Source organism: Diospyros lotus, chromosome 14 (assembly GCF_014633365.1).
Source record: "Diospyros lotus cultivar Yz01 chromosome 14, ASM1463336v1, whole genome shotgun sequence".
Lineage (NCBI taxonomy): Eukaryota > Viridiplantae > Streptophyta > Magnoliopsida > Ericales > Ebenaceae > Diospyros > Diospyros lotus.
The window spans coordinates 33,048,178-33,120,266 of record NC_068351.1 but is presented as its reverse complement, the minus strand read 5'-3'; the positions used below and the strand labels follow the sequence as shown (position 1 = coordinate 33,120,266).

Here is a 72,089-nt window from a genome sequence, read left to right as displayed (position 1 = left end):
TGGTGAAGTAGTCAACTGCCACTATGGCATGCTTGCACCCTCCGCGAGCCGTTGGGAGTGGCCCGATTAGATCTATGCCCCAAATAACAAAGGGCCACGGGTTGCTCATCTACTGCGGATAAGCTGGCGGAGCTCGCAAAACCTTGGCAAATTTTTGACACTTTTTGCATTTCTTAACTATCTCTACGGCATCTTGTTTTATGGCGGGCCAATAAAAGCCTTGCTGAAGGGCCTTCTGTGCCAATGAAAGTGCCCCGGCGTGATTACCGCTGTAACCTGCGTGAATTTCTCTTAGCACGGTCTGGCAGTCGGTGCCATCAATGCACCTCAGGAATGGGACTGACAACCCCCTCATGTACAATCTATCATCATAGATGCAATATCGAGCTGCTTGAGCTAGCAGCCGACGTGCTTCCAATTTGTCTTTCGGTAGTTTCTCATCTTGCAGATACTCCAGAATGGGAATCATCCATGAGTTTTGGGACACCGTGATCATCAGCGTTTCAGCTCGTTGTTCTGTGCTCGGGGCAGCTAAAAAATCCACGAGTATGTCCCCCAAGAATTCGCATCCCGGGTAATCGCCAGGCGAGCTAACGCATCCGCATGAGAGTTCTGGGAGTGGGGGATTTGGCGCATTTCATATTTTTCAAAAGTGGCTAAGAGTTCGAGTACCTTTTGTAAGTATATCACCATCTTTGTATCTCTGGCCTGGTATTCTCCCCGTACTTGATTAACGACCAGCTGAGAGTCACTGAATATCTCCAAGGATTTTGCTCGTATTTTCTTTGCCAGGCGAAGCCCTGCTAAGAGGGCCTCATACTCGGATTTATTATTAGTGGCTAGAAACCCAAACCTTAGGGCGCAGAGGATTTTGTGACCCTTGGGGCTTATTAACATAACCCCGGCTCCCACTCATTGTTCACTTGATGATCCGTCGACATATAATTCCCAGGATGGCCATTATAAGTTCTTCGCTGCTTCGTCAATCGGTCCAATGAACTCGACAATGAAATCTGCCAACGCCTGACCCTTTATCGCCGTCCTTGGTTTGTACTTTATATCGAATTAAGCGAGCTCGATAGACCATTTTAGTAAGTGACCTGAGGTGTCCGGCTTTTGCAAGATTTACTTCAGCGGGTACTTAAGACTTCGATCTCATGAGCTTGAAAATAAGGTCGTAGCTTCCTTGATGCCATTATTAGACAGTAAGCCAATTTTTCATTCGATGCGTACCTTGTTTCTGCATCGATCAAGCTTTTAGAGACGTAATATATGGGGTGATGCACCCCTTCTTCCCCCCGAACGAGGGCCGCACTGAGAGCCTGTTGGGATGCTCCTAAGTACAAGGTCAACTTCTCTCCCTCCTTGGGTTTGGCGAGCAGTGGGGCCCGTCCCATGTATTCCTTCAGCTGTTGGAATGCAGACTCGCATTCTTCTGTCCATCTAAAGTCTTGCGCCTTTTTTAGAAGCTCGAAGAACGGGGCATACTTATCGGTTACCTTAGAAATGAAACGGCTCAGAGCCGCGACCTGTCCATTGAGGCTCTGTACCTCCTTCTTCCTTACGGGCGACCTCATATCGAGCAAAACCTTTATTTCGTCCAGATTGGCTTCAATGCCTATGTTATTTATCATAAACACAAGAAATTTTCTGGAGGTTACCCCAAAGGCGCACTTAAGTGGATTGAGCTTCATCTGGTAGCTCCTGAGGATTCCAAACATTTCCCTCAGATCGGAAACATGGTCCATTACTTGCTCAGATTTTACCAGCATGTCGTCAACATACACTTACATGGTTCTGCCGATCAGCGCTTCAAACATCGTGTTGACCAACCTTTGGTAGGTCGCATCAACGTTCTTCAACCCAAAAGGTATGAACTTAAAACAATAAAGCCCCCAGTCGGTAATGAACGAGGTGTGCTGTTGGTTGGTAGGGTTCATGGGGATCTGATTGTAGCCCGAATAGGCATGCATGAAACTGAGGAGCTAGTGACCAGCTGCTGCATCCACGAGCTGATTGATCCTTGGGAAAGGGAAGCTGTCCTTAGGGCAAGCCTTGTTCAGGTCAGTGAAGTCGACGCAGGTTCTCCACTTCCCATTTTTCTTTTTCACTAGGACCGGGTTAGCCACCCAGACTAGGTAGTGGGTTTCATTAATAAACTTGTTCGCCAAGAGCTTGTCCACTTCTTCTTTGAGAGCGGCGTAATGCTCAAGAGTCATTGGCCTCCTCTTCTGATGCACTGGCTTGTAGCTGAGATCTACGTTAAGCCTGTGCAACATGACCTCTGGGACTATTCCTACCATATCCTCGTGGTTCTACGCAAATACATCAAGGTTAGCTTTAAGTAAATCGATAAGTTGGGATTTTACCTCGGGGGCAAGATTTTTTCCCAGCTTAAGGTGTCTTTTTTCGTTCGCCTTGCTAACTGTGATATCTTCGAGCTCCTCCATCAGATCGATGGGCCTGTCACAATCGACCTCACGTGGATCCACGTTGTGATTAGCCCCCATTTAGCTAGTCGGTCGCGGGTTATCTTTTGCGATGACATTTACTTTCTTTCCTTTGGCTCCTATTTTGAGGGCATCTTCATAACAACGTCTTGCGATGTAATACCCCGAGAGCCCAGAGAGATTAGTATATATCGAGGATAGTGTAAGAAAGGAAACAACACCAGCTGGATACCTTTTGGGCTGAATGTTGGCAAAGAACTCCCAAGTTAAGCGTGCTTGACCTGGGGCAATCCAGGGATGGGTGACCCCCCTGGGAAGTTCGTGTAGGCCCATCAGGGTAAGTTGTTCCGGTTCTTCCTATCGCTCGATCGGGTCGTTACAGATTGGTATCAGAGCCTAGGTTACTCTTGAGTTAGGCTTGTGTCTTTTGATTCTATTCGATTCTCTAGCCTTGTCTAAGGTCTTGTCTCATTGAGTCCCACAGAGCCATTCTTAGCTGGGTTTTAGATCGTGGTGTGAGCCATGGCACATTATTGATCTAGCTTTTGCTAAGGGTGTTAGAGTCTAGTATCATTTGATCTTTTGCTTTCAGATTCTATTGCTACTTTTATTGACCTATCAGTACGATGACAGGGATGATACCTACTCGTTCTCGGACAGCATCCAGGCAGACAGATTCTTTAGGGGGTGATCAGGCTCCTCAGCCCTCACCTACCAGCGGTTACACGGTCAGAGGCCGTGGACGAGGTCGTGGCGAACGACGTGGCCGAGGCCGAGGCCGAGGTAGAGGCCGGGGCCATGGTTCGGGTCGCAGTGGAGTTGACTTTGATGGTAGTACTCCGGCGAGAGATAGGGACCAGCTGATTATTGACTCCTTGGCAAACATCACGGTGCTGTTGACAAATATAGTTAATTCTCAGAGACAGCCAGAGGCGCCAGGGGGTGTGAGCCCTGATACTAGGGTTGGTGGCGGCACTGGAGATGGCACCGAGGATGGCACTAGAGGTGGCACTAGTGGCGGCACTGGCGACGGTGCTGTGGCTGGTGGCGCCAGGGGCGCCGTTAGCGGTGGCGCTGCAGGTGTTGCCGTCGGCACTGGTGATGCAGGCGAGACTAGGGGACAGCCTCCAGTGGACCTTCCAGTGGACCCTGAGGCCGTTGGGATAGATTATGAGTTTGAGCGGTTTATGGGTCTGAAGCCGCCCCAGTTCAGAGGTGCGAGAGATAAGGCTGAAGAGTTTTTGGATCAGTTGGACAAACTGAAGAGAGGTTCTCGCATACATGGCTACCGGATGGTGGAGCTCACCTCTTTTTGTCTTCATGGTGAGGCGAGCGTGTGGTATGATGTATTGAGGAGACGGCGGGGTGATGCCCCGTTAGGGTGGGCTGAGTTCAAGAGACTATTTTTGGCAAAATATGTCTCTAGCACTATGAGATTCCAGAGGGCCCAGCAGTTTGAGGCCCTAAGACAGACCCCAGATATGAGCGTTGAGCGTTATGATGCGTTATTCACTGAGCTCTCACAGTTTGCACCTGCTTTGGTTCCTACGGAGCAGGACAGGATTACACGCTTTATATCTCGATTGATCGAGCCGTGGTTCAGGAGTTTGCACGCCACTCGTTTTGGCACGTATGAGGAGGCAGTTGATAGTGCCTTAGCCCTTGAGGCACGAGCAGCAGAGGAGAGGGCAGCTAGAGACTTGAAGAGGGTTAGAGGCGACGCTGGTACTTCCTTCTCTTCTGGGAAGAAGGGGAAGGGCACGACGAGTTTGCAGCCGTTGGCAGTAGCGCCACCATTTCCTTCATTGCCTGCGCCCCCTTCCCAGAGACAGCAGCAGCAGCGGCAGTGGCAGCAGAGACAGGAAGAGAGGCCCTTATGTCCGACATGTAAGAAGAGACACTCAGGGGTGTGCAGGTATGCGAAGGCCCCGATTACATGCTTTAGGTGTGGACAGTCAGGTCACATCCAGAGGGATTGTTCACAGCTAGGGCGAGGCCCTCCAGGACGACAGGCTCCAGCTCAGCAGCCGACATCTAGAGCTCAGAGCAGCGCTCCCCAGCCTCGAGGGGGACATGGCCCACAGAGTCAGCCGAGGGTCTATCATATGACGACTCAGGATGCCCAGGTATCCAATCAGGTGGTGACAGGTACGGTTCATATCTGTGGTCACAGTGCACACGTGCTATTTGATCCCGGGGCGACGCATTCGTTTGTATCGCGGCAATTTGCTCCCTGTCTGGGAGTAAGTGCCACTCCTCTAGGCGAGCCCATGTTAGTGGGAACTCCTGTGGGTGATGCCCTACAGGTAGAGCGAGAGTATCGGGCTTGTGTTGTTTCTCTCGTGGGTAGGGATACATTAGCAGATCTTATTTTACTCGGTCCTATGGAGTTTGATGTCATTTTAGGTATGGATTGGTTAGCTTCATGCCACGCTAGCCTAGATTGTCGTCAGAAACGCGTTTACTTTAATATTCCCGATGAGGATTCGTTTTATATCCAAGGGGATAGGACTCGAGGGGCTAGCATGTTGATATCAGCTATAAAGGCGCAACGTATGTTGGGCAGAGGTTGTGAGGGGTTCTTGGCAGTCGTGAGAGAGTGTGACCGATCAGTTGGGGAGGTTAGTGGAGTCCCGGTAGTGTGTGAGTTTCCAGACGTTTTTCCCGAGGAGCTTCCGGGATTACCACCTGATCGGGAGATTGAGTTTTGTATCGACCTAATACCGGAGGCTCGACCTATTTCGATACCCCCGTATAGAATGGCCCCAGCGGAATTGAAGGAGTTAAAGGATCAATTACAAGAACTCTTAGATAAGGGCTTTATTAGGCCTAGCACGTCGCCATGGGGTGCGCCAGTGCTATTTGTGAAGAAGAAGGATGGGAGTTTGAGACTTTGTATCGACTATCGTCAACTAAACAAAGTCACTATCCGTAACCAATACCCGTTGCCACGCATTGATGACCTATTTGATCAATTGCAAGGTGCGAGGCGATTTTCTAAAATTGATTTAAGATCAGGATACCATCAATTGAGGATCAGGAATCAGGATGTTCCCAAGACTGCCTTTCGCACTCGGTATGGGCATTACGAGTTTTTGGTGATGTCCTTCGGGTTGACGAATGCCCCGGCAGCATTCATGGATTTGATGAATAGAGTATTTCGACCTTTCTTGGATAGATTTGTCATTGTATTCATAGATGACATATTGGTGTACTCGAGGAGTGATGTTGAGCATGAGCACCATCTTAGGACGGTTTTACAAGCCCTTCGTGAGAATGAGTTGTATGCCAAGTTTTCAAAGTGTGAGTTCTGGCTAGAGAGTGTTGGCTTTTTGGGGCATGTTGTGTCTAGTCAAGGGATCCAGGTGGACCAAAAGAAGATAGAGGCTGTGGCTCAGTGGCCTAGACCCACTACAGTCACCGAGATACGTAGTTTCCTAGGTTTAGCAGGATACTACCGTCGCTTTGTGAAGGATTTTTCTAAGATTGCAGCGCCGATGACGCGTCTCACCCAAAAGAATGTAAAGTTTGAGTGGTTAGATGCATGTGAGCAAAGCTTCAATGAGTTGAAGCGACGTTTGACTACAGCGCCAGTGTTGACCCTACCATCAGGGAATGGGGGTTATGCTGTGTACTGTGATGCGTCGAGGGTTGGATTAGGATGTGTGTTGATGCAGTGTGGGAGAGTTATTGCGTATGCTTCTAGGCAGTTGAAGAAACATGAGCAGAACTATCCTACTCATGACCTCGAGATGGCTGCCGTAGTATTTGCTCTCAAGATATGGCGGCATTACTTGTACGGCGAGACTTGTGAGGTGTTCACAGATCATAAGAGTCTTAAGTACATTTTTGACCAGCGGGACCTGAATTTGAGACAGCGTAGGTGGATGGAACTCCTTAAGGACTATGATATCCATATTTTGTACCACCCAGGAAAGGCTAACGTAGTAGCAGATGCCTTGAGTAGAAAGTCTATGGGTAGCCTTGCTCATATTTCTAGTTGGAGGAGACCGTTAGTGGAGCAGTTACATAGTTTAGAGCGGAGTGGTGCACGTTTAGAGATATCTGAATCTTGGGGATTTTTGGCGCACATCGAGCTTAGGTCTGCTTTGATGGAGGAGATTAAGGCGGTTCAAGTTAAGGACCCTAGTTTAGCCAAGATCATTAAAGATGTCGGAGAAGGTAAGGCGTTGGATTTTTCTATGGACTCTTCTGGAGTGTTGAGATTCAGGACTCGGCTTTGTGTCCCCGAGGTGGACGAGTTGAGGAGTAGGATCCTTAGGGAGGCTCATCACTCTCGATTTTCCATTCACCCAGGGACTACCAAGATGTACCAGGACCTAAAGCAATTGTTTTGGTGGCCACGCCTTAAGGAAGATGTTGCTCGTACGTGTCTAACTTGCCAAGTCTGTCAGCAAGTGAAGGCAGAGCATAAGAGGCCAGGAGGTTTGTTGGAGAGCATCCCAATTCCAGAATGGAAATGAGAACATATTACCATGGATATGGTTACAGGATTACCGAGGTCCCCTGCGGGACATGATTCAGTATGGGTAGTGGTAGATCGCCTAACGAAGACAGCTCGTTTTATTGCTGTACGTACGTCATTTACTGCCTCTCAGTTAGCTCAGAAGTTCATTCATGAGATTGTACGGTATCACGGAGTACCCATTTCTATTATTTCTGATCGAGGGTCCATATTTACCTCTCGGTATTGGGGCTCATTTCACGAGGCTTTGGGTACGCAGTTAGCATTGAGTACTGCGTTTCACCCCCAGACGGATGGCCAATCGGAGAGGACTATCCAGATACTTGAGGACATGCTTAGAGCATGTGCCCTTGATTTCAAGGGTAGTTGGGAGAAGAATTTGCCGTATGTCGAATTTGCATATAACAATAGCTATCAATCTAGCATTCAAATGGCACCTTACGAGGCGCTATATGGTCGACGATGTAGGTCACCCTTAGGTTGGTTTGAGGTTGGTGAGAGACGACTTATTGGCCCAGATCTGGTTGGCCAAAGCATGGAGATCGTCCAAGTAATTCGTGATAGGCTTTTGACAGCTCAGAGTCGTCAGAAGTCGTATGCAGATCGTAGGCGTCGACCCTTAGAGTTTGCAGTTGATGATTTGGTGTACCTTAGAGTATCGCCTATGAAGGGGGTAGTGAGGTTTGGGAGGAGAGGTAAGCTCAGTCCCCGGTACGTTGGACCTTTTCGAGTCCTTAGGCGGATTGGGAATGTAGCTTATGAGTTGGCACTACCACCGTCGATGGTTGGAGTGCACCCTGTATTTCATGTGTCCATGCTACGTGGGGTTATTGGAGACCCCTCTCATGTTTTGCCCCCGACAGCACCCACTATGATCCAACCAAGCTTGCAATATGAAGAGCAACCTGTTAAGATCTTAGATAGGCAGGTCAGAAAGCTTAGATCTAAAGAAATAGCTTCTGTTAAAGTTCAGTGGAGCCACCATAGTGAGGGTGAGGCCACTTGGGAGATGGAAGATGCTATGAAAGAGAAATATCCTTATTTGTTTCCGTGAAATTCGAGGACGAATTTTTATAAGGGGGGGAGAATGTAAAGATCCAAAAAAAAAAAAAAAAACTAAATTAATTAAATTAATTAAATTATATATATAATAATTAATTAAAACAAAAAAAAAACAAAAAACAAAAAAATATAAAAAGAAAAGGGGGAGGCGCTCGGCAGCCCCCCCCCCAAATCAGAAAATCTCTCTCTCTCTCTCTTTTTTATTTTCTCTTGATTTCCTCTCGGATTATCTTCGATTCCAAGCGATCCGGCCGTTCGATCGTTGATCCGACTTCGCTTTCACCGTTAAAGTGTCCCCGATCTACAAGGAGGTAAGTGTTTTGGCTTCATCCTCTCTGTTTTGCTTGTTGTTTTCGTGAAATGAGGCTTGAGGCGCGATGGGGCTTGTTGGCCGAATGTTTGAGGTTAGATCTACGAAGATCCAACCGTTGGATTTTTGTGATTCTTGGATATGATGGTCGGTTTGCTTAAGAGGGTTGGGTGGCGGTCTTGGATCGCTGGAAATCGCCGGCCACGGTGGCCGGCGACGTTGGCAGTATTTTTTCTCTTTTTGGCCGAAACTTCGACTCTAGATCTACGAAGATCTAGCCGTCCGATCTTTCACATTTTTGGATATGTTGTTCTCCTTAGTGTTGCGCACCTCGGGGTAGTTTCTGATCGTCGAAAAAATGGCCGGCGGCCGGCGAACGGCGACGGCCAGATTCGCCCCTATTTTCGGCCGAAAATTAAATCTCAGATCTAGTAAGATCTGACCGTCCGATGGGTTTCATTTTAATATATGTTGATATTCGTGGCGAGGGCTTCGTATCGGTATATTGGTCGGCCATTTTTGGCCGGCCGGCGGCGGTCGCCGGCGGTGGCAGTGTGTTGGAAAGAAAAAAAAAAAAAAAAAGGAAAAGAAAAAGAAAGAAAAGAAAAGAAAAGAAAAGAAAGGAAAAAGAATAAAAGGAAATAAAAAAAAAAATATAAGGAAAAAGGAAATGAGGGCTTTTGGGGTTGGGCATGTCGGGTTAGGTTTTAGCCTAGGATGGCGGGGCCCGATTGGGTTTTAGGATGGCCCAATGTGTTGGGCATGACTGACCCAGTTGTGGCAGCCCTTGGGCTGGCCCACTCGGCTTGTTCTCCCTTGTCGCTTGTCCGGGAACCTAGGATGACTTGGTTAGGTTGGTCCTACTCGGGATATCGATGTCAGTTTAATTTGGGTTCTCTTTAGGTCTCCTAGAATTGGCGATATGATTGGCGAGTCATTTTGTTGATCGGAGTCCTAAGGATGAAGCCCTATTAGACGACCCGAGGCCGAGTAAGACTGACCCTGAGTGCGTTCTAGGCTAGCCTATGATGATGACGTGGGTTTATTTCGAATCCTGATTTCTGATGGATTCCTTTTATCTGAGGCTAGAATATTGCAATTTATTCCTTTTAAACCATTTATTAAATTATTAATTAATTATTAAGTTTTCAAGAAAATTTATCAATTTAGTTATAAATATATATATGTATGTATTTTTGATAAAGGAGAAATTTAGATAAAAAAATATATTATCTATATTAAAAGAAAACTAGTTTATGGGTAAATATATATATATATATATTATGATATTGCAGCCTATAAGTGGGTGTGTAGTTCCACTATACACTTACGCGTAGCAAGCAAAGCGAGACATGATGACGTAGTCGATGGCTTAGCTCGACGAATTCCATGACGCCAGATTTGAATATTGCGCGGGCCAAGGTACCAAATAATCGATTTAGGGTGTTAGGCAATGGTTAGGATTTTCGGTAATTTCTTTACGTCGTTATTCTTGTTACCTAAATGTGACACCCCATTCTATTTATTGTAGGCTCAGATTCTCAGGATTTTGTTCGATCTTCTCCCCAGACTCGGACTTGAGTCATCATTTCCCAGGCGAGTAGACAGGATATGTTATGATTACCTTATATTATGCACGTATATACTGTTTTATTCATAAATATTATAACCTTGTATAAATTTTTATATGCATAACTCGTACATGATTTTTATATGCGGATCATAGAAAAATACTCTTAAATGTTTCTAATTTGCATGAAATATTTTCATCCTACTGGGAGAGACATAAACTGAAAGATACCCTAATTGATTTCTTGTTTTGAGAATGTGAATTATTGAATGATATGGTGTATTTTAGGCACCACATGAAATGATAAATGATTATGACTTGTGCATAAATTAGGGTATTATTTGCATTATTATTAGAGGACTATCTAGTAGATTCCCTGGTGACTCACAGCAGGAAAAGATCATGGTACTGTGAGGCTTGGCATGCCAAGGCCATGAGAGACACGGATAGTATGTTTCAGCACTGCTATCACGTGGGCCTTTATGATGATATTGTGTGATGATGATGTATGTGCCGATATATATACTTGTGTGCATGTGTATATAGGCGTTAGGCCAGTTTCTACTAGTGTGTCCTCAGAATCAGTGCATGCATCTCATACAAGAGTATAGGGGACTTGGGTGGTTAGGGAACAACTTATGGGGGTTGTCTTTAAGCACCTATTTTTCCTACACTATGTTTTCCTTTGAAATCTCAAATTATTTAACTTATGGTTTATAATTCCACTGTTTATACTGTTATTACGTTATTATACTCATGATGATCATCCTAGCATTTTATTGTATACTCTCCTAGTGGGCATGACATACCTTATACTCGCGAGTCCACAAGACTCACCCCGTTTTATTAAAAATATTTTCAGGGAATTCTCCTTTTGATTATTGGTCCAGCAGATCTTCTGGTATGATGTCATACCCTCTTTTGATTTCGGATGTATTATAGGATGCTCTGTGGAGACATACCCATATTGTAGAGTCTGATGTTTTGTCTTTATTTTTGTTGGCACATAATTGTGCCAAGAGCCCGAGATACGGGATCGGGTATGTATTATTGACAGCAGTGTGATAGATATTCTTATTTTGTACAGCTGCTGTATATGAAATATTGAGATATTATGTTAGAAGGTGAATTGGTATTTTATTCATGTTCTATATCTTGTCAGTAATATTGTTTTATTCAAATCGAGCTAGAGAAGAGGCTTACTAGTCCATTTTGGGGCCGCTGGGCCTAGGGATTAGTGCCGGTCATGACATACCAGATTTCGGGTCGTGACATGCGAGGTGCTGCTCGCCTCGTACACACCCTATTCCATTGGGGGGCGGGAATTTCACTAATTGCGATCTGGTTGAAGTGACCAGATCCAAGTCGTTCATTGCCGACCTCCCGAGCACGACGTTATATGCCGAGGGGCAGTCTATAATTAGGAACTCCGCCAAAGTGGTGGTCTGGCGATCCGCATCCCCGATGGTAAAGAGAAGACTAATCCGACTGACAGGAATCACTGCATCACCCGTGAATCCGTAGAGCGGTTCTGGGGACGAGCTCAACTATTCTAGTCCCAAACCCACTGATCGAAGCATGCTCTGTACATTACATTTATTGAGCTGTCCATGTCCACCATTATCCTTCGCACTTCAGAATTGTCGATCTAGGCCCGTATAAAGAGTGCGTCGTTGTGCGGCCAATGGACGTTTCTGGCATTTTCTTCTGAGAAGACCATCTTTTCCAGAATTGGGTCACCCTTAGCCCACTTCGCTAGATCCGCCTACTCGCCCGATCTTGCCAACAAGACATGGTTAGCTTCACACGTGTACTTGTCGCGAGATTTGTGGGAAGTTCCCGCGAGGTGAGGTCCACCATGAATCGTGTAGATAGTTCGCACAGCCGGTGAGCGTTCATCATCGGATGGGGGCGGTTGCTGTGCCGGTGGCTGGCTTAGTTGATTGGTTGGTCGGACCACCTAATCTTTCAAGCGACCTCTTCTTATCAGATCCTCAATGGTGTCCCTTAAGGCCTAGCATTCGGAGGTGTTGTGGCCTGCCTCGTTCTGATACGCACAGAATTTTTCCTTATTTTTAAATTTGTTGGGAGTTCTCAGCGGGTTGGGCTTCCTAAACTCCTCTTTGTTTCTTTCCATGGTAAAAATCCTTTCTTGGGGCTCAAACAAGGCACAGAAGCTGTCAAAACGCCGCGACCTAATAGATTCCTCATCTCTCTCTGCTTTGTGAGCTCGTTTGAATACTTCATTCTTTGAGCACTCCCCCTGAGCTTTCATTCCAGCATCTTCGTTATTCCTTTTCTTATACTGGTTGGAGCCCCCAGCTTCCTTATTTCTGCTCAATGGGTTTCTTTGACCCAAAGGCGTCTTCCCATCGGATCTCCTTGCAAGCTCGTTCATAGAATTCCCCCAGGTCTTTAACTGGGGTCCTATAGATGCTCTCATAGAGCTTCCCATCTTTTTGGAGGCCGACGGAGATCGCTGTCAGGATACTTTCATCGAAGAGTTTCTCAACGTTGCTCACCTCGCGTCTGAATCTGGCAATATAATCACTCAAGAGTTCGTTTGCTTTCTGGAACACTGTGGGGAGTTGACATGGTGGTGGGAGCTGCCTCCTTAGAGCCCTGTATTAATTAAGGAATCTCTGTTGGCATTCCTCTCAGCTGTTGATGCTGCGAGGCAGAAGGCTCCTGAACCAAACTCGGGGAATATCACCCAAAATTGCCTGGAAGGCACGGCATTTAACCAGCGAGCTGGTTGTCTGCAAATCCATTTGTACATTATACGTATCCAGGTAATCATAGGGGTCGTTGTCCCCATTGTACTGTGGCATGCTTGGGACTTTAAATCTCCGAGGGAGGGGTTCGAGTTCAACCTCTCTGGTGAATGACATCATCTCCCCACGGTCATTATTTTGGCTGCGGACTCCTTGTCGTTCTTCCATCTGCTGAACTTTTTGATATAGCTCCTCCACAATTGAGTCTGGGCCTACTGTTTGATGGGCCTACGATCACCTACTTCTTTCTCGGACCGGGGAGTAGTGATTTGGGAATGAATAATTATCCCCGATATCCTCTTTTGCAGGCGGAGGTCTTTCTTCTCGTGGTTGGCAGACCCTCCGAGGTGAAGTCGGTGGATCGTGGGCAACCCGTGCTTAAGCTTGGGCCAAAATTCTAACCGTGTCAGCGAGCTGCATCACTGTATTCTTTAATGCCTCCTGGCGTTGCTACCAATCCCGGATCGCCCTTTTCTTGGCAATTTGGTTCGTGGGTTGAACAGGAAATCGTGGTGGTATGCCGATGGCATCTCCGATTGGCGGTGGTAAAAGGATATCTGCTGTCGAAGCAACGGGCCCTCCATTTGGTGGAAAATCTCGTGGTCGATCGCGGTGATTTTCTGGTGGGTCAACCACCGCCTCGGAACTTCGAGTATTCCTTCATCTTGCCAGGGCTATTGATCAAAGCGGTCCCTTTCTCTAGCGCCAAAATGTCGACGTTCAATTTCAGTAGACCGTGATTCGTTTTTGAGCCGCGGTGAGTCAGTCCAAACTGTTAAGAAGAAGAGAATAAGAATCCCAGATGTGAGTCAACACAAGCGATTTTCACGTGATTCGGCCAGAACGATGCCTACTCCACGACCGCACTCTGAGTATTCTTTCAGAATGGCGGTGTCTGATTATTCTCCTTGTACCCCTTATGGTATCTCTGACTCCTATTTATAATGAGGGGCCTTTACAATTTGGATAACATATAGAAATATAAAGATGACATTTTGGGGGACAAGCAGCCCTTATCATCTACACAAAACCAGGAGTAGGATCCTCATTACGAGGAGCATGGGCTATTGCAAGTAAAGTAAATGCACCCTACCCCTGACTTCTCAGCAGCTTTGTCACTTATGCGAACTGGAGGTTTTAGGCCAGCAATCTGGATGGTCCAATGAACTGAGCGCTTTGTCAAGAGCTCGTTAGTCGATCACTAAGAGCTCGCTAGGGGCTTTGTCGGGAGCCCGCAAGGTACTCGCTTTACGAGCTTTGGATTTCGATGGTGTATGGACTTTCTTTGGCGAGGCTGCCTGGGCCTTTTGGGCTTCGGGCGATTAGGCCGGCCCATTAGACTGAGTCTGGCCCATGAGGAATGGTGTTGGAAATGTGTATAACACTATCGAATTCGTTTGGGTGCATAAATAGATTGTGTTCGATTTCTTTTACGACATGGACTACATTTCGTGGATATGATGAATTTAAATATTGAAATAATCAAAAGAATTTTCTCAAACTGTTAAACTTTTTGGCATATCATAATAATGAGATTAAGGCAGTTACTTTAAAAAATGCTCATGAAAATCTTAAATTTACATGACCTGACATTCAAAAATATATTGTAAGTGCTACTGCTTTTGAAAAAAATAAATGTCATTATCAACGAGATTGGTGATAGATTATTTTCTATTTTATTTGATGAATCTCGTGACATCTCAATTAAAGAACAAATGTCAATTGTTTTGCGTTATGTGAATAAGAAGGGATATGTAGTTGAACATTTTGTAGGTATTGAGCATGTATCGAGTACCATAGCTTTCTCGATTAAGCATGTTATTTATAATTTTTTTTCTATATATAAATTGAGTATATCTAGTTTGAGAGGCCAAGGTTATGATGGGACTAACAATATGCAAGGTAAGTTTAATAGTTTCAAAGCACTTATTTTAAATGAGAACCCAAGTGTTTTTTATATTAATTGCTTTGCTCATAAACTTTAACTTGCTCTTGTTGCCGTGACAAACAAGCATGTAAACATTGAAGCATTTTAGCATTTTTTGATTTCGTTGATAGGGTTGTGAATATTGTTGGAGGATCGGCTAAATAATGTGATCTTCTTGGAGAAAAACAAAAACTCCAAATTTTTTAAGCACTCAGTCATAATGAAATATCAAATGAACAATGGCTTAATCAACAAACTACTCTTAAGCGTTCCGATGATACACATTGGGGCTCTCACTATGAGTTTTTATTGAAGTTGATTCACATGTTTTCACCTACAATTAATGTCCTTTAAATGATTATTAATTATTGAGCCAACTTGTTCATATTAATTAAGTTTTGATGATTAACAAAAATATTTTTATGATATAAATGTATTTCTTTCTCATATAAAAAATAAATTTATTTTGAATTAAAAGTGGGTACAAAGAGTAAATTTATTTTGAATTAAAGTTAGATTGTCTTTAAACATGTTTTCTTCTTTTGATCATTTATGTCTCAAAAGTTTATGTTTGAATTTTTATTTATTGATAAATGCTTTTATTACTTATACAAAAGTATATTTATTTTGAATTAAAAGAGAATTAATGATGAAAAAAATATTTTTATGATATAAATGTATTTCTTTTTCATATAAAAAATAAATTTATTTTGAATTAAAAGTGGGTACAAAGAATAAATTTATTTTGAATTAAAGGTGAATTGTCTTTAAACATGTTTCCTTCTTTTGATCATTTATATCTCAAAAGTTTATATTTAAATTTTCATTTATTGATAAATGCTTTTATTACTTATGCAAAAAGTATTTTTATTTTGAATTAAAAGATAATTACTTTTAGACATGTTTTTTCTTTCTCATACAAAAAGTAAATTTATTTTGAATTAAAGGATATTACTTTTAGACATATTTTCTTTTTTTAATCATTTATGTCTCAAAAGCTTATATTTGAATTTTCAAATCTTGATTTCTCATGCAAAAAGAAATTTATTTTGAATTAAATGTAAGACATGTTTTCTTATTGTTTTAGAAAGCCTAAACATTTTTTGAATTTCAAATTTCATATTAACCATTTTTTTAGTGGCTAAAATGCTTATAAATACCCCCAAAACTCATTTTTTGAGTATCTATTGCACATATTGCACATCCAAATCTCTCGAAAACTCTCAAGTTAATTTTCAAGCATTCAAAGGCTCTCAAAGATTTATTGTTCATCCACCGAAGAGCCACAAGGTAAAAGGAGAAAAGTTCTTCAAGTTTTCTACGATAAATTCAAATTTTTCCATTTGAGGTTACAAATTTATTTATTTATTTAAATATTATTGCCTTCTATAATTTGTTCTTAATTGTTTATTTCTGTCCAAGTGTATACAAATTATTTGTAAACATTTAAATTATTATTGAGGATTGTATAGGTTTCCTATATCCGTTAAAATCTAGGTGAATCTAGTTTCCAAGGTAAGTTAGGGAGAAATTCTTGGTGTAATGGTTGCCTAGAACCCATTGTAATCTAGGTGTGTATCTCATTTCCAATGTGAGTTAGTGTGAAAATCTTGGTGATTTTGATTTAGTGGAACCCCAATAGTGGTTAGACCTTGGGAGAGTAGACTAGGTGTATGTGAAGACATCGAACCACTATAAATTATCTTGTGCCTCATTGTATTTATTTTTGTTATATTTGTTGTTTATATTTATTATTAATTTCAAATATAATTTATTATATTTATCAAATATATATTTTTCAATAAAATCGTTAATCAAGAATATTTATTAAAATTTAGAAAAATTTTAATCACTCAATTCACCCCCCTCTTGAGTGGCCATATCTTAATGGACCAACAACAGTCTTACCGTCGCCCTCGCCGAAGCCCCTATCTTCTCTTTCTCTCAAACTCTAATTGTTAAGTCAACTTGCTTATATTAATTAAGTTTTGATGATTAACAAAAATATTTTTATGATATAAATATATTTCTTTATCATATAAAAAATAAATTTATTTTGAATTAAAAGTGGGTACAAAGAGTAAATTTATTTTGAATTAAAGAATATTGCTTTTAGACATATTTTCTTGTTTTAATCATTTATGTCTCAAAAACTTATATTTGAATTTTGAAATCTTGATTTCTTATACAAAAAGTAAATTTATTTTGAATTAAAGGTGAGACGTGTTTTCTTATTGTTTGATAAAGTCTAAACATTTTTTAAATTTCAAATTTCATATTAATCATTTTTTTAGTGGCGAAAATGCTTATAAATACCCTCAAACTCATTTTTTGAATATCCATTGCACATCGAAAGCTCCCCAAAGCTCTCAATCTAATTTTTAAATATTCCAAGACTCTCAAAGATTCATTGTTCATCTATCGAAGAGCCACAAGGCAAGAGGAGAAAAGTCTTCAAGTCTTCTACGACAAATTCAAACTTTTCCATTTAAGGTTATAAATTTATTTATTTATTTAAATATTATTGTCTTGTATAATTTGTTCTTAATTGTTTATTTTTGTCCAAATGTGGACAAATTATTTATAAACATTTAAATTATTATTAAAAATTGTATAGATTTCCTAAATCAGTTAAAATCTAAATGAATCTAGTTTCTAAGGTAAGGTAGGGAGAAAACCCTAGTGTAGTGGTTGCCTAGAACCCATTGTAATCTAGGTGTGTATCTAATTTCCAAGGTGAGCTAGTGTAGAAACCTTGGTGATTTTGATTTAGAGGAACCCCAAGGGTAGTCAGATATTGGGAGAGTGGACTAGGTGTATATGAAAACACCAAACCATTATAAATTGTCTTGTGCCTCATTGTATTTATTTTTGTTATATCTTCTGCCTTACATTTATTATTAATCTCAAATATAATTTATTATATTTATCAAATATATATTTTTCAATAAAATCATTAATCGATAATATTTATTAAAGTTGAGAAAAATTTTAATCATTCAATTCACCCCATCTTGAGTGGTCATACCCTAAGGGACCAACACTAATGATATTTCAAGATTTGAAAAAGAGGTGAAACACGTAATTTTTGAGTTTGATAATGCCATTTAACTTTGCATTTAATCTATATCTCATGAAAAATGTTTTAAGAATGTCAAATTAATTGTCAAATGCACTACAAAAGAAATATCAAAATATTGTCAATGCCATGAGATCGATGAAAATTTGTAAATAACAGCTTCAAGCAATAAGAGACAATGGATGAGATTCTTTTTTAAAAGAGTTTATTCTTTCTGTCAGAAGCGTAATATTAATGTTCCCAACATGGATAATATTTATAAATCTACAGGTCATTCACAACGTAACACTCCAGAAATGACAATTTTGCATCATTTTCTTATATGCGGTCATTGATATACAACTTCAGAATTTGAATGATCGTTTTTTTGAGATAAATAGTGAATCTTGCCTTTGTGTAGCATGCTTGTGTCTAGATGAATCATTATCTATTTTTTATAAAAAAAATAAATTTAATTCGACTTGATGAGTATTATTGTGAAGATTTTTCACTAATAAATCTCTTGACACTTGATGATATACTTGAAACATATATTATTGATATGCGTATTGACAAGAATTTTAAAAGACTATGGTGCTTTAGTGATCGTGCACAAAAGTTGATAGCAACGAAGAAAAATGATGTGTATCTATTAGTTTATAGACGTTTGACACTAACATTAATTCTTCATGTTGCTACTATTATAGCAAAAAGAGTATTTTCTGTCATAAAACTTGTCAAAACTTAGTTATGCAATTGAATTGGAAAATAATAATTGAACGACAATTTGGTTTTGTATATTAAAAAATACATATTTAATGAATTTGATAATGATATTATTATGCGACATTATTAAAATATGAAAACTCATTCAAAACAATTATAATAATTTATCAATATATTTTTTTAATATTATGTTATTTAATTTTTGTCCACCCTGTTTCTAGCTCGGCCCTGCATGTCACACAACTAAAATACCAAAAACGGGACAGCTGACCTTTTAAGTGGGAAGTCAAAATCACAAGTGAAAGCAATTCATATTCACATTAATTTGTACCATACTTAATTCATTCCCAAGATCAAAGTCACAAAATGTAAAATGTACAAAAATGGCTACAATACTTTCCCAAGATGCTCTAGTGAAACATAATGTTCCTGTGTATCAAAGGAGAGCAGATTGGGTAAACTCTTTGCTACCAGTTCCAGGAACAAAGCCTCACCAGACTCTCTATTCACATGTTACTGTCGGCATTCTTCACTTCCTGGAAAGCATGCCTCTCATCAGAGGCCGATTAAATCAAATACTCGTAATACATTAAGAAGACAGCATCCGGGGTGTCTTTAGGCAGGCTGTTTATGTACAGATAGAACTGCAGAATCTCCTCCCTCGATGCAGTTTCAGGATCAACCGCGTCGCGACTGGACATGAGAACCCACAAATCTCCTGAGCTCACTCTCCTCAGGCTGCCCCGACAGAATGGGCACGACTCTGATCTCATTTTCCTGCAAGGGAGGGAGGACAGAATTGCTATGTACGTAAGGCAGAAACTCTTCTTTGAAATCGAATACTAAGAAGAGAGTGAACTTGAGATCAGAGAGAGACTGGTACGCATATATGTACCAGTCACGGTAGCAATTGATGCACATAGCATGGCAGCAGTTTGGTAAAACCATTTGGGTGCAGGGCTCTAAGCAGATTCCACACTCCTCGTCTCTGTCGAAATCAAGGTCCCTCTTCTCCTCTGAGCTTGTTCTTGCAGTAGTCATTAGGTCATCATCTTGATTAACATCCGCGATGTTGTTGCTGAGGCGCTGGAGAGATGGAAGCACCAAAGCTGCAGAGTGTTTCCACTTCCATTAGTTTATATGCCTAACAAGCGTAATTGTAATGAATCATAAAACAAGATATCACTTTCAGATAATCAGACTTATAAACTCTTCTATTCAGCCTTCCACAGAGTGCGAGATGAGTCTCGTGCGCTGAGGGCGCCCTTATTCCATCTTCCACAAAGAAAGAAAGACAGAATGTGCTCTTAGAACAAAAAGAAAGAAAGACCATTTACATACTGTAGAATTCTCTAATGGTAGCCTTCCTTGCATGGGAAGAGATGATTGGCTTCCAATCTGGTGAAACCTGAAGAATAGAAGAGAAAATCAACCACCAATCGTGCCAATTCGTTCTTTGATTTGTCGGGAAGAAGGGAAAAATGAAAGTTTTTGTTGGGTTTCACAAATGGGTGAATTAGAACCAACCTTATAGACAACCACATAGAAGAGATTTAGGTAACTTGGGAGCAAACATGAACATGAGAGATCCATCCATTGCAATAAAAACCTTAAAACATGCACAGAGGGATTGTAGAGCAATTTCATTTGAAGAAAAGTGCCATCTTTGGCTCTGGGAATAGATGCTGCGCTGAAGACATATACAAACTTGAAAACGAGAATTGATTGAAGCCCAAAGTCCAAATAAAAAGAAAGATAACAAAGAGAAAGATGAACATGTATAAGCATTTTCGGACATCCGAATGTTCATGGAATGGCACCAACCTTAGGCCCCAGCTAACCCTAAACCAAATTCTAATCAAACTCACAATTCTCCATTAAAATTTAATCAAGGTCGTAGTTTTAAAAGGCAAAGTTAGGGCACCCCCGAGCAAGGCAAGGCATCGCGAGACAAAATTTCCATAGGGTAACTGAGGAAGGCACAAGTCTCTCTTGGGCAAACACCTCTCTGGGTTCAGTGAGGCATTGCACCGGACTCTTCAGGCTAGCTTTTTCCCTCTAAAATTTAATGGGTTTTTTGTGTTCTTACAGTTAATATAGTTGTTAGATACTTTTGACTTTGATTAGAAAACTCGGGGGGGGGGGGAAGGGGACCTAACAATGCACGTTTCCAAAAGACTTGAATAGGTTAATTGAACTTTTTTTACTTTACTAGCATGATTTACTAGTACCATCAGTTACTAATCATTAACCTTTTTTATGGATGCTTCGATGGTGCAACGCCTTGACTTGTGTCTTAGACCTTTTAAAACACTGATCGCGATTGTTTCACTTTCCAATGATCCTACGTCTTAAACTCTAATTGGAGCGGAATTTGGAAGTCAAGTTAGAAACCAACAAGCAAAATTACAATACAAAAGAAAACCAATCATCCCTATGCAAATCCTCACTACATTATATGCTATATGTATCTTTCAATCAGTCCCAGTAACCCTCTGTTTGATAGGTGCCCTTCACATAACTCCACAAAGCCATCAAGAGCTCAACCTAGATTAGGAAGCAGCAAAAAGTGTCCAATTATTCGACCAAATAGGGTCTAACTTTAAACGTTCAAAAAGAATCTTCGTGAAAAAGCAATCAGACGATTAGGGCTAAATTCCCAGAAAACCTACATTGTACAGCCCAGACTTTTCCCAGAATCTCACTTCCAGAGAAAGAGAACTCACAGCGTGTTCGCGTGCTGAATATCAGCCTCAAGGATCTGGATGGAGTCTGGGTAGGAAGCCCTTCTCGCAGCAACCTGATAATAATCCACCATTTCCTCGATCAGAGAGGTTTATGTGTTTGTATCACATAGAATTAAACACATAAATAGCATATACATGTACCTATATCCATATGTACCTATCTGTGTGTGATGTTACATTGACTGTTGAACAAGTAGGCTGAGAAGAAAGGTCTTCAGAGTCTAGAAGGCGATGTGTGTTGACTTGACCGTGGAAAACTAAAATCTGTCCCAGAAAACGGAATGGAACTTTGGGCTGTCGTTTGATTTACTTTGATTTCTTGGTGATTCTTTTGACCCAGCAGCTTGACTTGTTTTCTTCCTTCGGTTAAGAAAACTATACTTCTTTTCTTTTTTTTTGAAATAATTAAATTATTTTCTTAAATTTATAATTTTATCTGATTGTTTCAATTTTAATAATTAGATCCAAATTATCTTAGTTGACTGCAATTTTATCGGACATGTAAAATTGATTTAGATTAAGTGCGTTTATATTGACTTGGAATGTCAAATGTCATATAATAATAATATTTTGTGAGATTTATATATACATATAAATAAAAAAAATATAACTTATTATACACAATTTTATTTTTTTTATGTGTGCATATAAGTCTTATAAATATTATTATTATATAACACTTGATATATCAAATCAGTATTAACACACTTTCTCTAAATCGATTTTATATATTAAATAAAATTGCACCAATTAAGCTAATTTGAACTTAATTGTCAAAATTAAAAGAATTAGATAAAATTGTAAACTCATGAAAATGATTGAATTATTTTCATATAAATTCGCAAAAAATGACAATTCTATCCAATTTTTTTAATTTTGGCAATTATGTTCAAATTGGCTTAATTAATTGTAATTTTATCTATTACGTAACATTGATTTAAATGAAGTGTATTCATATTCACTTAATATATTAAATAATATATAATAATAATATTTGTAAGACTCATATGTATAAATAAGTAAAAAAAATAAACATAACATATAAAAAGGGAAGAAAAAAAAGTAAATTGAGCTTATATATAGACGTGAGTCTTATGAATATTATTATTATATAATATTTGATATATAAAGTCAGTATAAATATACTTTCTCTAAATTAATTTTATATATTAGATAAAATTAAACTCAATTAAGATAATTTAGACCTAATTACAAAAAGTGAAATAATTTGATAAAATTACAAATTGGCAACAAGAATTAAATTATTTTCATAATTAGTCCTTAAATAATTGGTGCCAAAATGGCTTAATGGGGGAAAAAATAATAATAATAAAATTATAGAACAAATAAATTACAAATACAAAAAATTCATTTTTGGGCAAAGTAGTGGCGCGGCTTCATTTTGGTACATAGAATGTCCAAATGGGATTTGGACAACGTAATATTTTTTGTATATTAACTTTTAAAATTTAAATAATTATAAGTACTTATTTAAAGAATTAATAATACTTATTCAATTATTATTAACTAATTTTTAAAAATTATAAACACTTTAAAAAATAAAAGTGTTGAAAATTATGAACACTTAGCAAAACTATTTATAATTTTTGAAAAATAATTAATAAATTGAAAAATATATTATTAATTACTTAAATAAATACATAAAATTTATCAAGAAGTCCTATAAGTATAATCCATAGTTAGATCACAATTATCCATCATTTCAACAACAATAATACTTAATGGCACTAAAAGGCTACTATTATATGAAATTTTACTTGTTAATTATTTTAATTTATAAATATATTTTTATAAGGAGTTAAGTTTTAAAATTTGTCATAGGGGTGAGAAATATTTTGGTAAATCGAAATAACTGTACCAAGTTGGCTAAAATTGTCAGTTTCATTCGATTCAAACTATAGAGCTGTTTGATTTGGTTTTTAAGTTTGATAATTTTTATTATTTTGATTCAGTTCAATATTCATATTAAAAAAAATTAAAATAACTGAACTGATTAAAATGTCAACAATGCCATCACTTTTTACCAATGACATCGTTTGTTTTTTTTTATTTTTTAGGGTTCTATTTTTTGTTTTTTTAGTAGGTTTGATTTTTTATATATTTTTAAATGTTTTTGGTTTGTTTGATTTAAATATCTATTCAATCGATTCGTTTCGATTTTTGACACAAGTTCGATTTATTAAGTTTAAGTAATTTGGTCGATTCAATAGCCAAATCGATCAAATGCTCACCCCTAATTTGTTAAAATAACCTTCTTAAAAATTGCTAGTATTTTTGTCCTATTTTGATTTATAATAATGTAAATTAAGGGGAAAACACTGAATTTTATTATTTTTTAAATTTGTAGTGCATTTTCAAAATGTCTGGCAGTCTCATGTTATTTGTTTCCATTTTATGTTCTTAGGATTTACCACATAACTAAATCATAAATGATTTTATTTATTTATTTTTCCCCTTTACCCAACACAAATTGGATGAGCCTACCCAAGTTGTATTTTCGACTCTCTGATAGTTAAATTTAATCAATTATGTGTAAATTATATTTTAATCTTGATTTAAGGGTAAATAATCATGTTTAAGAAATGTTTAGAGTTGAACCTCGATATTTGGATTGTAATATAATTTACATTTAAATTTATAAATATTTTTTAAAAGTTAGTTTATGAAAAACTCTTTGCGTGTTTAGTTTATTAATGTAAAAAAATGTTTATTTTAAAAAATTTTGAAATCAAGAGATCAATAAAAAGTGTTGTCAAATATATTAAAAAGCCGAGCTTCTAAAACAATGACTTTTCAAACATGTACCCACCACATGCTCTTTAATTATTCCTCATATATATATAGATGGAATGAAAGTCGTTGAAATGTGAATTCAATAAAAATGTATTAAGTTACAGCTATGGAATGAAATTCCATTCCCTTCAAAAATGGATGGAATGAAGATTTGTTGCATGAAATTTACACCACAATTACAAATTTATCCTTAAAAATCTTCCAAGATTACCAACCTAAATAAAAACCCTAGCCATCTATTTTTCTTCTTCTTCTTATTCATTCTTTGCACTATCAATCTCCTCCATCTCTATCACCACCATCTTTTTTTGTCTCTAGTTCTCCTCGACAAGCAATATTGGATTTATGACTAGAGTTTAATATTATAAGAATGGAAATATAAGAGTTCTCATAAAATATGTCATTCGATTTAAAGGTACTTTTGATTTAATCATGTACTTTTATCTTAGAAGTTATTATTGTGGAAAATCAACTACAAAACAAAAATGGTTAGTGCAATAACATCGAACTTGATTTAATAAAAACTAAGACAATACACAAAGTACCGATAACAGCAACAAGAAGATGAACACGAAGTAAAAAACTCCCTGTTTAAATAACGTTCAAGGCTCAAATCTAAAGAGTCCGTTCACCACTTTAGTAACGCCAACAAATAGGAACCACAAGCTATAACGAAGCCCAAAAAACCCCAACACCTCTCGACCGAACACAAACGAAACCCTCTCTAACCCAATTGATCAAAGCCACACACAGTAGGTTACCACATAAGGTAGATCGGTCACAGAGACAAAGGGTAGAAGTACAAAGTAATGAGAAAACAGCTTACCGAGAACGGATGATCGAAACCCCCTAAATAGAGCACACGCATCACCAACAAATAGGTCAAGATCAACAAGGACATATGCAATCTCTCAACATAGAAAGAAGCATCATCGGACTAGCATGGAAATGGAGCCATGGAACATCAGCCGCAAAAGGAAACCACGAAGAAAGCAATTGGCCAAGCAAGGAAATGAGAGAGGGGGGGCTAGGGTTTGGCCGAATAAATGAAACACCAAGAGAATGGGCCTCACAAATGGCCTTTTATATGTGGGCTTGGGGCTTAGGAGATAAAGGGCCAAGGAAGTGGGCTTATCCCACTTGAGCAAATGGGCTGAGACCCATTTCTCCTCCAAAGTAGGAATAGGGCTTGTGACCCGACTTCTAAAATGGGTTGCCTAAAAGTGGTGATGGACTTAGGTTCTTCAATTTCTGGCTGAAGCCTATAAAGATAAAACTCACTCGAAATAATCCTCATCGCCTTGGGTCTCATTAGGAAACACAAACCCAACAGTTATGTTATGCGTCTAAAAGATTTTGTTTTAAGGCCATGTGTACCATAAGAGACATTACCTTTTGAACATATATGTTATTTCTTAAAAGGCATGCTATTTTGCAAATGACTTGTTCTATATTGAAAAAATGTGACATTTTTATAATATGGGGTTTTTGTCAAATAGATGATATTTCAAAAGGATGTGGTCTCTTGGAAGGGTTACGTTTGTGACTACTAAAACACTAAAAATATAGTTTGAAACCATTCGTAGTTTGTACACTTTTCATTTCTTTACCTATTTCTTCCATTGTTCAAATACATAATTTTCAAGAGAAGTTCTGATGAGGAACTTTTATTTTTGTTGGCAGCAAGTTTTATGATTTTATTGTATTTTGGAGATGATTTGCAATTAACCTTGCAATAACTATTGATGAGGCAAGTTACACCTTAAGGTAACATTTATTAAAATGAGTAATATAAAATTGTATTAAAATAATATTTAAATATATTTTTGGATTAAAATATGAAATGTTCAAGATAAAGATAAGAAATATTTTACAATTTTTATTAGACTGCTTGTTAAATTTTTTAGATGGAAAGCATTCATCTATCATTTTGAATAAATAAACAAATAGCCTTCCGAAGCAAACCATGTTCCAATTTTCCTTAATATTAATTAAACATAGATAGATATTTTAAAATGACTAACATATCATTATATTTTAGAATTGGTTTGATTTTTCTACCATAGCTATTTCTTTCTTTTGGGTTGTTGGGAATATGTTTCCTAATCCAAACCACTAATGGTAGTTTACTTGAAACCACCTCAAATCATAACTTGATAGCTTGTGCAATTTGAAAAAGCATAACGTGACATAATTAGTATGCTCGTACATTATAGATAAGCATAGAGATAACCCATTTCATTATTTTAAGTGATTATTCTATTAAGGATAATAAAATATATTATTATCCTTAAGTGTTGGGTTTAATAATATCTATATAACTTACACAATACAATAAAATTATTTTGATTCTTTTATTAACGGATTTTTATTTCAGATGTCGTTCGACCTATTAGTGAGAATTGATGATATTCGTTTGGTTTATAAAGATTTTGGATTTATTCGTAATAATCAAATTAAATAAGATTTTGTTTTCACATTCTAGATACAATTTTAAATCATAAATGATACTTAAACACTTAGGAGAGTGGTACTTAGCATGACATGCTTGTATTGGTGTTATTAATGCAAGAGTGTATGGTCAATTCTAGTGTATAATATAACATTAATAATCCTATCCAAGTTGTATTTTGGACTCTTTAATAGTTAAATTTAACTAGTTATGTATAAATTATATTTTAATCTTGGTTTATGGGTGAATAATCATGTTTGAGAAACACTTAGAGTCGAACTTGGATGTTTGGATTGTAATAGAATTTACTTTTAAATTTATAAATATTTTTTAAAAATTAGTTTATGAAAAACTCTTAGCATGTTTAGTTTATTAATGTAATAAAATGTTTCTTTTAAAAAATTTTGAAATCAAGAGCTAAAAAAAAGTGTTATCAAATATATAAAAAAAATCGAGCTTCTAAATTAAAAAGCAACTTTTCAAACTTGTATCGACTATGTTATCTTTTTAATTTGGATACTAGGAGCATAAGTCAACTGAAAAATCGATTCCATACGAAGCCCTAATCAATCATTACATGCTCTTTAATTATTCTTCAAGTATATATGGATGGAATGAATGTCGTTGAAATGTGAATCCAAAAAAAATGTATTCGGTTACAATTATGGAATGAAATCTCATTCCCTTACAAAATGGATGGAATGGAGATTGGTTCCATGAAATCTACACCACAATTACAAATTTACCCTTAAAAATCTTCTAAGATTACCAACCTAAATACAAACCCTAGCCATCTATTTTTTTTCTTCTTATTCGTTCTTTGCACTATCAACATCTTCCATCTCTATCACCACTATCTTCTTTTATATCTAATTCTCCTCGATCAAGCAAGGTCACCACAAACAATATTGGATTTATGATTAGAGTTTAATATTATAAGAATGGAAAGATAAGAGCTTTCAAAAAAATATGTCAATCCATTTAAAGGCACTTTTATCTTAGAAGTTATGTTGTGTGTCTAAAAGGTTTTGTTTTAAGGCCATGTCTATCATGAGAGACATTACCTTTTGAAAGGATATGTTCTTTCTTTAAAGGCATACTATTTTGCAACTAATGTGTTTTATATTCAAAAAACGTGATATTTCTATAATATGGGGTATTTTTCAAAAAGACATGATCTTTTAAAAGGATGTGTTCTTTTGGAAGGGTTACGCTTGTGACTCCTAAAACACTAAAACTATAGTTTGAAACCATTCGTTGTTTGCACATTCTTCATCTCTCTACCTATTTCTTCTATTGTTCAAATACAAAATTTTCAAGAGAAGTTTTGAAGAGGAACTTCCATTTTTGTTGGCTGCAAGTTCTATGGTTTTATTGTATTCTGAAGGTGATTTGCAATTAACCCTACAATAACTATTGTTGAAGAGGCAAGTTACACCTTAAAGATAATGCTTATTAAAATGAGTAAAATAAGATTATATTAAAATAATATTGAAATATTTTCTGAACTAAAATATGAGATGTTCAAGATAAGAATGAGAAGCATTGTAAATTTTTTATCAGACAACTTGTTAAATTTTTTGGATGAGAATCATTCATCTATCATTTTGAGTTTGAGTAAATAAACAAATAGACTTCCAAAGCAAACCATGTTCCACTTTTCCTTAATATTAGTTAAACATAGCTAAATATTTTAAAATGACTAACATGTCATTATATTTTAGAATTGTTTTGAATTCTCAATTGTAGCTATTTATCCCTTTTGGGTTGTTCGTAATATGTTTTCTAAACCAAACCACTAATGATGGTTTGCTTGAAACCACCTCAAACCATAACGTGGAGTTTGTGCAATTTGAAAAAGCATAATGTGATATACTTAGTATGTTTAGTACATTATTATAGATAAGCATGGAGATAACCCGTTTTATTATTTTAAGTGATTATTCTATTAAGAATAATAAAATATCTTGTTATTCTGAACTGTTGGGTTTAATAACATCTATATAGCTTACACGATACAATATAATTATTTTGATTCTTTTATTAATTGATTTTTGTTTTAGACGTCGTTTGATCTACCGGTGAGAATTGATGATATTCGTTTGGTTTAAAAAGATTTTGAATTTATTCATAATAATCAAATTATATTGGATTTTGTTTTCACATTCTAGATATAATTTTAAATCATAAATGATACTTAAACACTTAGGAGAGCACTACCTAACATGACATGCTTGCATTAGTGTTATTAATGCAAGAATGTCACACCAAGTACAAACACATAAAATATATTGATCAGACATATAATATAATACGCTAATACAAGTATATGACACCGAATATGACTTGATAAGCGATCAAAAACTTGGGTAAAAAAAAGGAAACATATTGTTTAACTTACCAAACTGAATGAGATTGGTTGGATCACAAACTAGACAAGCAAAACTACCAATTATCGAAGTGTTAACTGTTCAACTCAAGTTGAGGGAGAAGTGACATTTATTAATTGCGTTTCATTTATTTATATAAATAGTTACAGAAGATTTGAAAACGATACAGGAAATTTGAGAAAAATGAGGAGTCGAAAGCTTTTTACCAAAACTTTTAATACAACGTAAACACAATAAAAAAGAGATATACATGATCATTCTAGTCCATATTTTATCATCATCTAGTACTCAAGTGTCCAATAATATTTTCATTTTAAAATATTAAAATTTTCGTTATTTAAATCGAGTATCCTCTTTCTAGGCGGGATTTATCCCTTGTTTTTTGTCCTAGCAAAATAAACGGCGTCGTTTGGACTTGTTTCTGCCAGCTCTCTTGTATAAAACAGGGAGAGAAATGACGCGCTTCGTGTTCTGCGGAAGCCCGACGTTTCCTTAAAACCGCGAGAGAGAGAAGAGGGGGAGAGAGAGAGGGAGGGAGACAGCAAGTCTCCAATTCGAACTGCTTTCGAACTTGGGTTCAAGAGATCGCGACAAGGGTTTAGTTCGGATTTCATCATCTTGGATTCTTCATCGCCATCAAGGTTACGTCCTCTCCCTTCTGTCTTGCTTCTTTTCTTCACTAGATATGCGCATGTATCTGTATCTGTGTTCGTTTACTTCTATCAGCAGAATCGTTCCGAAGCTGTTCTGCTTAGGATGTCGCCGTTCTTTGATTTTCTTCTGAATCAGCGTAACTATTTGCGTGCTCGTTATTTTGTGTTCCCGTGTTTCCTGTGGGTGCCTGTCTCGGAAGCCGAGAATTCCGCTGTCTGCTGTATTGGTGTATCGGTTTTGAGAATGGGGGGCGTGTTTCGTTTGGTAACCTAGATACATTGTTGAAAAGGGTTTATGCATGTATATCGTGTCATCTGTGTGGCGAAGGCCTGAATAGCATTTAGTTTCCGCAGAAATGGTTGGCCTTTTTTTATTTTTTCTGGTAATCGAAGGCTTTATCCTGCCCCAGGAATTGCATTTCCTTTTTATACTCTTCTTTTCCCTGCTTTGAAATGTGCTCTCTCTCTCTCTCTCTCTCTCAGTTTGGAAGGTTGGGCGTGGCGGCAGTAGCGGGTGTCTTTTTCATGTTCAAATCTTGCTTTTGTTGGCTTTATCTTCTTCTAAATGATCTCATTTTGTGTCTTTTTACGTAGATGGCTCGCAGCAAACGGGGTTCTGACAGAGGAGAAAGAGAAGGGATGGTCTGCCCAACATTACCATGCGCAGAATGCACCCGGAGTTGTTTATTGATTCATGGGCAGAGAAACGACCCATCACCCATAGTGGACAGCTTTTTCAAAGTCATGCTTGGCTTGGATTTTTCAAACCTTCTGGTACAGATTAAGACTATTTCTTAGTAATAGTTCTAAAATTGTTTCTCTAAGTCTCTTGGCATTCTCCATTGTAGATGGTTGGCGAAGATCACGCATTTCAAAATTGTCATAATGTTACAGTCCTATGCCTAGCATCAGTTGCGTGGCAGATAGTGTGAAGTCCTTTTAGCATCCAATCATGAATAACTACTAAATATTAGCAAATACTGCTAAAGTAAATGCGCCATTATGATATAACAGTCCGGAGTAATGGTGATAGAAATGACCGTATGCAACTTCCTTTGCCTCGCAGTGTGGCAGTTTCCTCCTGATTCTCCCCATATGTTCTCTGATAGGAAAAGCCAGTTAATTTCATGTGTTATACTTGCAAGGAAGTACATGGAGTATGGGCTATTCCACCATGGTGTAGGCACATGATCAAGCCCTTAGCTGCACAAGCTTGAAGCATGACCCTGGCTTGGCTATGGGAATTCCATTGGAACCCAGGTTTCCTCTTCCATGGAATAAATTCTGAATCTTCCTTTGAGGGGTACTTTTCCATATTGAGTGGGGAGCTTGGCTCTTTATCAACAATCCCATTGGAGGGTAAGGTCCAGTATTTTGGAGAACCTCTTATTGCAAAGACAACGACCTTGACCGGTTACTAGAGGGAGAGAGAGAGGTATATGTTAGTCACGCCATATAGGGAAACACCAAGCCCCTGACACACCAAATAAAACAGCCAAATCAGTAGCAAGTCGCTCAACACTTCCTTCACGAAACTTCTCATTGCTTGTAAGAATACCATTAGAAAGCTATTGATTCATGGTAATTGCAAAACTTCTCCATACCCTAACAAAGTCCACCCTGTTTAAGCCCTCTTCCAAAACCTAAATAGCACAACAGCAGCAGGGTGTTGTCCTAAACAGTGAAAGTAAAGGAGAAATCTAAGTTGGCTAGGGCCAGGGTTATGTGAGAAAGGGCTTGGGAAAGCGTTGTATGTTATTGAATGGCAATTTTCTAAACAATTAAACTTTTATGAATATTTGAATGAATTAACATAATTTTGGTTGTTTCAATTTTTAACCAATTTTTTCCTCCAAAACTAAATCAAAAATTGAAAACTGATTTCTTTGTAAAATAAGAATGAATCTAACTGAATTAACCTAAATTCACTAATTCAATTCAAAATTTTGACTTTACCCAAATTTTGCTCACCTCTATGCATCATGTCATTTCATCAACTGTTGCTATGATACATTGCCCGATTAGGTTCATGATTTAGCTTCGTTCCCCGTAGTTAGTACAAGGGAGCAAGAGACCATAAAAGGAAAATGATTTGCTATTAAAGATTCTTTCATTTAATGAACAATTGCCTGTCATTCTCTTTACCATCTGCTTCAAGCCTCCCTCAGTTCATATTTCTCCCATACCCTGATTATGGCTTTGCGACTCACATTTTCCCGAAACGCGCACTTCTCATATTCAATCTCATTATTACTTGTCATTAATGTATTTACTCATTGGTAGTACGTGTAATTACATGATGATTTTAATTTTCTTGTTGTTATATATATGTGTCTGTCTATATATGTATACTAAACTTGATAGTCACTCACTGTTCAAAATGTGTGGCAGCATTTAGCAAGATGTCACAAGAAGAGAGGTTCACAGTGCTGGCCTGGCCTGGCTGGGCCCTGACACCATCTGATTGACACCTCTAGTCCAGAGGGAGTCCCATAGCTAGATAATCTGAGTCTTTGGAGTGTGTGTAACCTGTGGAAATTGGCATTAAGGCCAAACCATGTTAAATTTTCGATGTTCTGCTCTCAATGGGTGTTGGTTACCCTGTAACAATATCTATGTATAGATATTTTTCCCGGGTGAATACTAGAATAAATGTGTTTTCCCTTAATTCTAGCACACCGCAACATCTTCTGAAACTTTCTTGTTGATATCCTTCCACACAGCATATGCATATATATATATATATACATATAACTAACCTTCTACACCCTAATCTTCTTATTGCATTCCTGTGGCAGCATTCATCTCGAGCAATAAGCTTCATACCTCCTTCTATCCCAACTCTGAGAGTTGTATTGGCGATCATAACCACCATGCTGACTTTCTATCTGCTAGAGAATCTCCCCTTCACATTGCATGTATATACATACACACCACCTTCTACATCTCCATTTCCCAGCTGTGGCACACGGCCGCAATGACCAACTTCACTGAACAGCGACAACTCTTCATTCACACCTAGCCCTCATTGTTGGCATGGAAACTCTAGTCCAACACTTCCCAATTCTATTGTTTGCAACTGCCAGAGCTCAGTAGATCCTTCAGAAATTGTGGATCTGCTTATCCCTCCTGTATTTTTCTATCTCTGCTTACCCTTTCCGTGCGAACAACTACATAAATATATTTTGGGATGAATTTGTTGTTGCCTTTTCTCATAGTGGTGATCTTTCCTTTGGAGACATAGGTGTTGTTGATTCATCATCTCTCGCTTGCCTTATGCAATCGAGAACACATATCTCACACATGCAATGACTTCCTCTTAAGCTTCAAGCCACCTCTTGCTCATTGATTACCCCCTTGAAGATAGAAGGCTGTGCTTACACATTCATGTATATTTTGCCACCTCATCACATCCAACCCACCTACTTTTATTGCAAACCACCTTCAATGGTAAGGAATGCAAGGTCATTTCCATGTAAGCTTGTGTTGCCCATAACATGTGTATTGGTCTAAAATATTTTCTTTCCTTAAGCTGGTGTGCTAATTAATCTTGGCCATTAACCACATACTCATTTGATTCTGTTAGAAACTTAACGCATGCCATGTCATGCTCATGCACCTAAACACATTACAATATGGCTTACATTATACAACAATTTAGTCCTCCATTGCATATGTTAATAATCTCTAACAAATTCTTCTGAGGACCCATATGGTAAATCCATAATTTTAGTGTGAGTAGCTCATTGTTCTATTACATTCTGTGGAATTTGCAACTGTTTGTTAGATATTGCCAATCGCTTTTGGCAGAAATTGTTGACTGCTCTACACTATCTATTTATACTATGTTTCATAAATTTCTATTCTTGCAGTATCTGCCACCTCAATTTGTTCCAATGGTGTCAGAGTTGATTGGTCGGGAAACTGAGCTTGAGGATGCAAGTGGGAACAGGTGGAAAGTAAGATTATCTAAACATGATGGTGTAGTGGCTTTTCGGCAGGGATGGCATGATTTTTTACTAGAACATGGTATAGAAGCTGGAGATTTTGTTACATTCCATTATGTAAAGCAATCTCACTTCATTGTTGAAATCTATGGGCACAATGGGTGTCGAAAACTCAATTCTTCAGAAGAACAAGACAATCGGAAGAAAAGAAAGAGAACTTGCAGAAATTTTAGTGCCAGTGGACAATGCTATGGAACTCATAGTGATTTGATGAACAGACATGGTTCAAATATGTCTAATGCTTCTGGGTCAAACGTTGATATAAGCGAAAGGTTGCCATTGGACATAGATAATGCTTCAAACATTAATAATGGCTGTGGAAAGGCACAATCTGTGCCAAGTATGAATTTTAATGAAGAACCATTTTATATGATAGACAGAGATGTTGGAGAGAGAGAGAGGGACCGCTGGAACTGCTTATATGACTTGGCAAGCTTTGAAATGCAGAAGACACCTGCTGTTGATGAAAAGAGCAAGGATGAAGCAGATATCGTGAATAAGATTCCAGTGGCTAAAGAGGCAGTGAGCTCAATACCAGTTACTGATGTACGACAACTGGTAATTACTGAGAAAAGTAAAGATTTTCAGAAGATGGATACCTTAAAATTAATCAGTGAAAAATATTCTGGCGCTGGCAACTGTTCTGGGCTAGATCAGAGGAACAAGGCATATTCAAGTTAGTTGCTTTTTTCTGCATTTTGCATGGGACTATGAATTCTTTATCCTTGTTTTTTTCTTTTATTAATCATTATTATATAGATTTCTGGAGTATTTTTAAAAGCTCTAAGTGCACTCAAATGCAAAGTCCTTCTAGAGCTTAAGTGCAAAGTGCAAAGTGCAGGTGCACGCTCAATCGAAACAAAGTACAAATGTTAGAAAAACTTAAGATATAATATAATAACTGCAACTAAATTATTAGATAATGCTGTTATGACAAAAATTCATGCTAAAAGAGAACAAACGAGGTCATTGTCAGATGCCCCCAAAGAGATCATTGCCTCCTTTTCTTCTATAATATTAAATCTAGGCTCTTCAGCTCTACCTATATTAGCAACCACACACCATGTCAAAAAATCATGACCAAATATTGAATCATTCTCTTCTATAGCACTGCAAGACATTTACATAATAGATGGGTTTATTATGGTGTACTAGGGTACATGGTAACAGGGGCAGGGCCAGCCCTTGGTCAGTGGTATCGATTGACCCCACTGAACTTTTTTTTTTCCTTTTAGATATGTATTTAAATTTTTAGTTTATTATGTTTTTACCCCACTGAATTAGTACACAAACCCCCATTATTTAAGTTTATTATGGTTTGACCCTACTAAATAAGTGCACAGACCTATATCTCTATCCCTTTTTCTTTATTAACAGTAGCAAATAGGTCAATTGCCTCTATCATTTTGCAGCTTTTACTTTTTGTATATAACACTAATTTTCTGTCCACTCTTTCTCTTTATATTCATCTCTATCTCTCCTGTCTCTTAACAGAGGTGATCATCTTGCTCGCTCACTATTTCCATCTATCTCTAAATAGATAATCTTCATCTTGCTTACTCACTCTATCTTCCTTTCTCTGTAAACTGTAAATATGTTATCTATGTCTTTTTTGGGTAAGTCAGGTTATCTATGTTACACTCACAAATTACAATCTGAAAAGAAATATTTGTTTTTCTTGTTTTTCACAATATCTAGGTTAATGTTGTTTAGTGAACATGGATTTCAGTTTGCCAAACCCAAATCTGTGTTTGCAAAACCCTGATTTGGGTTTGCATTGGTTTGGCAAACATAGATTTGGCTTTCTCAGAAATAAATTTGGGTTTGCGAACCCAGTCTAGAAGATTGGCACATTGAATGCTCCCTTTCGTGAGCATACATTTTTCATTTGCCTCACTGATCAAAACTCATTACTCTGCTGCTGTAACAACTCTTTTTAACTGTAAAACAGTAAAAATTGCAAGAAAATAAATAAATAAATAAAAGTGTTTGAGCTTGCCTTGTGCTGAACAAAAAGGTGCATGGTTTTAGCACTTAAGCTGGACCTTCACATTTACGCTTTTCTTTAACAAGAAAAAGCCATAGATTTGCGCTTTGTGCTTTATCTGTGCTTTATTGGTGCTTATATTCACTTAAGCATGCATTTTAGAGCACTGTATTTCCAATTTTTTCACATTAACAGGCAATGATCAGGATTTGATATCTAATGCAGAGAATACACCCCTTAGGAACACTAGGCAAAGAATACGAAGGAAAATTGCTGATGGGTCAGAGCTCCATTCCTTGCCAATCTCTGCTAAAACCCAGAATTTCCATGCTGGTGTGTTACTTCCCTGCTAATTTTATGCTACTTAATTCATTGGTCCAGAACTCCTCCCCCACCTCCCAAAATAAATTTTATTGCTGTTTTTATTTTGAATTTATTGTTTGTTTCTTACCTGATGATTTGAAGAATTGCTTGAGACATGTATCTTAACAAAATGTCAAGCAGGGCAGAGGAAGGGAGTAATTAAACATAAACGGCTTGTGAATATGGAAGGTGGCTTTGACTGTAGGTCAATGATGCATGGTATGATTAATTTTCAGTTGTTTTTGTCTTGCTTTGCTAGAAAAGATGTGGCTAGAATGTAAGTTGGTCATGCATGCAAAGTTGCATTTATGGCACACAAATGAATTACTTGCAGTTTTCCATCTTAGTATGAATGCGGTTGTTGAGAAGTCATATTAGCTTGTATCAGGTGTATTGTGTGAACTAGTTGTATATGGAAACAGTAATGGGAAACGGATACAATACAAAATGGAAACTGGAAAACTGCATTTTTAAAAAAAGTAGGAAACGGAATGCGGGGAAATATGCAAGTAAAAATAAACATATGGGCCTTTTTGGAAATATAATTTTTAATATATAAAATTATAAAGAAATAATTACTCAATTATCCATTCAAGCAAACATAATTTTTTTTTTTTTTGTCTGTAACGGCATTGCCAGGATAGCAGAGACGGAAGCAATTCCGTCTCTAACGTGGTTGCGGAACAAAAACAATTGGAAATGGCCCCCAAATGTTTCCAAGATTACGAGAATGTCCAGGAAACGTTTTTTTGGTGTTTTTGGCGTTTCAGGGTGGGAAATGCTCCAGAAATGCCGAAACAGCACCATTTGGTGTTTCCATGTATCAGAGCCTAGCATAGGTAGCTTGTACATAGCAGTTACAATGTATTGGTATAAATACTTGTGGCCTTAGCTTAACAGGATTTGTTAGTACTTTTCCCTCCAATTTCTCTTTTCCTATCTTCTTGTTCTATCAGTCCTGTATATCATTTTTCTTGGAATCAGAGCCAATGAAGGATAAATCTGGAGAATTGGAACAGATTTGATGCAACTCAATCATCTCACTTAGAACTAATTGTATCCTCTCAATCTGATCAAGCTGTGATCTAATCAGATCATTACTTCTCATGTGATGTTCGGATCTGCAATCTAATCAGGAGGTGCAATCTGTTTCTAGGACTGTGATCTGGGATTGTCCTGGGTTATGATCTGAGATCTGATCTTCTGGGGCTGTAATCTGAGGTTGTCCAGGGCTGTGAGCTGGGATTGGATTTTCTAGGGTTAAAACTAAAGTTGGATTGGAAATCTGATCTGGCCTGTTGGATTTTCTATTCTGCTGCGATCTGCTGGTTAAGACTTCTCTGATCTGATCTGTTGTTCCTGAAGCTGAGATCTGGTATTCTGCAGTTATCTTGTTGTGTTGGTTCTTGAACTTAGGGTTAACATGTCTGGCTCTGAGGTAATATCTCGTACTTCTGTTGTTGTTTCGAATATATTTGGTACTCCTGTGATTACTACTGCAAAGCTGAATGGGAAAAATTATTTTTTCCTGGTCAGCTTCAGTTAAAATGTGGTTTCAAGGCCAAGGGGTTAGTGATCATTCAACTAAGAAATTGAGTGAGATACCAGAGAAAGATAGGACTTTGTGGGATAAAATTGATGCACAGCTTGTTTCTGTGTTGTGGCAGTCCATTGAACTGGATTTAGTGCCTCTTTTTCGTGTTTTTAAAAGTTGTGAAGAAACATGATCGCATGCACAGAGGCTTTATACACACAACATCCTTCGTTTGTACACCATTATTAGTACATTGTTTAATCTTCAAAAGGAGATGTAGATATGACAACATATCTGAGAAATGTTCAATTTGCTGTGACAGATTTCAATATCATGCTGTCAATCACTGAAAATGTTAATGAGCAACATGTCCAACATGATAAACTGTTCATGGTGCTTACATTGGCTGGATTAGGACTTGATTTGGAGAGTGTTACTGTTAGGACACAAATCCTCAGTGGACCTGTCATTCCTACCGTGGAAGAAGTGTTTGCAAGGCTGTCGTGTAGTACTCAGACATTTCCAAACCCTGATTCAGAAGCTGGGGTTATATTATAGTCTCTCAGACTACATATTTTGGTAATCAGTCTAAGAATAAGCAGCCACCGCATGGTGGAAAAGGGGGAAAACTGACTTTTTGCTTGTATTGCCACAAATCAGGCCATTATAAAGAGGCCTGTTATTCATTACACAGCCGTCCACCTAAAGCAAATGTGGCATCTTTGGATGATAACAATGAAAATCTGCCTGGTGATTCTGTTTCCACCTCAGTTTCAGCTGAATAGTGTTATCTCAGGGCCTAGTGCTTTTCTCAGCTTATTCCTGGGGAGGAGTAAGCTGAATTTTGCCAGTTTCAAGCAACGAAGCAGGCATCTACTTCTGTAGCTGCAGTTGCACAAGCTGCAGGTTCTGTTTCTTTCCCATAGCAGATTCTTCTCCTTCTGCTTGTGTGTCTCATTCCTTGCTTAGTCCTTGGATCCTTGATTCTGCAGCCTCTGAACATATTTTTGCTAATAAATATTTGTTTTCTCAGTATTGAGTCTTCTAATATGTTGGCTTCCATTATAGTGGCTGATGGTTCTAAGGCCAGTCCTACGGGTATAGGTCAAGCTAATCCATTGCCTTCATTATCTCTTAGTTCAGTCCTACATGTACCTTGCTGTCCTTATGGTTTAATTTCTTTTAGTCGTTTGACTAAATCTCTTGATTGTCGGGTTATCTTTGATTTCAATTTTGTTTTGGTGTAGGATTGAAATACTAGACGAATGATTGGCACAAGACATGAATCTGAAGCCCTTTATCATCTCTCTTTACCCTCTGTTTGTGCTGTTACTACAGCTACACCTTCGTCAATCCATTATAGATTGGCCCATCCTCATTTGTCTTTTCTAAAACAGATTGTGCCAATCTTTATCTTCTTTACAATCTTCAGATTGTGAATCTTGCCAATTAGGCAAACATGTATGCTCTCCTTTTCCTAATCAAATTAATAAAAAATTTCTCTTTTTTCTCTTGGTACATTTTGATATTTGGGGTTCGGTTGAGTTAAATCTAGTCAAGGCTTTTCTTACTTTGTTACTTGTTAAAACTGAGACTATGATCTCTCAAGAATCACTCAAGAACCTCACCGAATTCAAACCAACATTGAATATTGAAAGTAGAAAATAAAAACAGAATTAAATGTAGAGAAAATCAAACCAGATTGCAGCACACAAGATATACCCTGGTTCATGCCATTTACATGGCACTACATCCAGCAATCCAAGAAGCAACCAATCCACTAGAAACAAATCAGAAACCATACAAGAATACCCCTCTTTCACTCCACCTTGCCTCTCGAATACAATACTCTAATGAAGACAACAAGAACTAGAATCGCACAGCTCTTACTCTAGCCTCTCACTGTATCCGAACCCAAGGAATGAAAGATATGAATGAAAGATGATGAAGACTGGCCTCCGCACCCTTCTATTTATAGACTAGAGGGGCGGAAAGACATAAGGGGAAATAACTAACTTTATAAAAGTCAAATCTACCCTTAATAGAACAATTAGTTACATTTATGTCCTATTAACTAACTGCTGCCAAATCATCTTTATTTCTTCCTGATTTCTTCTATAAATCCAGCATTCAATTACTTTAGGCAAAACAGTAACATTACTTTTATTAATGATTGTTCTCGTTGTACATGGTTGTATTTGATGATGGATCAAACTAAGTTGTTGTCTTTGTTCACTTCATTTTATAATGAGGTTAAGACTCAGTTTGATTCTTCTATTCGAATCCTTAGAAGTGAAAATGCCAAGGAATTTTGTTCTAGGCCTTTTCAATCTTTTTTGTCTTCTCATAGCATTCTTCATCTAACATTGTGTCCATATACTCCACAACAAAATGGAGTAGAATGTAAAAATTGTCATCTCATTGAGACATCTGGTACCTTATTGGTTCATATGCATGTTCCATTTCTTTTCTGTGATGCTGCCCCTTTGTGTCCTTGCTATCTAATTAATTGGATGTCGTCTACTATTCTTAATAGACATTCCTCATTCTCTACTTTTTCCTCATGAACCCTTTATCCTCTTCCTCTTTATATTTTTGACTCCCCTTGATTTGTTCATCTTTTATCCTCGGGAAGGACCAACTATAACCTCCATTTGTTAAATGTGTTTTCTTGGGATATTCTCGATTTCAAAAGAGGTATAAGTGTTTTTTCCTAGATCTCAATTGGTATATCCTTTCTTCTAATGTTATTTTTGTTGAGTTTAGTCCTTTCCTTACTACTTCTTCCCTTTCTTGTGATGTTCGGAAACATTGAAAACGGCTAGAAACGTTTTTTGGACTGTTTTTGTAATTTTAGAAATGTTTGAGGGGGTGTTTCACAATTAACCTAAACTATTGGAAACATGTTTTTGTCTCTAACCAGCAAATAGATACTTCATACTTCTCTGTTCTTTCTTCTCTAGTTCTCCTTCTCTTCACTCACACCCTAGCCCTAATTTTTTGTTTGAAGTCTGAAATTCAACTCAGTCCTCTCGTCGCCACTCTCACACCTTGTGTTGATTGTCTTTGTACCCTCTCGTCGCTGATTGCTTGGTGCTTTTGCCGCCATCAATTCAGTTGCTTAGTCCTCTCGCCGTTCTCATGCCCTTTGTTGTCATTCCCTCTCGCCACCGATTGCCCAGTGCTCGTGCTGCCGTCGATTCGGTTGCTAGGTGCTTGGTTGCTTCCTCTTGTCGCTGATTACTCAGTGCTCCATTTCCATTATTGATTACTCTGTCACGTCGTGGATTACTGGATTGCGCAATTTGATTGGGTGATTCTTGTTTGTAAGTTCATGCTTTTGCTTCCAATGTGATGTTGCTTTCATTGTTACTTGTTATAAACTTATAATCTATCATGGTGATGGTTTTTTAGATTAGACAAATTTCTTGCTTAGGGTTGTTGACTTGAGGCTGCCCCTGTTATCTCCCCCCCCCCCCCCCCCCCCAAACTCCTTACATAGGTCATATGGCTTATGGCTTATTCAACTTCAAGTTTAAGATCTAGTAGTAGTGTTGCATCAAAGAATAAGGATGAAGAAAATAGTCCATTATGAAAATATGTGACTAGAATTGTGAAAATGGGGAAAATAGGGGGTAGTTGGAAGTGGACATGTAACTTTCCTGGTTTACAAAAATTTGGGACATATGCAAGAGTTATGGCTTCAAGTTGATGGCTGAAATGAAAAAAAGTTGAAGGAGAAGTTGTAGACAGAATGTCAAATTTACAACCTAAGCAAGTGCCTTTACCGACTAGTAGTGTTTCTTTGGGACCTTCTTTGTTTTTACATGAACCAAGAGTATTAGAACAGTTAAAGAAGAGAAAAGCCATCGATTCACTTATTGTTAGAGCTTTTGACTTGCAAAGTAGAGCACAACTAGATGCTAAGATTGCTAGAATGTTTTATATTGGGGGTTTCCTTTTATTCTTGCAAGAAACCCATATTATTTGAGTTCTTATTCATTTGTTGCTACGCATCTATTAGATGGTTATGTGCCTCCGAGTTATAATAAGTTGAGGACCACATTACTGTCACGACCTAGGGTTATAGAAGTAATTGTTTTATACATGTATTTTCCCTTGGATTGTACCTTAGGCTGTTGTAGTATTGTACCTGTGAGAAAATAATTAGGAGAGAAAAACCTAAGAGACTAGCCTCTCTTAGCTTGTTATTTATAATTAGTATAATGGGCCTTAAACTTATGGGCTTAATCTAATTATAAAATAAAACACACATATAATAATTATAATATATATTAATAATTCTAACACTCCCTCTCAAGCTGGAGCATGGATATCATATGCACAAAGCTTGTTACAAATGTATTCCACTTGAGTACCCTTTAAAGACTTGGCGAAGACATCTGCAAGTTGATTATTGGAGTTAACAAACTCTATAATAATAACACCTTCAACCAGTTTTTCTCTAACAAAGTAACAGTCGATTTCAATATGCTTAGTCTTCTCATGGAACATTGGATTGGAAGCAAAGTATAAGGCAACCTGATTATCACAAATAAGCTTCATAGGAGACACTTCACAAAACTTGAGTTCCTACAGGAGATGTTTAAGCTAGTTGAGCTCACAAGTTGCATTAGCCATTGCCCGATACTCTGCCTCTAGATTGATCTAGCTACTACATTATGTTTTTTACTTTTCCAAGAAACCAGATTTCCTCCCACAAGAACACAATACCCAGAAGTTGACCAACGATCAGAAGGAGATCCTGCCCAATCTACATCTGCATAACAACAAATATCCGTGTGACCTTTATCCTCATAGAGTAGCCCTTTACCTGATGTTTTTTTGATATATCACAGAATCCGGATAACAGCATCCTAGTGAGAATCACATGGTGAACTAAGGAATTGGCTAACTACACTCACAACAAAAGCAATGTCATGACGAGTGATTGTGAGATAGTTCAACTTGCCTACCAGTCTCCTATACCTTCCAGGATTTGAATAAAGCTCCCCCTGTTCTGGCAAGAGTCGGACATTCGGATCCATTGGGGTGTCAACTGATTTGCAATTCACCATATCAGTTTCTTCTAAGATGTCCAATGCATACTTCATCTGAGAAATTGAAATACCATCTCCTAATTGAGCAACTTCAATACCCAAGAAATACCGAAGTCGGCTTAAGTTTTTGGTTTGAAAGTGTTGATGTAGATGTTCCTTCAGCTTTTGTATTCCAACCTGATCACTCCCTATGATAACAATGTCATCTACATAAACCACAATGTAGATGCATAAGGAAGAAGAATGACGATAGAAAACCGAATGATCAGCCTCATTTCGAGTGAGACCAAAGGCTTGAATAACAATGCTGAACCTGCCAAACCATGCTCGTGGAGATTGTTTCAGACCATAGAGAGACTTCCTGAGTTTGCAGACTACATTGGACTCCCCCTGAGTAAGAAAACCAGGTGGTTGCTCCATATATACCTCTTCTTACAAATCACCGTGAACAACAATGCTGAACCTGCCAAACCATGCTCGTGGAGATTGTTTTAGACCATAGAGAGACTTCCTGAGTTTGCAGACTACATTGGACTCCCCCTGAGTAAGAAAACCAGGTAGTTGCTCCATATATACCTCTTCTTGCAAATCACCATGAAGAAATGCATTTTTAATATCAAGTTGATAGAGTGGCCAATGACACGTAGCAGCTAGAGAGAGAAAGAGACGAATAGAGGCCATTTTCGCAACATGAGAGAAAGTATCGTTGTAATCCAACTCATAGATCTGTGTAAAGCCTTTGGCAACCAAGCGGGCCTTAAGATGTTCCACCTGGCCATCAGGACCCACTTTGGGTGTGAATAGCCAACGGCAACCAACGGGAGTCTTTCCTGGTGGTAAAGACACCAAATCCCAAGTACCATTTGAATGTAAGTCATCAATCTCATCTAACATAGCCTGGTGCCAACCAGGATAGGACAGAGCTTTGCTTGTGGTTTTAGGAATAGAAATAAAGGAAAGACTCAAAACAAAGGCACTATAAGAAGGACACAAACAATCATAGCATAAAAAGTTATAAATAGGATGGGGATTATGAATAGACCGTGTACCTTTGCGAAGAGCAACAGATTGTCGGGCTCAGGATCTGGGGTAGGAGGGACAACAGACGGAGAGAGCGAGTCAGGAGAGTCCTGGGCTGGAGGAATGCTGGCGTCGGTAGCGAGATGAAGACGACGGTGATATGTAAGAAGTGGATGAGCCGTGGTAGGTGGATCGAAAAATGGTAGGGTAGGCGTTACAGAGGAGATAGATGGATTCGAGGAGGACAACGGAAGAAAATAAAAAGGAACAGGCAAAACCTGGTGAAGACTCTGTGAATGAGGCTGAGCAACCAAAAAAAAGATTGATGTTCAAAGAATGTGACATCAGCAGACAAAAAATAGCGATTCAGTTCAGTAGAGTAACACTTATAGCCTTTTTGCAACCGGGAATAGCCAAGGAAGATATAGTTGAGAGATTTTGCAGCAAGCTTATCTTGTCTAGGTGAAAAAGAATACACAAAACAGATACATCTAAAAACACAAAGAGGAACAGAATAACGTGGTTGTGTAGGGAACAAAAGGGAATGAGGAATTTGCTCTTGTAACGCTAAGGATGGCATGCGATTGATGAGATAACATGCAGTTAGAACAGCATCACTCCAAAATTTGGTGGGAAGATTGGCATGTAAAAGGCGCGTCCATGCAGTCTCAATAAGATGACAATTCTTATACTCAACAACACCATTTTGTTGAGGTGTGTAAGGACAAAAGGATTGATGTAAGATGCCATTAGAAGTTATAAAGGTAGTAAATGGAGAAGAAAAATACTCGGGGGCATTATCACTACGTAAGACACGTATAAAAATTCCAAACTGTGTTTTTATTTCAGCAGTAAATGTCTGAAAAATAGAAAATAATTTGGACCGACTCTTCATAAGAAACAACCAAGTGCAATGAGAAAAGTCATCAATGAAAGTGACGAAATATGAAAAACCAAGAGTAGAATGGACGCGGCTGGGCCCCCATACATCAGAGTGCACAAGGGAAAAGGGAGCCTTAGCCCTATTATTGACCCGACGAGAAAAAGAATGACGAGCATGTTTACCACGCTGACACAACTCACAATTAAATGTGGACAATGATGACAAACTAGGAACTAATTTCTTCAATTTGGAGAGACTAGGATGATCGAGACGATAATGGAGAAGATCTGGGGAAGCGACACTAGTGCACGCTACCGGTGAACTAGGCGCAGCAAGATGATAGTGACCCTTTGACTCACGCCCGACACCAATCGTCCGCCCCGTACCCTGGTCCTGAACACAAATAGAGGTAGGAGTAAAGAGAACATAACAGTTAAGGGTTTTGGTGAGTTGGCTAACTGAAATCAAATTAAAAGAATTATCAGGAACATATAAAATAGAATTTAATGAGAAAGAAGAGGTGGGTGTGATTTGGCCAATCCCTTCAACTGTAGTTTTGGTACCATTAGCCCAGGTAACGGTAGGTAAAGTATCAAAATAGGTAAGTGAGGAGAAAAGAAGTTCATTACCACACATATGGTCAGTGGTGCCGGAATCTATAATCCAAGGACTAATAGATGAGTCTTGAGCAACACAAGCAACGAGATTACCAGGATGAGACGGATGGGTGGCCTGGAACTTCAGGAAGGCATCATACTCAGTTGCAGACATAGGTACCAATTGTGAACCTGGTGGAGATTGAGTAAGACTAGGATCACTCTGAAATACATGAGTTGCACTGGTAGATGATGCAGGTGGAGCAGCTGGCCGACCATGTTTTTTCCAGCATTTGTCCTCAAGATGACCCTGTTTCTTACAAAAGGTACATTGTGGACGTGAGCGATTATTATTGCGTCCTCTATTTCCTCCGACGGTGGAAGCTTGAGATACAAGAGCTGAAGATTCGGCTGGAGGAACAACATGAGAAGAAGACATACCATGTGCACCTATCATATTCAACAACCTTTTGAAAGAGTCCTTTATGGTAGAGTTAGCGAAGCTGGTCAAGATTTGATGTCTGATGGCGTCAAACTCTGGTTTCAGATCGGAGAGAGCAATAACTATAAAAAACTTATCTAGTTGAGCAATCTGTTCGGTGCGGGTCGTAGTAAGCGGAAGAAGAGCATCAAATTCTTGCATTAGAGCCTGAACCTGCCCTAGATAGGATTCCATGGACGACTCCTGCTTGCGATTCTTGATATTAGAGACCACAGTGTACAAACGTTGGATGTCGTTTGTATAACACTCTTCAGCTTCCTTCCACATATCAACACAAGTTTCAAAGGGGCGCGTGGCTGGTTCGGTTGCGGCGATTCTTAGGTGATCGGCCGATCTGGAGGCGGCGAACTCGAGGGTGGTGGTTGGACAGTGGGGTTTTGGTATAGGCAGTGACGTTAGGGTTTAAAAGTAGGCTGGAAAACAATACACAGCGACGGCTAGGGTTTTTTTTTTTTTTTTTTTGTCTCCGGTGGCTTTGATACCATGTGAGAAAATAATTAGGAGAAAAAAACCTAAAAGACTAGCCTCTCTTAGCTTGTTATTTATAATTAGCATAATGGGCCTTAAACCTATGGACTTAATTTAATTACAAAATAAAATACACATATAATAATTATAATATATATTAATAATTCTAACAGTACCTTTAGTTTGTTACTAATTGAAAGGATATAACAAGCTCTATATAGGCTAAAGTAAGGGGAGAATAAGTAGTTTTTGGAATGAATGAACTTGAATTCTGTCTCTCCCTAATTTCTTTGATTGCACTCATATTTCCCTTTGAACTGCCCCTCCTTCTAGTTTCTCCCTCCCTTTCTATTCTATCATTTTCGATTTCTCCCAATTATCCTATTAAAACCCTAAGCAAAACCTAGGAATGTGACAATTAGTATCAGAGCCAGGTCAATCCTCGGCTATGATTGCAACAAACTCGTAACAGTTAGGTTCGAATTTTTGAAGGAGAATTCCAACTGCGATCTAGATTGATGGTCCTCGGCTGTGAAATTGAGGTCATGGAGGTGAGGAAGGCTCGGTTGTAAGCAAATCTAGGCTTGATTGTGAACATCAGCGAATATCAGCGAGTGTGATTCAATAAGGCGGTCTTGACTATGATTGAAACGAAATTAGGACTACTGACTTCTGATCTAGGCTGCGACACAACATCCAGGCGATTATTGAGAAATGGCTTCAGAAGCACATTCAGAGTTGATCTAGGCTCGAAATTAAAGGCGAAGCAGGAGGAATTCTTGGCTATTTGACCTAGACGATTGCTGTGAGGTGATTGACTATCCAATAGATCTAGGTCGCTGCATATGAGGCGATTTTGGATGGAATTCTGATGACTTTGGAAGTTGCGAGTAGGCGACCCTCAGGAAGTCGCAACAGAGCTGATCGAATATAGATCCAACCGATTTCTGATCGATTCTTGGTGGCAACAAAAACCAATCGTACTCTCGGAAAGATTATAGCAAAGCAGATTGATTTACAGAAGTGAATTTTCAAGGATTAAATCTGTTGAGATGGTCAAAGGGCTTCTTGAAAGTGCACAACCATTTGGGAAAACATTCAAGGAAGAATGTGATGCAACAAGGAAAGTAATCAAGTACGCCAATAGAAAGTTGGATGATTTTTTTATTTTATTTTCACAGAAATTTCAAGTTAGTATTCCGGCTGAATGTTTTTCTAAGGAATATTTTGCTTCCTTAAATTAGATTAGGGAAGAGAGTGGCAATGAAGAATTCAATAACGTAAAATAAGAAGGATCTGTAATAAATTATAAGGTTAGATTTGAGGAATTGAAAGCATTGATGCTTAATTCCCACTCGACTTTGAAGGAGTCTTATTTTTTGTCGAAATTTATTAATGGTCTTAATGATGCATTGAGGCCTACTGCGAAAATGATGTGTCTTGCCATGGTAAAACAAGTGACTGAGAAGGCAAGGCTGCAAGAAGTGGCGTTGCCAGTTTTGTATGGCAGTGAGGGGGGGTTTATTTAGAGCAACTGGCGGCGAGGGAACTGAAAACGAAAGCGAGAAGGGTGAGAAGGAGAACGAACCAGAACTGGAAGCGAGAGGGGCGAGAAGGAACGAGTGTGACCGGCGGCGAGGGAACTGGAAATCGAAGTGAGGGGCCTAATCTTTGGTGAACGGTGGCGAGGGAGCGCCAGAGTAGCAAGAGGGGACGTGGGATTCAGAAAGTAATCGTTGAAAGAAGAAGAAGAAGATTGAAAAGAGGGAAAAATGGGCTTCATTTCGGGAGTCGTGCTTGAGCTGGGTGACACTCGCCGTAAACACATTTTCGGCAAATTTATATAAATTTTGAAACAGCCCAAAGCTTTTCATAAATTACACAAACGGTCCAGAAAAACATTTTGGGCCATTTTTCTCGTTTTCGAAACGTGAAACGGTTCGGAAATGCTGTAACAGCGTCTCCGGGCCATTTTTGTTCTTTATAGGTGGGATGTAGGTGGAGATGAGTTTGGGAGTATGAAAGATATGGGTGTTCTTGAGTTTGCTAATCTCTCATTAGATGAACTAGAGTTGGAGCCACTCTTTAATGAATATGTTAATGAGTCCATAGAGACGGGGAATGATGAAGTGGATGAACTTTTATCAATTGCATCATGTTTGATTTTTTTTTTTACATTTATTATTTGTTTTTAGTTAGTAAGTCATGATGAACGATGATAAAATTTATGTTTATTTTTGTTTGAATGCATTGTGGAATTTATATTTATATTTGTTTGAATGCATTATGGAAGGAATAATTTTATAATTTTATATATTAAAAATTATATTTACAAAAAATCCCCTACATATTTTTTATTTATGCTTTTACCCCGCGTTTTCATTTCTTACTTTTTTTGGAAAAATTCCGTTTTCCGTTTTTATTTCCGTGCAACCTAGTCCCTTTCTTCCTCATCTCTTGATGAGGTTCTTCCTATGCCTTCTTTTTCTTCTTTGGTTCCTACTATATTTTCTCCCATTACTTATTCCTTTCCTTCTCGTCCTCTCTTAACATATTAGCATTATTCTAGGACTTTATATTACCTCTAATCCTATTTTTCATGAAAGAACCAAACAGGTTAAAATAGACTATCACTTTGTGTGAGAAAAAAACTGGTTTTTGGTGAGATATCTACAACATTTGTGGGGACTATGGATCAACTGGCTGACCTGTTTACTAAGACTTTTCAAGGTTTGAGGATTGAATATATTTGTTCCAAGCCAGGCTAGTGTTATTAAAGGCATGCCTAGGCGCAAGGTGCACCTTTGGTGCTTGGAATGGTCCTAGGTGGCCACAAGCAAGCAAGGCGCATCTAGGCCCTCAGGCGCAACCTTAGACTTAAGCGTGCCTAGCTGTTTTTTTTAGAGTATTTTTACTGTTTTAATTTTTAAGTGTTTATTGTTGTAATTTTTAATAGAATCTTAATAGGAAAAGAAAAAATTTCATATTCCAATTCCAATTATAATTAAATACTAATTGAAATTGGTATTTTATTTATTACTGTGATTTTTAATAGAATCCAATCCTAATAGGAAAAGAAAACAATTCCTTCCTTTAGAATTGTACTTGAGAGTTTCCTACCTTATACGGCTCAACGGTCAATTCTTTGGTATTCCATTTTAATCTACCATATTAAACTGAATGAGATTCCTCATAGATCTATCTCAGTTTTTCGGGGTCCAATTCCAATTATAACTAAATACTAATTGGAATTGGTATTTTGTTTATTGTTGTGATTTTTAATAGAATCCAATCTTAATAGAAAAATGAAACTTTTCATATTCTAATTCTAATTATAACTAAATACTAAATAAACAATAAATCAAAAGAGACTCTTAAACTTTTCTTATAGATTCTTTTAACTTTTGCGATGGTTATATGTCAGTTGTTGAAATATGATGAGATGTGTTTTGCTGAAATTTACAAGTATATAACTTGTTTTAATATTTTTCTTAGTTAGTATATGTTGAATTTTTTAATTTTCTTGATAACATACTTGAGAATATATTATTAAGAGTTAGAACCTATTTTATACTTTATTCTTCAACTAGGACATATTTTTTTTTTTTTAGTTAACATGCACCTAGTTCCACCAGGCGCGCCCCTCGCCTTGCACCTCAGGCTCCAACATCCTTATGTGCCTTAGTGCATCTTGGATCTTTAATAACACTGAACTAGGCGCATACGATATGTATGCGCCTCCTTGAAGGCTGGGGGGGGGGGGTGTTGTTGAGAAGTCATATTAGCTTGTATTAGGTGTATTGTATTAAGTAGTTGTACCTTGTATCTAGCATGGGTAGCTTGTACATAGCAGTTACAATGTATTGGTATAAATACTTGTAACCCTAGCTTGATGGAATTTCATTAGTTCTTTTCCCTCCAATATCTTTTTTCCTCTCTTCTTGTTCTCTCAGTTCTGTATATCATTTTTCTGTGGTAAATAAATTGCAGGAAAGTATCCGGTGATGAAGGCGTGTGAGAAGAGTTTAAATCCGGCCAGAAAAGATGGTAGCCATGTGCACGAGGTGATGAAAACAGAACCTGTTGATACCAGTGACTTGCAAATGGGACCTGTTGAAACCAGTGTCTTGCCTTCTAGAGTTGAAGTCAAAATTTCCATTTCCGGAGTTAGAGGCAAACGGTCTTTCCTTGTATGTTTCTCATCAACTCATGTCCTTGTTGATTTTTACCATACTTGTCTTAGGAAAATTATGTTGCCATCAAAGATACTGACTTTTGGACAGTTTGCATAGGACTAATTCACCACTCATAGCAAATAGTCTGAATGAATAAACCAATTATGTAAAACATGTTAAAGATATTCCTGGATATTGGTGCATCTTTGCTGTTTTTCTTTGTTTTTGTTCTACTATTTTGGTCACAAGATGGCTTCAACTCTCATCCTATGTTGCGGCATTCATTGTGGTGACTTTAGGATATTGAATGTTTACACACTATTCAAATGTTCCCATTATCATTTGGCTTATGTATTATTTTTTTATTCTCTGATATTATTCTTCTGGTTTTCCTATTTTAAAACTCAAATTTCTGAATTTAGCTTGGTTCCACAGGATATAATTTTTTTATTTTCTTTTTGGCTAAAGAACATGCTAGAGGTTGTTACTAATAAAAGAACTATGTAACAGTATTCAGTTCCAAATACCCTTCCATTAAAAGAATCTAGCTTGGTAAGCAGAATAGAAGCCTTATACTGTTCCCATCAAATGCCCTTCCATGTCAGTATGGATTGAGATATGTTAGCATTTAGAGGATTCAATGTGATATGAGTTTCCTAAAATTGGTTTAGGGAATCTTGCCTAAACCAATCTTAGGAAACTCTTCTAAATATACAACTGCTATCATTTCCTATTGTATAGTTTCCTATTGTGTATAGATCTATAGTTTCCTATTGCATAGATTGATTGCTTTCCTTTTATGTAAATATCTCTTAGATTGATTGCTTTCCTTTTTATGTAAAACCTCTTCTATAAAAAAAGAGTCCATGTAATTAGATTGGTGAGATTAATAGAAACAGAATTTTTATTCCATTGTTTACATGGTATCAGAGCCATCACAGCCCTTCAAACCCTAGTGCCTTCATTGCTCCTTTCAGCACTGCAGTACCTTCTGAAACCCTTCCTGCATCACATACATTCTTCTTGTCTTGCTGCCAGCCTTCTCGCATTTTATTTAAGCTCTCTGCAGCATTTCTGAACTATCTGAAGCAGTGATAACCGGAGAAACCTCACCAGCAGTAGATGAAGTTCCAGCAGCAATCCCAGAAGCTGGGCATGGGGCAGCAACAGGGGAGTTGCCCAATTTCCACCTATCTTATCGACTAGATGGGAGAAACTACTTGCAGTGGGCTCAATTGGTAAGGACATTTCTTAAAGGAAGGGGTAAGATCGATCATCTCACTGCCTCTCCTCCAAGGGCAACCGATCCTATGTACCCAAAATGGGATATTGAGGATTCCCAAATAATGTCTTGGTTTGGGAATGCTATGCTTCCAGAGGTAAGTAAGAATTATATGTTTTTGGGTACTGTTAGGGAGATTTGGGAAGTTGTGAAGCGAACTTACTCCAAAATTCAGGATGCATTAGTCATCTATGAAGTGAAAACTAAAATTAATGGTTCTAAACAAGGGGGGTTGTTTGTCACCGAGTATTATAATCATATGAATGGTCTTTGGCTTGAGTTAGACCACTACCAAAATATAAAGATGATTTGCAGCATGGATGCTGCAACCCTTGACCAAATAGTCGAACGGGATAGGATTTTTGAGTTTTTGGCTAGCCTTAACCTCGAATTTGATCAAGTAAGGGTGCAGCTACTTGGTCGAGAAAAACTTCCCTCTCTTAATGAGGTATTTGCTGTGGTAAGAAGTGAAGAAAATAGGAGGCTGGTGATGCTAAGGGAATCTGCCACTGACGGATCAGCAATGGCAGTGAACAAAGGAGAGGGGACACGGCCTAGATCTGGGCGAATAGAGGCTCAAACTCGAGCCAATGGAAGAGAGGGACTATGGTGCACTTATTGTAAGAAACCCAGGCATACCCGTGACACATGTTTCAAGCTTCATGGCAAAGAGGCTGTCCTAAATAGGAGTGGAGGAGGATTCAAGAATCTGTCTGCAAGAAATCAGGTTTATCTATCACACAATGAGCAAGAGGAGGACCAGTCGGGAGTGAAAGCTGAGGCTGACAGCAGCTCAAATCTCACTCCATTTAATGCTGAAGAGATCAATAAGCTGAAGTCCTTCCTCAAATCAATGCAAGATGGATCCTGCTCTCTAGCACAGTTGGAAATCCCAGGTAAATGCACTCATTCTGCATTCTGTTCTACCTTAAAAACTGATCGGAATGATGTTTGGATCTTGGATTCGGGAGCAACAGACCATATGACACCTAACCCCTATGTATTTTCCATCTATCAACCTCTCAGGACCACCAAAATGATCACAATTGCTAATGGCACAGTAGTTCCTATTGCTGGCCATGGCAGTGTGGATCTTGGCCCTAATCTCTCCATCAAACCAGTCCTTCATGTCCCACACTTATCAGCTAATTTGCTGTCCATTCATCAATTCACTAAAACCTTAAATTGCCAAGCTGTTTTTTCACCTAATATGTGTGAGTTTCAGGCACTAAAGACAGGGACGAGGATTGGTGTTGCTAAAGAAAAAGGTGGGCTGTACTGCTTTGTAGGGAAGGCTTCTTATCCATCTAGAAACCAGCCACTGGTTGCTTGTTCCTCTTAAACTACAACAGATCATCATAATATATGGCTGCATCATTACCGCCTTGGTCACCCTCCATTTACTCTATTAAAAGTTATGTTTCCTACTTTATTTCATTCTATTGATCCCAATATCTTTCATTGTGATGTATGCATTCTTTCCAAACAACATCGTGTTCCTTATCCCATGAGTAATAAAATTAGTTCTAAACCCTTTGCTCTAATTCATTCTGATGTATGGGGGCCTTGTAAAATTCCTAATTACTCTGGGGCTCGGTGGTTTATTTCCTTCATTGATGATTGTACTCGAATGACATGGGTGTTTTTGCTAAAAGATAAGGCTGCCATAGGAACAGTGTTGCCAAATTTTTGTAAGATGATTACTACTCAATTTGGAACACCTATACAGAAACTTAGAATTGATAATGCCCGAGAGTATTTTAATCACCATATGCATATGTTTTTCCAACAAGAAGGAATTGTCCATGAATCTTCCTATATAGATACTCCACAACAAAATGGAGTAGCTGAGAGGAAGATGAGACATCTCCTTAATGTGGCCCGTACTCTTCTTCACCATCATAGAGTTCCTAAAAGTTTTTGGGGAGAGGCTGTCCTCATTGCTGCCTTTCTTATTAATCGAGTACCCACAAAGCTCCTTCACCAACAAAGCCCCCTTGCTTGTCTAACTACTCATTTTCCAGATTTTAATGTGCATAATCCTCTTCCTCTTAGAGTTTTTGGGTGTGTATCCTTTGTTCACATATCCAAACAACATTGAGATAAGTTGGATCCAAGGGCACTTAAGTGTGTTTTCCTCGAGTATTCTCCTACCCAAAAAGGATATAAGTGTTATCATCCTTCTACTCACAAGTTGTATGTCTCCAAAGATGTTACCTTTGTTGAGTCCCTTTCTTTTTTTGGTACCTCTCTCGCTGGTCCCCAGGGGGAGAGACTTTCCTATGGAGACTACAGCTTCGATGAAAGCTTTGATGATACTCTCTTGTCTACCTCTCAGCATATACCTCACTCCAGTTCTAATTCTCTTGACCACACCAGCCCTACTACCTCTCAAACAACTCAGCCATCACCAACCCGACCTTCTCATCCTCTCATTAGTCTGTCCCCTAGCAGTCACAAAGAAGTGCATGATCAGGTTGAGTTGGGTGAATAGGCGGCCATCAAACGGCTACCCTCTCCAGTTCCGTACAAGGGGTCTCCTTACATCTACAAGCGAAGGCAGCCTATCCAAGACACACAGCATACACCACCCTCGGATTTTGGTCTAGGTATGAATCTCACGCAAGATACTTTTTCTTCTGATGGCCCTATCTTTGATGATTTAGACCTACCTATTGTAGTTAGAAAAGGGGTTAGGAGTTGTACACAACATCCCTTAACCAATTTTCTCTCCTATCATCGTCTCTCTCAAAGGCATAAGAGTTTCCTAGTTTCCTTGGATTCAATTATCATTCCTAAGTCAGTAAATGAGGCATTAAAGGATCAGAACTGGAAACAAGCTATGTTGGAGGAAATGAGTGCCCTAAAAAAGAACCATACATGGGATCTTGTGTCCAGACCTAAGGGGATCAATCCGGTGGGGTGTAGATGGATTTTTAATGTAAAATACAAGGCTGATGGCACCCTAGAGAGATATAAGGCCAAGCTGGTAGCTAAGGGATACACAATCTTATGGAGTCGATTATCTTGAGACATTTGCTCCAGTCGCAAAAATGACCACGGTACGTATTCTCCTCTCATTGGCAGCCTATTTTGGATGGAACCTACAACAGCTAGATGTAAAAAATGCATTCCTCCATGGGGATTTGGAGGAGGACGTATATATGGAATTGCCACCAGGGTTCCAAGAAGGGCATGAAGAGAAGGTATGTCAGCTCAAGAAACCTCTATATGGGCTTAAGCAGTCTCCCAGGGCTTGGTTTGGACGGTTTTCCAAAGCTATGAAAGTTTTCGGGTATGACCAAAGTAGGGGAGACCACACTCTCTTCATAAAACACTCTAAAGAAGGTAAAGTGACAGTTCTATTAGTATATGTAGATGATATGATTGTCACAGTCAATGATAAGGAGGAGCAAGAAAAACTCAAGGAAAGGCTATCCAGGGAATTCGAGATCAAAGACTTGGGGGTTCTCAAGTATTTTCTGGGAATTGAAGTTGCCTATTCTAAAGCTGGGATCTTCCTTTCTCAAAGGAAGTATGTGCTGGACTTGTTGGCAGAAACAGGGTTAACAGGTGGAAAAGGGTCTAAAATCCCTATTGAACCTAACAGTAGGTTATGGAACAACCCTAGCAGCCAACCAGTGGACAAAGGAAGGTATCAAAGACTTGTTGGAAGGCTGATTTATCTCTCCCACACAAGGCCTGACATCGCTTTTGCAGTTAACCTTGTGAGCCAGTTCATGCACAGCCCAACTGAAGATCATATGCTTGCTGTGAGAAAAATTCTAAGTTACCTCAAGTCCACTCCAGGCAAGGGAATTCTATTTAAAGCAGGGAATGAGATGGACATCAAGGGTTTCTCAGATGCTGACTATGCTAGGTCTATCACAGATAGGCAGTCAACAAGTGGTTATTGTGTTTATCTCGGCGGGAACTTGGTGTCATGGAGGAGTAAGAAGCAAAGTGTTGTAGCAAGATCAAGTGTAGAAGCGGAATTTAGGGCTATGGCCCTTTGCCTTTGTGAAGTTTTGTGGCTCAGAATTATCCTTGAAGACTTGAAGATTCAAGCCCAAGGACCAATTAGCCTTTGGTGTGATAATCAATCAGCAATTAGCATAGCCCATAATCCTGTCCAACATGACAGGACTAAACATGTTGAGATAGATTGACATTTTATCAAGGAAAAATTGGAAGCTGGCCTAATTCATTTACCCTATGTGCCATCCGAAGAATAAATTGTGGATATCCTAACCAAAGGACTACCAACGAAGAGGTTTGAAGACTTGGTAAGCAAGTTGGGAATGTGGGATATACATTCTCCACCTTGAGGGGGAGTGTTAGCATTCAGAGGATTCAATGTGATATGAGTTTCCTAAAATTGGTTTAGGGAATCTTGCCTAAACCAATCTTAGGAAACTCTTCTAAATATACAGTTGCTATTATTTCCTATTGTATAGTTTCCTATTGTGTATAGATCTATAGTTTCCTATTGCATAGATTGATTGCTTTCCTTTAATGTAAATATCTCTTAGATTGATTGCTTTCCTTTTTATGTAAAACCTTTCTATAAAAGAAGAGCCCATGTAATTAGATTGGTGAGATTAATAGAAACAGAATTTTTATTCCATTGTTTACAAGATATGTTTATATAATGGTAAGTTACAAGGATTGGAAGACAATTTTTAGTTTGAGCTATGTACCTAAATGTTCAATGAAAAATGCCTATATGGTCCTCTTTTTTACCTTCTATTTTGATGTTTATATCCATTCTATTTTTCCAATCAGGATTGTTCTACTCCTACTTCTTTTTTTCTTATGTTTCCATTATTTGACAGTTTAAATAATTTTTCTCTTGTCTGTCTGACCATCTCTCTGTCTTTTCATCTGTTCTCTCTCAAAACTTGTGTGTAATTGGGCTTGAATTTCAGGGGAAAAAAGATCATTCTGCCCAGGTTGCATGCCATCTTTCTTTATGCCCCTGTGTTCTGATACACCTATAAGCATTGTCAACTAACGTCTTCATCTTATAGTGTGTTACTGCTGTCTCTTTGTTCATTGTGAAACTTTGGCTCTGTATGTATGATCCTTGTGACGTCTGTTTTACCAGTTCAATGAACTGTGTTTGATCCTCCTTGCCCCTTTTTTCTTTTACGTGTGCGTGTGCGTGGAAATGACCATGTCTTGGACATTTTTCACTCTCTTTTTACCCTTCTCTTTTAGTATATATTTACCCCTCTTTCAAATGGTGAAATTATATCCTTGCCTCTTCATTTATGACCACCTCTTTGCTCCTTTTTAATTTTGTCCAGGAGTTGCCCAAACCATTACCCTTGGTTTCATCCAGGGCAAAGCTGAAAGCTGATAGGAGGCTGGTAATCCTCCTCCTAGATCCACAATCTCGACAGTGGCCCATGCTCTACCAGTCCAAATTTGGAATGAGTGTTTTGACAGGAGGATGGGAAGCATTTTGTGAGGCAAATCGCATTCGCCCTGGGGACAAATGTGTTTTGGTAGAGGAGAATGAATATGATCACATTTACAAGGTTAGTATTGTTCAGAACCAAGAGTAGACTAACTACTCAAACTGTTGTAATGATTCTGACCAGAATCTTGCTTCTGCTAAACTTAAATTGAGTAGCCATTTATCGTTGGTGGATCTTTTACAATGAAATATGGGTTTTCTTTGATATGCTTGTGAAAGAACAAGGTATTTTTATAGAGGCTTGATAGATAGTGAATGCGTATTTTGCTTTCTAGATAGTGATTGTAATTCACTGGTCAATTATTGCATGGATGGTGAGATGATTGTCGAGTCAGAATTCACATTGCCGGCTCCCAGTCTCTCAGATAAATTTGGCAGTGGAATGCTCTTTATAGCTAGTGGATCTTTTACATGAAATATGGGTATTTTGTTGATATGCATGCTTGTGAAAGAACAAGCTATTTTGTAGAGGCTAGATAGATGGTGAAATGCATGTATTGCTTCTAGATAGTGATTGTAATTCGCTGCTCAATTTTTTCATGGATGGTGAGATGATTATCAAGTCAGAATTCATATTGCCAGCTCCAAGGCTTGAGATGAATTTGGCAATGGAATGCTCTTTATAGCTGGTGGATCTTTTACATGAAATATGGGTATTTTGTTGATATGCATGCTTGTGAAAGAACAAGCCATTTTGTAGAGGCTAGATAGATGGTGAAATGTATGTTTTTCTTTCTAGATAGTGATTGTAATTCGCTATTCAATTATTGCATGGATTGCGAGATGATTGTCGAGTTAGAATTCATATTGCCGACTCCCAAGCTCGAGATGAATGTGGCAGTGGAATGCTTTTTATAGCTGGTGGATCTTTTACATGAAATATGGGCAATGTTCTAAAAGGTGTTAGACGCTAGTCGGGCGGCAGACTGGCGCCCTAACGCCTAGGCGGGGACTAGGCGGTGTCTAGAAAATTTAATATTTATTTATTTTCTTAATATATTCTCCCTACTGCAACAAGTAGCAAGTTGGTGTTACTTGCTGCAGCTTCTTCAATGTTTTTTACTAAATAACTAGAGGTGGAGGAAGATGGATACATACCGGAGGAAGACGAGATCGGCGACGAGAGATGATAGCCAACATATGAGATTGGCGACAACGAGAGAGAACGACCAACCAGTGAGGTCAACGGCGACGAGAGAGCAGGACCAAGAGAAGAGATTGATGGCGGTGGCGAACGACCAAGAGGAGATCGAAGGCGAGAGAGAGAGAGAGGACTCGCGATGAACGACCAAAGAGAGAAAGGGAAAGGGGAAATAGAGAAAGAGAAGAGGGAAATAAGGTCGGCTCAGGATGCGCACGACCTAGGCGGCCCAGGCCGCGCGAGATCCAGGCGGCCGCCTGGTCCGCCTAGGCACCATTGTGTCTCGATTAGTCGGGCCGGCACCTAAGGGTGCCTACCAGCCCTAAATCACCGCGGCCAGTGGCGGCCCAATGCCTAGGCGTCCGCCTAGGCCGAATTTTCGAACACTGAATATGAGTATTTTGTTGATATGCATGCCCGTGAAAGAACAAGTTATTTTTATAGAGGCTAGATAGATGGTGAAATGCAGGTTTTTTTTTAGGTAGTGATTGTAGTTTGCTGCATAATTATTACATGGATTGCAAGATGATTGTTGATTTAAAATTTATATTGTCGATTCCAGCGAATCTGGTAGTATAATGTTTTTTTATAATTTTCATTGCTCTAAGCAGGCAAGTGCAAAAAATATTTGCTATTTTTAGAATTAGGTAAACTTTGAGTCAAATTGTTTTTATAAGTTGGTTTGGAAAGTTATTTCAAAAAAAAAAGTCAAAAGTTTCCTTAATTTAGGGCAATATTCCATATGTGATAAGGAAAGTTAATCTGTTTTGAAGAAAATATTATTATAAAAATACATTAAACTATTTTCTTAAATATCAATGTTATGAACTCATTTACAACAATTCATTTGACATGCCTAATGGTAATGTATATTCTTTTGTACATTACAACAATGACCCAATGGGTTCGGAGAAGAGTTATTTTTTTATTATTTAAATAAATACTAAATATTAAAATTTACTAAAACGTAATTAAAATATACTAAACCCAAATTACTGGGTTTCTTCAAGATCTTTAATAACATTATTAATTCACTTAAATTAAACCCATAATTGTATAAGAGAATTTTTTAAATAATAATAAGATTTAACACGACTCAATATCAAAATCTCAAAAATCACCAACACTCTAATGTTTCCTTTCATGGGAGCTTATGCAGTTTTTTGTTATTATGTGTTGAATTTAAGGGATAATGATGCAAATGATGCTACCATTGATTCTTAAAAGGGTTTGACTCGACTTTACATATGTTTTACAATTGTATGTGTCTTATGAAATTTAAAAATAATTATTTATCATAATGCCTAATCCAAAAAAATAAGAACAAGTTAGATAAAATCACGCATAATCAGAGCCTCTTATCTCTCTAATCTTACCCTTTTATTAAAGAAAATCACTATAATGACTTATTTCCTTTCTAATAAATAAGCACAAACAAATTGCATTATATATCTCAAAACAAAATTATATATATTTTTCAAGGGAGGAACTAGATTAATTAAATTAATAGTAAAAATAAATTAAAAAAACTTTGACAAAATTTTACCACACTAGTATACAAGTTATGATTTATGAATTAATTAAAAATAAAATAATTTGATTGACTTTTATTGAATAATTATTTATTTTATTTTTCCTTATAAAACTATGTGGTTTATTAGGTGTTTTTATAAGTCCCAACCTTAATTATTTTTTGGTTTAATTTTCTAATTACAATGGCAAGTAAAAGGAAGGTTCCATAAAGATAAAGAGAGGGTATTTGGTAATTGCCAAATAAAATAACCACTTTTTGTTCACTTTCCTAATGTATCATATAATTAATAAAAATAGTTTTAAGTAAAGGGGTATATTAAGAATGTGTTAATTTTTAATTTCAGTGGGTGGCTCACTCACATAAATTCTAACTAACTCGACAATTATTTATTTATGATCATAATTTATCTTAAATTGATAACAAGATAAATTATAATAAGAGATAAAAAATATTATGTTATTTATCTCAGATAACATAATATTTGCTTGACGGGAGCAAATATGAGAAGATGGACGTGGACCCCACCCCTCCGCTAGTTTGCGTTGGACAAGCTCGATGCAAGTAGCAAAATAGAACTTAATAAGAGAGAATGCGTGATGTGATTGAAATTCTAATTTAAGTCTTATTTTAAGGATTATAGTTTGATTTGGGTAGATTTTAACATTATTAACGGAATATAAAGGTGGTTAAATAGTATTTAGATGATACATATTATAAGGGTTTATAGATTTATTTAATTATTTAAAAAAAGATAACCAAGAAAAATAAAATAAAAACGCCACATTTTAAATTTCTAACTAAATTTTGCATTTAAAATGCTGATAATAAAGAAAGTGTCGCCCGCGGGAGAGCTAACGTGCGCCGGGGACGGCACAGTATTAAGTAAACGGCGCCAATAAATAAGTATCGTCCGTCACCGAAGCCTTCTGTATTCAAACTCTCTCTCTCTCTCTCTCTCTCTCTTCTCTCTCGCTCGCTTTTTTTTCGAGTCGAGTGCTTGGGCGATAAGTAATCAAACGAAACCCTAGTATTCGATCGCGTTCTGCGAGTAACCATTAGAGTGATGGAAGGTGGCTTCTTGTCGGTTCCACGAACCGACGGTAGCGACGCGGCTTTCCCGGCTGGTCTTCGAGTGTTGGTGGTAGATGATGATCTAACTTGGCTCAGGATCCTTGAAAAGATGCTCAAGAAGTGTTCCTACCAAGGTTAATTAAGTCGCTATTTCTTTTCAGTCGTTTTTCTTGTTTTACCCTACCGCTACGTTCTGAACTGGTATTGGCAATTCGACCATGATCGAGTAGATGAGCATCTTCAGTCTTCTGTTGATTTTACAGTTCAATTTCACTTGAAATTATACGCCTGTATGTATGTTTTATATATTTATTGTGGCAGTCGGCAGTGAAAGCTAAAATACGAAAGAATGATACGATAAAGATGGAAGACGGTGATCAGATAAACACGAGGCCCACTTGGTACTTTAGATTGTTATCTGGAATAGCTTGTTTCTGTGAAAGGTCTTATTACTAATTGAATCAAGCAATTGTACCACACCGTGCAAAAATAAGTGTGCTTTCGTTGATACCATATGGGGCCCTCTTGATTCCATTAATTATAATTAAAGTTAAAAGTATGTCCGGTTGCTTGCTGTGCTGCTAGACTTTAATGCAACTAGCAATTGCATCTTTTTGGCATCTGATACTTTTGATAACTTCATGTGTTCTTTAAAACGCTGATAATTTGGCTGATTTAATCTGCCAAGTTATCATTATTCTTTTCTTTGTTGTAAATGTAAACTCTTTGTCCTGGCAGCATGGTTGGAGTGTGCTTTCAGTGGATGGTTAGTTGAATGCTTCTAGGAATCATAATAGGTGTTGAGTAACTGTGTAACCGCTGACTAGGAAGGGAAAGAAAGTAAAACAGCCGAAAAAGGATAAACAGTGGAGATGGGAAATAAAAAGTTGTGTCCTTAAAGGTGCAATCTTTAGTCAATCAAGGTTTGAACTTTGAACCCCCATTTGAAGTGGATGGTTTGAGACAACACAATGTTCAAGGGACATGACCTGTGACTCACGACTTGATGCGCTTGTATTGGGCGATCCAAGCTTGATGAACTGTTAACTTTAGGCTCCAATTCAAATTCCTTAGAAGTCTTGAGCAAGGAGATACTAGGCCCAATCTTAAATTATAGGTAAGCAGCACCTCGTACAGGACACAATATGTATCGAGAAAGGAACCTCATGGTTCTGGGGGGCATTCCTCTTTTGGAGTGTTTATTGTGTTGGAATGCCCTATGTTAAAAAATGTAAGAAAGATTACAGTTATTTGGGACTTATAATGCTTTATGGTTTTGGTATCATCCAGCCAAGCATCATGGTGTCATGTTGAAATACCTGCAGAACTAATTCATCAATTAGGATAGTAGTCCCCCAAAATCCACTCCATATCTTAAATGATTGCTGCTGTTAATTTTTGTGGTATAGTTTCAGAGCTGTCTTTTGTTTTTCATATATATATATATATATATGTATATCTGTTTATCATATGAGGTTTGCACTAGGCAAATGGACTAATGTGAAAGTTTTCAGATGTTTCAATATTCAACATTCACCAAGACATAATTTAAGAGACGAGGCACAACATTTCTTGTTATGTTGGAGGATTCTATGTCTATCGTTGGTATCACTGGGTCCTACTAATATTCATCCTCATACCCATGGAAAAGTTTGCCGTCACTATGTTCCTTCCATCATTGCTTGGATGCAATTGATCCTAGATATTCTGACTAAAGAAGAATGCATTGTCATGGTCATTGGTCAATTTGTATTCAGGATTAGTTCCACAGACTTGCATGTTAGGTTTTGCTTCCCTGCCATAATGAAAAATAATAACACTTGTCACAAAAAGGGAAAAACAATGCCATTTACAGTTCATAATTGCTTTTGCAGTGACTACTTGCTCTTTGGCAAGCGATGCTCTGAATGTGCTTCGTGAAAGAAAAGATGGTTTTGATATTGTTATTAGTGACGTTAACATGCCTGACATGGATGGTTTCAAGCTCCTGGAGTATGTTGGGCTCGAGATGGATCTCCCTGTCATCAGTGAGTATTTTATTTAGACTTAATCAGATCTTACTTTTCCTCTGTTTGCTTGCATGTTAGAAATCTAAGATGCTTTTCTGATGAAATTGACAGTGATGTCTATTGATGGGGAAACAAGCAAGGTGATGAAAGGTGTTCAACATGGAGCATGTGATTATCTTCTTAAACCGATACGAATGAAAGAACTTAGGAATATATGGATGCATGTCTTCAGGAAGAAAATACACGAAGGAAAAGGCAATGAAACTAGCTGGGGAGCAGATAACTATGATGATGAGCAGCAATTCAATGGCAGTAATTTGGCTGCCATGAATAAAAGGAAAGATGTAGAAAACAAAAGACGTGATGACCAAGAGTTAGTAGACCATTCAGCAACTAAGAAAGCTAGAGTAATTTGGACTGTTGAACTTCATAAGAAGTTCGTTGACGCTGTTAGTCAGATTGGGTTGGAAAGTGAGTACCATTCCTCTTGCAAATTATTTGACTATTTTAGATCACAAACTTTGTTATTTATTTGTTTTTTCGGGTGAACTAGCATGTTATAATGATGTTCATTGTTTACAATCAGTTTGCCACCGTAACTGTGCACTAATAGCACTGTTTTTTCTTTTTTATATATATATTTTTCATGCAGAAGCTGGCCCTAAGAAAATTCTTGACTTGATGAATGTTCCCTGGTTGACCAGAGAAAATGTTGCTAGCCACCTGCAAGTAATTCCTCTACATCTTCTCCTTTCTTTTAAGATGCAGGTCGTTTTCTAGTTCTCTACTAATTGGAAAATCATAAATACAACTTGAAAAACATGGTAATATCTAATATGATAAATCCATTCATCATATTTGACTAAATTGGCAAGTTTTCTTGGTTCTTTATTCTTAGTCAAGCTAAATATTTAACGGTCAACTTAAATTCACTATCTATTCATTAGCTAAAATAAAAACTGAGAACTTTTTCTGTGGACTGTTGATTAGCTATTTAAATCTAGTTTTCATAAGCATGCAAAGAGGTTAATAATCTCCTCATCATGTCATTTTTACCCCTAGCATTTTACTAGACAAAGTACTGCTTCATATCTTTTGTCTATAAGCTTGATTTTCTTCTGGAAGCTCTGTCTTGTTACCATGCAGATGTACTGCTGTCATTCTTAAGAGTTAAGAAACTTGTGTTGTTGATCCTGTGCAAAACTATTTACCCTTCCTTTTAGATAAGTGTAAACTTTCATGTATATCAAAGTTAAATTGTTAAGTCTGAAGTTGCATTTTCTTGTAACATTATAATTTTATATAGATAATCCATTTTTATATTAGACCGTTAGAAGTCTCTTTATCGAAACTTGAATATATGTGTTATCTGAATGTTTGAATAGATAGTGCAAAGTTATAGAGCACTCCAACATTCATCCAAATATGAAGTTTTCTTGTAATGTCAAAACCACTGTTGTCAAATTATTGTATTGTTGTTTAATCAATGTATTTGGTTATTCACCTGTCCATTTGACATAATCCATGCAAATGGCAAGAATGAAATGCTAAAAACAAAGAAAAGAAAGGAAAAATCTGATGTGACTGCCATTGTTGGCATTCAACATTTTGAATTGTGGCCTTAGATTAGATTCAGAAATTGGTTTAGCATGTGTGCTTGGACATAACACTTCTAAGTGCAGATGGGGCACTCTTTTCAGATTCTATAATTGGATTTCAAGAGCCTTGGTTCTGTAGGTTTGGGTTTCTAATTTAGCTTGGTATCTATAATTGTTTCAGACAGTAAGTATTGCAGTTGGTTCCAGAAGTAAACCTTTTAGCTCATTGCTTCTTGAAGTTGGCAACTCAGAATTTTGTTCACAAGATTATTTGCAACTTTTCTTCTGACAATTGTGTGAGTAATTTTGTTGATTCTATTGTATATGTTAAATAACACGAGTGTAACTCCTAGACTTGTTAAGCTTTATAAGGTTAAACAATTTTTCAGTTAGGATTCACTTGTTTGATTTTCTTGTCTCTATCACCTTGCTGCAGGCAGGAAGTGAGATGTTTCATCATTATTTCTCAGAAAATAAATAAAAACAACATTTCTTAAGGTTTCTCGCAAACTAAAGCCAATTGTATACTTTTAGGTGACCTAAATGAAACACTCTCAACCATCTATTAACTAGCAAATAGTTAAAAAATAGAGGAACAAACTAATGTCTCATTTCACTGCATGTTTATGGCATTCTTTTTAACCATATATTTTCTTTCTCATAGAAGTACCGGCTCTACCTGGGTCGTCTGCCAACGGAGAAAGAAACAGAAAATTCTTCTGTAGGGATGAACGAGCTGAATTTCCCTCCAAATCCTTCTGGAAGTTTGAAGGTTGCAGTGGATCAGAAGAATACTAGTTGCGGGAGCACTAGTTGCACACAAAAGAATATACCTGCCAACACAAGGCCAGAAGATCGTGATGGCCATGAAAACAATATGCCTTACTTTTTGCCAGTGACAACTGAATTTCCTGATTCTCAGACAGAAAACATTAATTCTCACACGGGCTTCTCCAATTCTCCTGGATTGCCTTCTCAAAACGTTAAACTTACACCGCTTGAATCAACACTGAAATGTTGGCAACCGGATCAAGTTCTGAGTATGCAGTTTGAACAGCCATTAAACCAAAAGCTCAAGCCATTCATGCTGCCACTGGATGATGACTGCTGCAAACTACTGCCTAGTCCTCGACATAGTATCCAAGGTGATCTCTTACATTCTGCCTCTTCCCTGGATTCAATTGCTTCTTGTGTCCCGGAAATAGACAAGTCTGCTGGTTTCAAGACGCCTATATGTCATCAACGTAGAAGCGATGACAGCAGAAATGAATCTCCAATGGGAAGGATGGTCAATTCCACTCCTCTTCCAGTTGAGAACTACATCTCAAAACAAGAATTCTTGGAGGCCATTCCTAGCGTCGCTTTAGGTTCGAAATGCCCCACGGTTGGTTTGATTTTCGGGCAGCCTGATATAGATTGTTCAACTTTCTCATCCACTTTGCAAGAAAACTTGCAATTCTGCTTGCCCCAAGATCATGGAAATACCGGGGTCCGGACGCTGGGGAACTGGGAGCTCTTGGACTACGACCATCCACACTTATTTCCTGAATTTCAGATTTTCTGTGCTGATTATGATGAGTTTGGGATGCAGTTGTGATGATCTTTAGCAGTTGTGCGCAAAATTCTTTTTAGCTGAAAGGGTGTTAGTTACTGCATAAGGTAGGTAGACCTAAGTAACCACCAGCACAGCACTTGTCTATGGCTAATAATTGTAATTTCCTTTGGATTGAATGTTATTTAGTTGCATGTTCGTGTTCATAAGTGTCGGTCTGATGTGTGGTGCAGTGTGTAGTGTATCTATGAGGAAGCATGACACAGTTGGATTTGAATCTCTTGTAAATTTTAGGTTTCAAGTATTTACTCTCCATGCATGAAGTAGAGAAACACAACCATAGTCTTCGGCTTGTATGTTTTATGAAAATGTTATTTGAACGATCAAGTTTGACACTTTTATTGACATTTTACATTAATATTTTATATATTTATATTGATATAATATACAATATAAGATATTAATGTAGAATATCATAGTAAGTGTCAAATTTAAATTAAATATCCAATAAATATAGGGCAAATGTTGAAAATATTTCAATCCTTTTTGTGGATTTGCAATTTAAACAATTTTTGGCCAAACTTTAGTTTCCATGCATAAAATAGAGAAACACAAGCTTAGTTTTTAGCTTTTTCGAATTATAGAAATGTTAGTTTAATTTTAAAGTTTGACACTTTTATTGACATTTGTATTAATATTTGTACATTTATATCAATTTAACACATAATATAATATATTAATGTAGAATGTTACCATAAGTGTCAAACTCAAAATATCCAATAAATGTAGGGTTAATAGCTTGATTTATCCATAACTTTGGCTAATTTTTTTTTTTCTATTTTAAGAATTGCTTCAATTTAGCCCTAATACTTTAAGATTGATGTCAATTTTATTCTAGATCTATTTATCGTGTGGCCCAGCTGATGTGTCTACTAAGGTGGCGTGCTGATTTGTTCAATAATTGACACATTAACAAAATGACATCGTTTTTTCTTGTTTTTATTACAAACCATAAGACAAAATGATGTCGTTTTGCCTTTTTCATATTCCTTCCCCCCATTTGTGGACTTATGGTTTCAAGCGAGGAAGGAGAGGAAGTTGATGGTGACACACATAAGGGTTTCAAGCGAGGTTGAGCTACCGCTTGGCAACGCATGACGACAAAACGAAATGTGAGGAAGCGAAGCGATGCTGCACGGTGACAAAGCATTTCGACACTGCATGGCGATTACGATGGAGGACGACGCACGTAATGGCGATGGTGGCAAAATTGACGAGTCACCTTAACTATTGCACGATGATGGTGACGAAAATGACTCACGCTGATGGTGACGAAAGCGACACATGACAACTACTGCACATCGACTTCTCTTTCTCAGGTAACCCAACTTCTTTTTTTGGATTGCATGCCAAAATTCTCTCTCGAGTAACCTAGCTTCTCTCTCTTGGTAGAATTGCATAGAGGTCAGTGATTTTATACAACACATTGTCATACTTTAATCATACTTTGATTATATGTGTTACGTAAAGCTGTGGGAATTTGATTGTTTATTTGGCAATTGATGTTATCGTCCGCATATGTGGTCCCCTACTTGTGGTATGTTGTCAATATCGACAAAACACAAAAAAGACAAAGAATGTAAGATTCTTTTACTCCAAATGCTATAAAACACTATTTGGGTAGGCTAATATTATATCTTGCTTTTAAAGTTGGGGTGATCTTTGTCCATGCTTCCCTAACCTTTCTGCATATCATCAAATATTTCAATCTCATCCATATATATACATGTATATATATATGATAAAGCACGTATATGAAATGTTAGCTAGTTAAAAAAGGTCAATCTCAAAGTAGTTGATAGGAACTACTTGAAGTGATGGAGTTGTTGTGTTTAAAGATCATCATTAATTTAGTGAAATTGGTCTTGATTGTGTTTAAAAATCATGTTCCAGCCTTATGAGTTAATTAGCATAAAAAGAAAAAAAAGAAAAGATTATGTATGAAATTAATTGTTTTTCAGGAGCAAGGTTTCCCCCTTGTTCATCGTTGTCTTGAAAGCAACAGTTAGTTTGAGATGTGTTTTTTTTTTTTGCCAAATCATCATAAAACAATTAGGGTTTCTTATAAACATTATTTGATTATTGTAAGTGCCATAACATATACTTTTCATGATGACAGCATAATTGTGGAGTTATTGCATGGGGGTACTTTTGTGAATGAACCTGTGATGATGTATGAATGTGGTCAGGTTATTTTGTTGCAAAATATGGAAGGTTTGACATTGAGGGATTTAGTTAATAGAATAAAAAACTTAGGATACAGTTGCATCATAAAGGTTGGGAAGTGTTGGTGTTTGTTGCAAGTGATGAGGAATTCTTCAAAATGTTTGAAGATGGTTTAGGGTATGGGTTCTTAAAGGCTTATGTTGAAGTTATCAATAATAAGAATGCTTTAGTTGAAGATGGGTTAGATACAATTGAAGTACGTGGAGAGACAATCGAGAGAGATGTAAGAGTTAATGAAATACATGAAGAGTATGACGAGGGTGATGATGACAGTGAAAATGATGACTACTAGCCTATTGAGATAGAAGAATCAAATAGCTTGTTAAATTCTACTCTAGAGTCCTCCGATGATGATGACTATGAGATTGTAAGGCAAAACAGAAAGAATCTGAAAGGAACTATTATAGACCACGGATATGGTTTAGGTTTTGATAAATGGACAATAAGACTACACATGACTTGATTAAGGGTGGTGAAGATGATCATGTAGATAGAGTTAATGGTAGTGATGACAATGGCTACCACAGTGTATATAATGACACTGATCATGATGCTAAGACACCGAACAATAGTGAGGAAAGGGATTTGATTATTACAGTGCGAAGGAAGAAGTTGAACATTTACAACCCTAGGTGTGACCACAAGGTGTTTGACTTTTTTGTTGGCATGAGCTTTGACAATGGTGCACAATTCAAATAAGTTGTTTAAAAATATGGAATTAATCAAGGGTACAACATTAGATGGGTTAAAAAATGTGATATGAGGATGGAAGTTAAGTGTCATGAGGCATGCAAGTGAAGAATATATGCCTCTCAGAATAAGAGTGGGAGAGCTTTTTTAGTTAGAACTTATGATTCCAACCACACTTGTTTTAGAGCCATAACCAACAAGCAAGCCATAACAAAGAGGTTGGCAATAGAATATTTATCTGAGTTTATGAAGAACCCTAACTATCAAGTGCAGGTAATGGAGAAGGATTTGATGGAGAGATATGCCTTATCTATGAGTAAAGTTTTGTGTTATAAGATAAGGAAAAAAGCTTTGAGCAAAATTAGAGGAACTTTGGAAGAACATTATAGATCGTTGAGAGATTATATTCTTGAGTTAAAGAGGGTGGATCTTGAGGGCACATTTGAGTTGGGGGTTGATAAGGATAATGAAAAGAATGAACATATATTTAAATGGATGTATGTAGGATTCAGTTGTTTAAGAAAAGAGTTTAATGAGGGTTATAGGCATGTGATCAGTGTAGATAGTGCTTTTCTGAAGACTTTAACTAGCGGGTGTAACGCCCCGTTTTTCGAGCGCGTTATAACTCAGGACAATTCTGGGATAATTTTTTTTTATACTACTAAAACTAAGACTATATCATATCATTGCTCTTATCCATTCCAAAATTTTCATTCATTTATCTCCAAGGAGAATTATCATAAACATTAAATGCGGAAGTTAGAATCGAACCTAATATCATAACATTAATCAAAATTAGTTCTTACATCACGGGAACATAAATTTCTCAACATGACTTAATCATAAGTTCTCAACTAACATTAACCTTAAATAGGGTTTTACATCATCATTTCTCAAATGTTCAGAATTCGAAATAGTAGAACTTAAAATACATTAGCTACATAACATACATTCAACTGATCATACAGTTCATCATGCACTTTACTAAGTGCCATTACATGCCTCATTCATCCTTGTTTCTGCTACAATATTCATCTGGAACGTTTGAATATTTCAGAGGCAAAGCCCAAGTTAGATGATGAATCATCTAAGTAAAGGAACAAAACATTTAATGCTCGTGTATGTATGCAATACACATAACATCATAACTCTCATGTTTGGGTCGACTGCACCTTAAGATTACTCGCCATTTTTCCAGTCTCCTTACCAGACCGAGGTATATGGGTGCACCCTTAACAAAGTAACGAAGCCAATACCTAATCCCAAACTCATGCAACATATGACCGTGAATCTCATCATGCTCATATGCATATTTCATAAATCAAAACATGTAAAATGCAATCTACATAACATACTCATAACAAGGCATGACAGCATGATAAGATCTTGACACTTGGTCCAATTGGGAAATACCACTTACTTTGCAAAAAGATAATTTTGCCCCTTGTGTAATTTTGCCTCAAAATTCACATCGGACTTCCAATCGTACTCAATTATGAACCTTGGCGTACCCTGGGCATCATAATTATTTAAGAAAATCAGATTTCTAATTTTCTTTAATTTTCCTAATTTCTCCCATTTCTTTCTATTATTTCCTCAAGATTATGAAATAAATATTTTCTCATAAAATTTTCTTATTTTCTCTTCTCAATAATTCTTAAAGAAATATTCCTAAACCCCAGAAATTTCCTCATAATTTTCAAAATCCATGTTCTATTTATTTCTCTTTGATTTTCAAATATTTATTGCCTCAAAAATCCATAATAAATACCAATCATACATTTCTCTTCCAATTTTATCATAAAAAATTCTAAAATATCATTCTCATATTTTTGAAATTTTTTAAGAAATTTTTGAAGATAACTCACATTCCCGCAGAGTGATTCGGTATTTTTTAATACTGCAATGAAACCTTGATTTGCGTACCCAACAACGCCTTCTGCCACAATTTTCACACAAACTACTAAACCCACCCTATAGAATTTTTCTAGAAATTTCTTGATATTTTTCTCTCTCTATTTTTTTTTCTTTCTCTTTTTCAAATCCCTCTCTCACTCTCAAATCTTTTTTTTCTTACAACATTTCTCTTTCTAATCTAAGTCCTCAAACCTTTCAAGTTTTCTCTATTTATAGAAGATTGAGTTAAGTTTAGTATAATTGTAGTGACCCACTATCTTTAATTATTTTGTCACATTTCTTAATTATTTTTCACTAAATCTCACTCATAATCTTTAATTATTTATTCACACCCTATTTTGTCTCCCACATTTCTCAATTATTTCACCCATTATCTTTGATTATTTGTCCACACCTTACTTTGTCTCCCACATTTCTCAATTATTTCACCCATCATCTTTAATTATTTTGTTATCTTTCTTAATTATTTTCCACTAAATCTCATTCATAATCTTTAATTATTTGTCAACACCCTACTTTATTTTCCACATTTCTTAATTATTTCACCCATTATCTTTGATTATTTGTCCACACTCTACTGTCTCCCACATTTCTCAATTATTTTACCCATTATCTTTAATTATTTTGTCACATTTCTTAATTATTTCCCACTAAATCTCACTCATAATCTTTAATTATTTCTCCATACCTTACTTTGTCTCCCACATTTCTCAATCATTTCATCCACTATCTTTAATTATTTTGTCACCTTCATTATTTTTTCACTAAATCTTCTATTAAATAGATTATTATTTAATTCATTAATTTTAAACCCACTTTCTTAGTCTACTAACTCTAAACCCATTTACTTAGTCTAGCCCATTAACTCTAAACCCATTTACTTAGCCTTTATTTTTTTCAACTTAGCCCACTAACTCTAAATCCATTAGTTTTCTCAATTATGATCTCTAATTGATGTCAAAAATATTTTAAATATAAAATTAATTATTATTATTCTCAAAATACTAGGATATTATAGCGGGTCTTTTTGAGTGCAATAGGAAGAGATGGAAACAACCAGATGTTTCCAATTGCATGGGCAATTTTTAAACTTGAAAATGAAGTTGCTTGGACTTTGTTTCTAGCCCCATTGGCAATTGATTTAAGGATGTACATTGGTCTTGGTTATACTATCATAAATGACCAATAAAAGGTTAATCACTATTACTTGTTTCCTTTATCTTATATTTAGTTACAATGTTGTTGCTTTTTATATGTTATTAACTCATAATTTGTTTGTTTTTTTTACAAGGCTTAGTAAATATTGTGGCTAATCTCTTAGTACATGCCGAGCATAGAAATTATGCATGGCACATTTATGCAAATTGGAAAAAAATGCACAAGGGACAAGAGATGAAAAATCTATTTTGGAAGGTTGTTTATGCAACTTATGAGGTTGAATTCAATGTTGACATCAAGGAGTTAGGCGACAAAGTACCACAAGTTGCTGAAGATTTCTTAAGCAAATGGGTGC

The 72,089-nt window shown here is 37.4% G+C and overlaps 3 protein-coding genes across 18 annotated transcripts; 2 read left to right on the top strand and 1 right to left on the bottom strand.

Annotated features, from left to right (window-relative positions):
* Positions 1 to 18,650: 18,650 nt before the first annotated feature.
* Positions 18,651 to 21,424, bottom strand: LOC127789764 (E3 ubiquitin-protein ligase AIRP2-like). 14 transcript variants are annotated; one of them, XM_052318746.1, is made up of 5 exons: positions 21,090 to 21,242; positions 19,891 to 20,053; positions 19,705 to 19,771; positions 19,259 to 19,472; positions 18,651 to 19,140 (listed from the first exon to the last, which is right to left on the bottom strand). In XM_052318746.1, the coding sequence occupies exons 1-5, from the start codon at positions 21,179 to 21,181 to the stop codon at positions 18,930 to 18,932; spliced, it is 747 nt and encodes a 248-aa protein (XP_052174706.1). In that variant the 5' UTR covers positions 21,182 to 21,242; the 3' UTR covers positions 18,651 to 18,929. The 14 variants fall into 14 exon arrangements, with proteins under 14 accessions (XP_052174706.1, XP_052174704.1, XP_052174703.1 ...); XM_052318743.1 differs by adding an exon at positions 21,268 to 21,424 and having other exon boundaries at positions 19,005 to 19,472; positions 19,891 to 20,910; positions 21,090 to 21,163; XM_052318751.1 differs by adding an exon at positions 21,268 to 21,424 and having other exon boundaries at positions 19,005 to 19,472; positions 21,090 to 21,163.
* A 7,829-nt stretch (positions 21,425 to 29,253) lies between these two features.
* LOC127789554 (uncharacterized) lies at positions 29,254 to 57,416 on the top strand. Of its 3 annotated transcripts, none has more exons than XM_052318464.1 (7): positions 29,254 to 29,407; positions 30,014 to 30,193; positions 33,292 to 34,102; positions 35,639 to 35,746; positions 35,915 to 35,995; positions 49,830 to 50,029; positions 56,606 to 57,416. In XM_052318464.1, exons 2-7 carry the CDS (start codon positions 30,014 to 30,016, stop codon positions 56,864 to 56,866), a joined length of 1,641 nt encoding a protein of 546 aa, XP_052174424.1. In that variant the 5' UTR covers positions 29,254 to 29,407; the 3' UTR covers positions 56,867 to 57,416. The 3 variants fall into 3 exon arrangements, with proteins under 3 accessions (XP_052174424.1, XP_052174425.1, XP_052174426.1); XM_052318465.1 differs by having other exon boundaries at positions 35,918 to 35,995; positions 56,606 to 57,411; XM_052318466.1 differs by lacking the exon at positions 35,915 to 35,995 and having other exon boundaries at positions 56,606 to 57,412.
* Positions 57,417 to 60,374: 2,958 nt separating this feature from the next.
* Positions 60,375 to 66,089, top strand: LOC127789606 (two-component response regulator-like APRR9). The gene is made up of 5 exons (XM_052318540.1): positions 60,375 to 60,658; positions 62,399 to 62,551; positions 62,645 to 63,004; positions 63,186 to 63,262; positions 64,796 to 66,089. The coding sequence occupies exons 1-5, from the start codon at positions 60,517 to 60,519 to the stop codon at positions 65,726 to 65,728; spliced, it is 1,665 nt and encodes a 554-aa protein (XP_052174500.1). The 5' UTR covers positions 60,375 to 60,516; the 3' UTR covers positions 65,729 to 66,089.
* The last annotated feature ends 6,000 nt before the right edge of the window (positions 66,090 to 72,089 follow it).

Excerpts from the sequence above, each read along its gene's own strand:
- LOC127789764 (XM_052318739.1), bottom strand. The coding sequence starts at position 20,151 with ATGCTTATACATGTTCATCTTTCTCTTTGTTATCTTTCTTTTTATTTG. Across the intron at positions 19,772-19,890 it reads TCTATGTGGTTGTCTATAAG|GTTTCACCAGATTGGAAGCC; the intron begins GTTGGTTCTAAT and ends TCTATTCTTCAG. Across the intron at positions 19,473-19,704 it reads TACCATTAGAGAATTCTACA|CTTTGGTGCTTCCATCTCTC; the intron begins GTATGTAAATGG and ends AACACTCTGCAG.
- LOC127789554 (XM_052318464.1), top strand. The coding sequence starts at position 30,014 with ATGGCTCGCAGCAAACGGGGTTCTGACAGAGGAGAAAGAGAAGGGATG. Across the intron at positions 35,747-35,914 it reads AACCCAGAATTTCCATGCTG|CAGGGCAGAGGAAGGGAGTA; the intron begins GTGTGTTACTTC and ends CAAAATGTCAAG. Across the intron at positions 35,996-49,829 it reads CTGTAGGTCAATGATGCATG|GAAAGTATCCGGTGATGAAG; the intron begins GTATGATTAATT and ends AATAAATTGCAG.
- LOC127789606 (XM_052318540.1), top strand. The coding sequence starts at position 60,517 with ATGGAAGGTGGCTTCTTGTCGGTTCCACGAACCGACGGTAGCGACGCG. Across the intron at positions 60,659-62,398 it reads CAAGAAGTGTTCCTACCAAG|TGACTACTTGCTCTTTGGCA; the intron begins GTTAATTAAGTC and ends TTGCTTTTGCAG. Across the intron at positions 63,005-63,185 it reads TAGTCAGATTGGGTTGGAAA|AAGCTGGCCCTAAGAAAATT; the intron begins GTGAGTACCATT and ends TTTTTCATGCAG.